The sequence below is a fragment of the Dromaius novaehollandiae genome, chromosome 24 (genome assembly GCF_036370855.1).
Source record: "Dromaius novaehollandiae isolate bDroNov1 chromosome 24, bDroNov1.hap1, whole genome shotgun sequence".
Classification (NCBI taxonomy): Eukaryota; Metazoa; Chordata; class Aves; order Casuariiformes; family Dromaiidae; genus Dromaius; species Dromaius novaehollandiae.
This window is the reverse complement of record NC_088121.1, coordinates 8,151,541-8,222,357: the sequence shown is the minus strand read 5'-3', so window position 1 is coordinate 8,222,357 and position 70,817 is coordinate 8,151,541. Positions and strand designations below refer to the sequence as shown.

Below are 70,817 nucleotides of genomic sequence, written 5' to 3'. Positions count from 1 at the left end.
CCTTTCAGTGAACCTGAAGAGAGACACCGCACTGGTGGCATGGAGCTAGGTGACCTTTCAGGTGTTGTGGCATTTTCTTTGCTGCCACTGAGGCAAGTGGGAAATGAAGAAGCCCAGTGTCTACTGGAAGATGCCCAGTGTGTCTCTTACCTGGTCATTAAGCTGCACAAATAATCACAGACCAGAAGTAGAAAACTGCTCTGGTTCCAGTTCAAATCCCAGGGTCAGACCAGTTGGGAAAAACATGTGCTGCTGCTACAACAAAATAGGGCTTAATTCAGCTTTGCCAAGATTTAGCACATGCTCACTGAGCAGATGATGGAAAGTCATTTTTCTGTCATGTATCTTTCCTGATTTTCTCCTAACCTGCAAATCAGTCAGCTGTCAACTGCAGAGAGGATTTAATTCCTGATATAATCAAGTTCTGCACTTGGTGAGCCACAAATCCAGTGCATTCTTGTAACTCAGTAAAAGCCAAAGGAGCTGTGGCATTTTAAAAAGTCCTGGCCCAAAGTTTGTAGTGAATTCCAGGGTAGTGGAATTAAAAGTCAAAAGAACTCCTTTCAGTGTTTCCACATTCAAACATTGAAGAAATTTTGATAATGCTGAAAAAAATAAGCTAAAAATACTTTGGACCAAGCCTGGAACAGGTCAGAGAAGCTGAAGTCTTATGGGGAGAGGGGTAAAGAACAGACAACTGTGTACAGGGGCTGTTTCATACCTTTGAAGGCAAGGGAATACAGTCATGTGGGAATAAGGACAGGAATTTCCCAAGCACCTACTGTGCTATTCCCTTCCAAAATGTGCTTGGGGATGGTCATGGTTTTGTTGTTCATCAAGACATTTTTACCAAAATGCATCAATCCACAGTTGGTGCTGGGGTAGGAGTTACATTACCCAGATTCAGTGGCCTGTGACTCACAGTTTGGCCTGCAGTCTGCTATGAACTGGTCCCTGTGGCACATTTGCCATGTGTATAAGTATATGTGTTCATCGTGGTTGTTTCCATCTTGCCATTGAATCTTGCTTTTTGCTCGCTGTTCACCAGACTCGACACTTCCTGGGCCAGGTTTGTCTCAAGTTGTTTGAACTTTTCTTCTCCATGGCACAGGTCTGCCCAGGAGGCTGCGATCTACCAGCCTGCTGTGGAAAGGCAACACGCAAGATGCCCTAGCTCTCCTGAAAGATGATGTATTGGTTGCTGACCCAGGAACCAGGTTAGATGTATTAATTTGTGGGCTTTTGGTCTGGGATCATTTTCTTCTCCCTGGACATGAGCCACACTTGGAGTCTCCATGGCCAATGGTCATTCCTAAGGGGAGCTTCAGCTCATCTGTCTACATATTCTCCGGTCTTAGGTTGGGAACAGTGGCCTTTGGGGGTGCCACATTTTTTCGACTGAGCACAGAGCCCGAATGAGGAGCCTAGATGAGGCAAATTAAATTGCTATAGTTAAGTTCAATAAACTTTAAATGTTAAAGATGCAGATTTTTAAAAATGTCCAGGTGGATTAACCGAACTGATTTAAACTGTCATATATTTCACCAAGAATTTTCCAATGTCTGTAGGCATTTCCACATCTCTAAATTATCAATAAGTTATATTAATATTTATTCCAATTTATGTACCCTGTTAAAAACCTGAGTAGCAATCAAACACTGAAAAATATGAACAAGATCCAGTGGATAGAAGCTGAAGGACAGGGTTCAGACCAAGTGGGAAAAACTTCCAACTTATGCGAAGTTTTGGGTGAATATAATTAAATTCTGAACAAATTTGCCTCAGGCTGTTGAGAATTTGCCATGAATTGAAGTCAATAAGGTTAGAAAGCTCCTTCTGAAAAGAAATTAATGGCTTGATTATGGAAACATTCTATAAATTTCTCTCCAATATCATGTAGAAGGTTGGAATAGATGCTCCTTATAAGATTTAACAGGACTTTGATACCAGACAGAAGCACTGTCTACCTGAGTATTTACATCATGTTCATCAGTAAGATGCATGAAGACATCCACTCACAGTTTTTGAACCCCTTATAACTCGAGGTGTTGATTAGCTCTGAGGTGAGAGTGTTAGCTCTGCCTCCCTGCTCCTGGATGCACTTTACATGCCAGCAGCTCATTCTTCCTAAAGGAAATTTCCATTCATTGCTATGGAAATTTTAAAATATTTTTCTTGGAATGTTGAATTTCAGCCTCATTTCAAATAATAATTTTTAGATCCAATATGTATTCATTCCTGGGGTAAAAAAATATATATTCAGCATGCTTTTATTCAGCCAGATGGGTTGGAAACAGTTGAGCTAGTACCAAATTTATGATCTAAATAGTTGGTGCCTTCACACAAGTCAAAAGATGAAACAAGATTGAAAACATGAATTTTGAAAATATCTTTGAAAAGAAAATGTGCCCATTCTCATCTTTATGTCATTAAACCTCAGTCAAGTGTAGAGATTTAAAGCACTTTACGGATATTAAAGATTCAAGCACTTTGGTGTCTTTAGCAACTTAACATTGCTGGATGCTGCCTTGCAGGCTTTTAAGTGCTTTTTAAGTGCTTTTACCATCTTACGGTAGCTTAGGTGCTTAAGAGTTTGTACCATGTTAAATCTCCAAAGAGGCTTACCTGGGATTTTGAGACCTTTAAGGTAAGCATCTGTACCTCTCAACTCTGCTCTTGAAAAGAATGAACACACTCTTTGTTGAACAATTATAAGCAATAAGTAGGGATATGCAAATAAATAGGTTTTGCCTTTTTTTTTTTTTTTTTTTTTTTTTTTTTTGAGTTTTATTATCTCTGGTCCTCTTTCTATAAGTAGAGGTTAAATAGCTCTGCCAATATTCCCATAAGAAATTTTTCATTCTTTCTCAATTTAACAACAAATCAGGGTAACAACACTGTGACTTTTTCTCCACCTCTCCTTCATTCCTTCTTTCTATTTAGCATGTGATCTGATAAATGACAATCTTTCCCCAGAGGAGAGAGACCTAGCCATTGTTTTCACATAGTTGTACCCGCACCACATAAGGCTGATGCAGATATATTCCTCTTTCAGGTGCCATTACAGCAATTTAGCCTTCTCACTAATGGCGCACGTGCTGGCCGACCATGCGGCGGAGGGGCAATACCAGCGCTGGATCTCGGAGAACATCCTGGACCGCTTGGGCATGGAGGACACCGGCTTTGACATCACACCTCCGATTCGCTCACAGATGGCCGTGGGCTTCTATGGCAGCCAGCAGCCAGCCCCTCTCTACGACCTCGGCTGGTACAGGCCTTCTGGCCAGATGTACTCCACAGCTGCCGACCTTGCCAAGCTGGCAATGGTCTTTTTAGGCACCTATCACCGTCGTCTCCTAGAGCCTGACACTGTGAAGACGATGCTGACCCCTCTGTTTAAGTGCTCCACTGAATATTTTGCTAACAAGACCGGCACACCCTGGGAGATTAACGAGCAACTGGGCTACGATGTCATTAGGAAGGATGGAGACCTCGATGGTTATTCAGCTACTTTCTCCCTTATCCCCAAACTCCGTCTGAGCTTCATTGTGCTGATGGCAGGGCCTCGGCCTCAAGGGAGAGACATGGTGACTCAGACGTATGAGTATCTCATTCCTGCCATGGAGACGGCGTTCAGGGAGGCAGAGAAAAGCTTGACTCCTCCTCCAAGCTCAGTCCCTTATGTTGGCTACTACACCTATTCCAACCTGACTTTCTATGAGATCAAAGTTGGACCTGGTGGGGTACTGGTCATGCAGCAGTTTGGGCCTCATGTTGAAGAGCTGATCCCTGAAAAGTACCGGACAATCAAGCTCCACCACTTGGAAGATCGAGTCTTCCAGGTTGTTTTCGACAAGGAGTTCCCTTGTGTTCTGCACCTGGGCTCTGCCTCTATCTCACTGGAGACTCAAGATGGGCAGCTTTTTAATTTTTATCCATTCGATCGCAAGGGCTTGTCTCCTGGTTTTGATGCACCAGGGCTGAACACATACAATGTGGTGCGCGTGCTTCGTAAACCTGTATTCTATAGCTAACTGTCCCCTCTCCTTTTCTAACCATTTCTGGGAGGTGGCTCCAAATCTGTGTCTTCCCAGACTCTCCTGTCTGTGTGGTTCTATCGATGCCACTAAAAAGGGAAAGATGCCATCCAGTGACTCTTTCCTCCAACAAATACATCGTGTTTCACTTCCAAAAAGGCTGCAATGGCTTGCCTTCTCTGGCACTGCATGGCAGGCTGGCTAACAAACGGTAATGCTTGCAGAAACAAGTGGGAATATGCTGGAGGTAACGCCATTCGGATGCCACAAAAAATCCCAGCACTTAAGTCTTCACACACTGATACTGTCTGTTTGATGACAATTGTGGTGATTGGCTGGCATCATCAAAAGGCTGAGAATTTCCTATGTCTCAGAAAACATATCATCTTCAGCCCAAGGGTTCTTCCATGGCTCTTCAGGGGCCTAGCTGCCATGAACAAGATTTCTTACTGGATTTGCCAAAAGCATTGTGTGCTAGAAAATGGCACCAGCCCAATACCAGGCCTAATTTGTGATACCTAGGAAGTGAGAGGTCCGTTTTTTTTCCTGGGTCATGACTGTGAGAGGTGCAGACAGCAATGTAGTTTTATCTTGGCTCCATGAATTTCTGCAGAAGTTGTGGTCACGTAAAGGAATTTATAGCACTTAAGCACAGATGATGAAGTCTACTACAGTGAGCAGGACCACATAAATATGTACTGGTATATTCCAGCTGGATCAGGTTTGCGACTATCTCAGTGCATAGGTAGATATGTGTCTGTGTGCGTGTGTGTGTGTGTGTGTGTGTGTGTGTGTGTGTGTGTGTGTGTGTGTATGGCATCGGAGGGCAGGAATCTGTACGTATGTTTTGGGTATGGTGTCTGTATGGATACCTACCTGTTCTATTTATGCATGTTCTGTGAAGTGTGTACTTTGACTGCGTATCGTGACTCAGGTACAGATCACTATGCAGACAGCGGAGGTGAAGCTGTTTATTTGGGAGAAATAGGTAAGTAAACCTCTAGAAGAAGGATGAGGTAGGATGCCAACTGAAAGTGCATTAGCCTGGGGAATGCTACATTTAGGCTAGGTGTAGCTGAAAGCATTCTGCAAAGCCACAGGTGCATTTTCTTCTCCTTTCACTGCCCACTCAATGTGAAGGTAGGCAGGGCAGATGACATGTCCAACATCATATAACTGTGATGGGAACAGAGCCAGGCACAATGACTGCAAGACAGGGAAAGTAGCACCAGTCTTGGCTCCTTCAATACCCTTTCATGTTTAGGACAGTATTGTGATTGCAGTCTTAACTGGAGCCTGAAATAAAAGCAAGCAGAGGGATTACCTTCATATAAAAAGCTTATCTACAGAGCATGGGTACAGCTGCATGGCATGAGAATCCTGGAGGTAGTGCAGAGGGTGGGCATACTAGCACAACCTTCTTTCATCAAAGGCTTTTTGAAGTGCATATTCTCCAATATTGTCACTGGTATGAGGCCGGATCCTCTTGTAGTTTGACCTCCTGCTGCTGCTTGTTCACCAAGGGTCTTGCAAGTCGACATGTCTCAGAGGATGAGGAAATAAATCTCCCTGTCTCCCTTCTCTTTTGCTCTCTCTGTCTGTTTCTATTCTGTTTGCAGGTCCTCCAACTTTACCACCGAGTAGGGTGACCATCAGTGAAGGCCTAGAAATCTGAGATTCACAAACTCTATTCCCTGCTTTTGTTCAGACTATTTCAATTCCCTGTTAAACACATGAAATAGTGTAAGCCTTGCCTTACAGGCAGTCATGGTTGCTGCTGTATCGGTTTCCTCCGGTCTTTGTAGGGAAACACATTCACATTTCACACCTTGTACATGTTCAGCATCACTCTTGGCCTATTCTTCTTGCCTTTAAACAAAAGAAAAGATTGTTTATCCATCAGCTACCCTGTATAAAGTTTAAATGTCTTCTTAATATCTGAATTAAAATTAGGCTCTACACCCACAGGTCGCTGGTCAGGAGGAAACTTTGGGGTGGACAGCTATGGAGATATGAAGGTGTTTTACTTTTCCATCAGTAATGTAGACTCCCAAAAGTCTTTCATTTGCTAGTGAGTCACCCTCAAACCCAGGCACTGACACTCGTGTTAGCAAGTCTTCATAAACTTCCCATTTTGGTACAGAATGTAAGTTTTCATTCTAAGTAATTTTTAAAGCTTGTTTTTTATTTGTTTCTTTGTTTCTGGAGAAGACATATCCAAACATTATTTCAGCTTTGTCAGAGACTGACTCCACCAACAGCTACAGCAAGGACATGAAATCTACCCAACCGCTCGCTTTTCAGAAAAGTGTGAATTTTAAAGGGTGACTAGATGTGTCTGCAGCAGGCTTCTAAAACTGTATATTTAAAAATGTTTTTATAAGTACACATCAGGGAATCAAGTCAGCAAACAGAACATACTTCATAAGCATTTGCAATCTCAAAGCAAGACAAGAACCAAACTTATGAACTGTGTCAGGAGACCAGATTCTGCTCTCAGGAGCATTAGTGAAACCACACAATACTATAACGGTGCGTAAGGGACCGTTAAGGACGTGCCAGCTGTTAATGTCTCAAACATTGTCACAAGGCGAATTTTTGCAAACCAGTTCTGCACGGCAGCAGCGAACCACAAAGGAAGCATGGAAAAAACCATGGCATGGGGCCGCCCACCCCTGGGAGAAGCTTCTGGAAGCTTCTGGGCAGCACAGGTGAGGTGTGCTGGAAGGTGCCCAGTCCCGCTTTCTGATTGGCCGTGACATCACAATGGTGGGGGCGGAGACACCAGAGACCTGGAGAAGCCCGTAGACCCTTTCTGGAAGGTTCCAGGAGGGTCTGGAGGGAGGAAGCACACTCCCGACGGCGGGGCAAGAGCCTATAAAAACCACAGACTCTGTGAAGCACGTGCACACCCACCACCGGAGGATTGTCACATCCATCATCATCATCGCGGGATCCAAGGTGGTAACTAGCTCCTTCTCTATCTTTTGCCCCTTTCTCTGTTTCTTCTTACAAACATTTCACTACAACCCACGCCGACCATTTACGCTTTCCAGGTTCAGGTTGCCTCCAAGTTAATGTTGTTTCCAAGTTCACGTTAATAAATAAAGCAGGTAGCTGGATCGTTTGGTGTCGTTTCACCTTAATTTAGCCCAAAGGAATCACGAAACCTGGATCTCTACGACCCTGGGTCATAACACAGTGTACCTGAAAACCATATTTAATCTATAAGTTCAAAGGCTCCGGGTCACTCAGAATGAGATTAATCTGACAAAAATACAAAAATCTACTATAAAAATCTACTCAGATGAGCTAGCCCCTTTGAAGTCCTTTCTACTCAGTGAGGTTTAATGAATCTAGTCAGCAGAGTCAATTCATCTCGCCTTAAAGCACATATTTAGAATAAATCAGACGAGTCATACTGTATGAATCCCCAGGCTCCAGCTGGTTGAGATGGACCCAGTCCTTGCTGTCAGAAGCAACTCTCCAGTTAGAAGAGAAACACTTTCATAATCAGCCTCCAAGGGAAGGGCAGGTCCTCAGCCTATTAAATCAGCCTTGCCCTGAAGACCTGAAGATCATTTATTAGCATGCACAAAGCAGAACGTGGTTATGTTCACTAAGGTACCATGTCGATATAACATCAGTCAAGACAACATCTTTTCCTTTAGAAGAACTCCACTGCCAGGAATACCTTTTCAAGCTTCATCCCACATTTTAGAAAACAGCAGCTTACTGGTTTATGCTTCATTTCATCATACTTCGTACTTCTCTTCAACCAGAGCCATGTGGCCCAATTGTTTGTTTGACGGCATCTTTGTGCTTTTTCTGTTTGGATGACAGGCATTTGGCTTGGTTTCCATATTGCAGGATATTGTAACTGAAAAGGATAACAAATTGACCACAAAAGACTGTCACCCTGCAGGGACCCACAAGACTGCAGGGGGAGGGGGGCGAGACAAAGGACATTCCCTGGAAAGAAAGAACAGATCTGTTCGTCATGTTTACCATCTGGTTTCAATACACAGAAAAAGAAGAAAAAGAAAAGTCTCAGGGTCTTCAGGTTAGAAGTAAAAAGGACAAATGAGTGGGGAGCCCAAGAAAGGCTCTGCTGCCTACCTCCAACGGCAGTCTCCCATTCGTCTGCACAGTTTGAATGCGGTAGTACAGAAAAGCTAATCTCTGGTGTGCTGAGTGCATCCTGCAAACAGTTGCCTGGATTCGGGCTCAGTATGGTTTGTCCTGCTTTGGGTGTCCTTGGAGAACTGAGGGAAAGAGTTTCAGATTACTTCAATCTACAGTCAGAGCTGTCGGTCATGAGACCCACAGTCAAATTTTCAAGGTAATATGAACACGGCATTTCTGTATTATTTTTTGACAAAGTTTTCAGGCTATAACTGACACCTATTTGCATGGAAACTACATGCCCAAGTACTAAATACTTTACAGCAAGTAGGATTCCCAGATAAATTTCACCCACAAGTGATCCACAGAGGCTTCAGCACAATGCTTGTAGCATATTATTCTGTCTTCCCTGGAGAAGGTAGGTAGACAAAATAAATATGTTGGAGGGATGTGATGGGGATGGCACAGATCAGAGACACTGTTCAGAGTACGTTGTTGAGCCAGGTGGCATGGACACTGGTTGTAACGTGCTTGGTCTTTAGTGAATGCAGCACAGCTATGTATCACTCCATGCTGAGAGCTGTCACTTCCAACACTAAAGCATGGCAAACCATCTCAGAAAGGAAGGTCCTTAAGTAACAACCCCCTTCTCCAAATGCAAGCAGATAGTTCTGCCACACTTCATCCATCCCCAAGGATATCCCAGAATTAAGACTAGAAGGTCTGAGATGGCCAAAGTGAAAAGGCAGAGGTTGGTGGGGGTCCTCATCTTCTCAAATGGCCTGGTAACGACTGTGCAGGCAAGAGGATCTCCAGACATCCCAGTGATGGATATGACCAGGTATATCAAGGAGACAGGAAGGAAGAATGAAGATCTTTTTAGTCCCAGCATCTAGAGAAGAATATCCCGAATCACACAGTGTTTGCTGCTATGGTTCACACTCCCAGATATCTTGAGTTAGCTGTGGTTACATGGTGCTGGGTGAAGATCTGGACATGTTAGATGCAGATGCTCTGCCATGCTGGGATCCGTAGCTAAAGGCAACTGAAAACAATTATTTTCAGTTTTAACAGAATTCAGATTGAATATTTTTAAATTAAGACACCTAAGAACCTACCCAGACATCCTACTTATTGGATTTTCAACATAGGCAGTTTTCTTGCTCTCCTTCATTGTTCCCAAAGTTATACGCAAAATAGGGAGCTGAATTAAGGAGAACCGTGGGAAACAAGTCCAAACCATCTCTTAAAGAACTGATCATCATCTCTGAGGAATGAATCTGATGATTCCATTATGAGTATTGCAACCAGATGTGAATGAATAGAGGGAATACTGCTTTTGTTCTCTACTGAAAACAGTCAAAGCTGTATACTTGGCTGTAAAGGTCCTTAAACTGCCAACAATCAAAGCAGTAATTCCTAGGCCTCCACTAGCCACTCCCTGGACTTGAGTGTTGACAAGGTCTGAGATGCTGTGAAGTGTTCCTGCCAATGCATTGTGCAAAATCTACAAGCTAATCCCCATGAATGCAGTTTGGGGGAAGAAACCAGACAAAATTTAGTTCAAGTTTTTATCCAGTGGCCACCTAAAGTGTCCTAGCTGGGCATAAAAGGCCTTCTCATCTTTCCAGGTATTTGTCAGCTCATTTCCCCTAACTTTCCCTCAGTTCTCTCACTCCTGTTCAGTCTCAGTGTTGGTGCTTTAGCTCCTCTCCACAACCTCCCTCTCTGCCTGCAGGGATGGTCTTTCTCCCATTCTTTTTCACTGCTATGTTTCATTAATGCCCAGCACTCATTTCTCTTCTGTCTTCTGATGATTCCAGTACTCAGAGTAGTCACCCTTCATTCCTCTCTTCTCATAACGTAAAGACGTATCCCTCAAGCTCAAATTATGCACGTACCCTACCAGAAAGCCCTTTTATCTCAACTTGATGCACTCTGGCATACCCAGTCAATCCCCTTTTGGATAACAAACAGACTTAATTTTAATAGTAGGGCTAGAATTGTCACACAGACAGTGCTGGCTTCGCCTGGATGAAACATGGTAAACTACAGTGTGTAACATCACCCACTTTGAAAAATAATAGAAAAAAATAATTGAAAGAAAGGGGTCTCATGCCCAAATCTACACAATTTCATCTCAGAACAGAAAAAAAATCTGCCTCCTAACTGGATGGAAGGATTCAAGGCCCTTTGGCAGAAATATAAACAGGAATTGCTAGAATGCACCAGCAGTTCATGTATTTGATGCAGTCACCAGCCAACAATGAAATGGTTTGAGGCCACGTATGTTCAACCCGTCCAATAAAGAATCTAATTGTCTGCCATGGCCATTTGGACAACTCACTTACCAGTGCCTGCAAGCACTGCCTGCAAGCTCCTGTTTTCTCATCCCACTGGAAACCCATTACAGACCCAAAGCTATCTATCCTACTTCTTCGGTGTGTTTGGCCACTGAGAGCTCTGGCCGCTCATACCAAGCAAAAAAAAGATCTATAAGAGAGAGACTTACATGTCAGGACAGTCCTGCTGCCTGTTGCCCCTGATAAATCTCTTGTTGCCTGAAAGGAAAATAAATGGAGCTTTTGAGTCCAGATTGACTGATGTCCTGCAGCCTCTCACAGAGATATCACACATCCTCCCCTTCGCTTTAATTCTCAGCTTGACAGCCCTTCTTTGAGTGCTCTCTCTCTCCCAATTTCTGCCTTTCTCCCTCCTTCTCAAGCTGTCCTCTTTGTCTAAGGCTCTGCAGTGCCCAGTGCCGCAACAGGCAAGCAGGAGGGAAACAGGGAGGGGAATGCCTTCATCCTAACCTACTTGCAGTCCAGTGATAATAGCTCTCTGGCAGATGCTGTGCCTCCCCTGGTAGCCATTCCTCTTTCAGAACCCAATTATCAGATTCAGGGTTTGATGCCAACTCTTCTTCGAAGCTGCTCTTTCTGCTTTCACTTAGCTCATAATTTATTCCTCTAAAGAGTGATATTTCTGCTAGGGATGGGCAAGCACATTTTGCATAATTTTGGTTCCACCTGAGCATTGTGGATTACAATGCCTGATGCAATAGACTTCTGCTAACAAGAGTCTGTGGAAAAATATGGGAAAAGAGAAGTCAGCAGGAGCATGATATGAGCGCAAAAGGGAGCCAAATGTAAAAGGAATCTGGAATGCTGCCTGGGATAAAAATGTCCAGTTACAATTTCCAATCACATTTAGCTAATTATTGAAAATACTAATGAAAATGTAACAAAGGCATTTGTTTAACTAGAAAATCTGAAAGATAGGAGTAATGTGCTACCCAACAGGCAATTGCACACCAGAAGCGCATTGTGCTCTGCTTTCACCCAAACTGTGGGCTAAATGATCTCTTGCTGGCAATGCTAGGCCAATTCGAGAATGAAAAACGGGTTATCTCTCACAACTTGCATGCATAGCCCCTAAGCTGCCCTACCTCCTCCTGTAATAGCTAGTAAACTCTGTCATAATATCTAATGCAGATTCTCTTAGGCCAACAGGTCTTACTGCAATTGTATCAGCTTCAGTCTCATCATCCTTGTGAAAAAAAAGTCAAGTTTTCCCTTGAAAGCTAGCAAACAGTGCAGAACCAGTTCAAGGCAGCAGTAAGTGCAAAATTCAGCTTTCCAGAAGCAACATTCTTATTTCTAGGATGTGAGGTGTCAGTAAAAGCTTAGAGGCTTAGAGGATTGGATGATGCAGAGGTCTTTCAGCTAGGGGAGTGGTCTGGGAGGGTTTCATTGGGTTCTTGGAGTCATCTTGTTGTCTGTCCTTCCCTGAGACTGTATCCTTCTTATCCAGACCTTTATTAATTAATTGGCATTAATTGATAGGTGGGCTGTTTCGAGAGAGTGTGCCACAGCACCCTTTCACCATGCACATAAAGGTTTCCTTTCTCATGAAGGCAAGACTTGGATCTGAGCCAGTATTCATCCCAATCTTGCCCCCCTAGGGCTTAGAGAAGGGGAGTTCAAGGTAATATCCTGTTTTTCTGAAACCCTTGCTCCTGTGATGAAGAATGAAGTCCTTGCAAGGAAGATGGTGGAGGGATGTCCCAGGAGTTACCCTCCACATTGGAAGTTTTGGTGGTGCTGGCAGCAAACAGGAGTATATCTGTGATGTGAATACAAGGCTGAGCAGAGCATGAACATGCTCACAAAGTGCATGTGACACCAATAGACCAGGAAGAGGGTGAATCTGAAAGAACACCTGTGGTGAAGATTCACAGGTTTCTGGAATAGCTACGGCACCACAACGTGCACCTGCTGATGTGCAGTTGGGATTTAATCTGTCGCTCCGATAGCCTGGAACGTGAGCAGTATGGAAGCAAGCCAGTCCACACTACGTGTCCTGGAAACGACCCAGTGCTCCCTGATGCAGAAAACAAATGCTCAAGATAGTCATGGGCACAATAACCAATTCCCATGCACAAGGGCAAGATGCATCAGACAACTGCTTTTATGTAACAAGAGTCACTACGTGCTGACTAGTTGCTTTTACACTACAAAGCATCTGCCGAGGATGCCCCCTGGAACCATACTCAGAACAGTCAAAGCAATGTTTAAGATGAACTCACTTTTTTCATATAATTAAAAATGTATCATTGAGTTTTCCGCCAATGTAAGAGCACCAGAGGATGAAAGGGAGTGGAAAGAAGCAGCATGGATAGGTACTTGTGCAGGAAGCTAAAAAAAGACAGGGGGAAAGTGATAAAGTGTGAAAGCACACTTTAGAGGAGCAGAGTCTGAAACTTCAGTGCTGAGCTCACAGGGGCACCTGTGAGGATAGCAAAGAACCTGAAGGTCCTCGAAGGAAGGTTCTGGTGTGTGTAAAGTGCTCATGACCATGATAGTTCTCTTTTCTGACAGTGCTAATGCTCTGCTGAGGCTGGCTTTTGTTACAAAATTTTAATTAAAAAAAGTCATTAGATTTGGGGAAAGCCTGCAGGGAATACTCTTTTGATGCTGTTGCTCATGCCAGTCTCTCGTTGCATCCAGAAACCTCTTGGTGACCTCTGGAAGGCAACAGAGATACTCTAAGTGCATCACCAGCACCACCATAGAACATAGACTGTCAGCGGAAGATCTTCACTCAGTCCCTCAGACTCTGTTCTCTCAGAAATGAGCTGAAGGATAGTGTCTTTTCTGTCCTGCTCACATTTCCATCCTGTTCTCAGAAATTGTTCCAGACCGTAGCTCCTATATAGGATGTTTTTTTTTCAAGAGGGAGGCAGTACAAATTCCTGGCCTGCTGAGGTTACATAGCTGCTTGTCAGAAAGACTCCTCTGCCCAGCTTTTCAAAAGATAAAACGTTGCTTTTGTGATACACCAGTTATAAAGACTGTAGGAGGTGAAGTTGTGTCAGTCCCAGCCAGGAATGGCAGGGTGATCTTGTAGCAAGCATGTAGGGCTGAGGTATGAGGAGGATTTGCACGTACTTTGGAGACCTGGTTTTCTGCCATCCACAGCTCAGAGACTTTGGCAGCAGCATCTCCCCAACAAATTCCTTCCTATTTCAGGTACTGTGAGAAAGGCCTCTTAACTTCATAATACTCCAGTTCAGCCTCATCTAATTACCTTCTAATCTTTGCATATTATCATTGAAGTGTTATAGCCCAGTGGCCCAGGGCCTGGGCCATTAACTGCTTTCTTGGAATTGAAAAAAAACAGCAGGAGAATTGCTAAAACTGAGAGATGAGTTTTCATGAGAAGCAAATGTGAGGTACAAGTAGGTAAGGACTGTGGTCCTCTGCTCAGCTCTGTCAGTAATCTGTTCTTTGGCTTTGGAGAACTTATTCACACTACATAATCATTCATCTCTGCAGAAAGGTGGGATATGGAGTAAATCTGATCAACACTACTCATCTCACACCAATATGAACAGTTACTGGCTGATATACACTGCATTTTGGTAACACTCAAGACATGATCTCACAAACCTTCCTGGAAGTAGAAGAAACACTGCTTGTGCTGTTTCCCTTCTGCAGGTAAGGTTCAGCCTCTGTATTTAAAAAATTGCCAGTTGAGTAGTTGGAGGTCTTCCAGTTGTTCTTGGTTGAAGATATAGCTCCATATTTCTGCCAGTGCTGAAAGAGTTCTCAGTATGTTTATGACTTTACACTAGGGATCGAGGTCACCAGTGCAGGGTGGAACACAAAGCTGCAGCAGAAGGAAGGGCTTTCTCCTGACATTTCCAGGAAAAAGGTTTCTTCCCTAGTAGATAGTTTAATCCTTTGTCAGGTACCTCCCCTCCCCACCACATCCTTTTCTCTTCATAATTCATGTGATGTTGTGAAATGTCAATCAGGGCAATGACTGGAATGGAACTTCACTGGGCTCATGGTAGAAGAGTCATTTTTATGAGTTGAGTTTTATATCAAAGAAGTTAACAGTAAATGGTTTCTTTTGATCGGATGTGATACAATTCTGGTAGCTCTTGACTGATTTTTTTTCTATTATGCATTGTGGATATAGCATAAATTTTGACATTTCTGGCAAGAACAGATATTTCTCTCAATTTCTTCATTAAAAAATGAGCAGGCAAAATATACGACTCATGAATAATACAAGACATTTATTACCGTTCCCTATACTGCAATACTGACAAAGAAATTTCTCCAGTACAGATTTCTGGCAATGTGGCTGTGCAGTCATGATATATACAATACTGTTGTGGGTTAATCACCCCCATTTTAGGACATCTTGTTTTTGAGACTGCCTCCCCCATGGTATGAGATACATCTTCATCAATCAGTTACCTTTCAGACAGTGTTTTTTGGTTACAATTTTGACTTGTAGTTTCCTGAGGATTTATACCTCAGCTTAAGCACCTAGGAAGGTATTCACAAGCCATTTTGTTTGACTGGGTTTTTTTTCCTGGCAAACCTTAGCAATCTCACTTTTTCCATCGGCTCTATCAGTATCACGCAGCCGAACTATGTAACTCAACGAAATGGCATTGAATCTTCATGGGGTAGAAGTGGCTTTGTAGCAGGTGCAGATATTCCTCAGAGAGATGATTCCAAACACCATTTAGAAAGCAAAGACTCTATTGATGTTTTATAGCAAGCATAAACCTGGGCAGCTAGAGGCTGGCAAAGGCGATCATTTCCGCAAAATATCTCCTCTGCCCACCCAGGCAGCTAGCTGTCCATAGCCTTCCCCTATCAGGCTGGAGGTCCTGTGGGAGAGAAGTGAGGAAGAAGAAAAGAGAGGAAGAGCAATGTGGGCTCCCCATGGAGCTCCAAACTGGTTACAGAGTCCAGCTGTATAGCGAGGAGCACTTTGCTTGTACGTCTGGCATGGCTCAGTTTTCCTGTTTTGCGTGTACAAAGAAAACCTTGAAAGGTTTTACAGTATTTTCTTTCATATTTATTTATTACAATAGAAGTTCACATTCCATCTGTGCTGAATTTTTACTGACTAATATTAGAAAAGCGGAAGTACTGAGGCAATGAAGCCAGGCCTACTAAAGTGGGAAGAGATTTCAATCAGATTGCTTAAAGACAGAGGTTTTTTTTTAGGCTGTATTTTGCAAATGCTTATTTTATTTGAATGACTGAGGAGTATTTTCTAATGAATCAATGGACCTTCTTTTTTATTTGGAAGCTGAGAACAATCCCAATTTCTTCTTCTTATACAGTGAGATAATCTACTAAATATAATTCTAAAAAGTATTTTGTGTGAGGATGCAAATGTGAATGAAAAATTCTGTAAATTCATGTAAATAGATGTAAATATATGCCATTGAGGATACAGGAATTGCCCATAAACTTTTTTTATGAATATGATATGAGCATCTGTTTGCTGTTACTATCTCACTCACTAAAGAGATAATACAGCAATGTGTTAAGGCTGGAATTCCCAGAATTTTCCACTTGGGATTTCACTACTGGTCCCATGATCACAACTGCAGAGATGCTTGCAAACTCACTGAGGGAACTACTGCTTAGACTGCAGGTAGCAAAGAAAAATAGCATCTGGCAATGGCCTGACAGAACAAAACATCCGATCTGAGGGCCACCCCCTGCCCCGTGCTGAGGGCCACCAGGGGAGGTGCATGACTTACTCAGCTGCAGCAGGTCCCCGAGGAGCAGTCTGGAGGCCCCAACGAACAGTGCTTGCAAGTCCCACTGGCACAGAGGTTGCAGCACCAGATGTCTCCAGGCCTAATCCCTCCTGTCTTTACACACAAATTGGCAAGGAAGGGGAACATTGTTCTGCTTATGGCACACCGCACTGTGCATGCATCAGGACGGTATCCCCCAGCCTGTGCAGGATATGTGGAAAGCACTGCTTCAGGGGTTTAAGAGCTTGTCACCCCAACAGGAAAGGGAAAATTCACTGAGAGAAAGAAGCACTTCTTTTTTAAAAGAGGTTAGAGCATTTGAGTTGACATTTAGCCTCATTGCTTTGCCCCAGGAAAATATTCCTCATGGAGAGAGGAAGAAATCCCTGCATGAACCACATATTCAGAGGTCCCCCAGCCAGCAGCACTTCATTTCCGTCAAGGAGACTATGTAGGACTGTGAAACATGCTCGGAGGGAAAGGTAATTCTAGGAATGCTTTCCAGAAATGTGAGTCTGCTTCAAAGAAACTCACAGCTCCATGAGCTCCAGCCATAAATCTCAAGGTCAGGGGAGGGGGAAAAAGATGTATAACATACACTATTAACTAGTGATCTGGCTAGAGGCCATGAAGAGCTGCTCTTCTGAAAGGGAGCAAAGGTGCCTGTCTCAAGGGATCAGTGAAGAAGTGTTGGTGTCAGACACAAGGAGCTTGGGGATTTGAAATTCCCTTTTCCCAGGCAAGTAGAGTAGACGGTAAAACTGAACCCAACCAAGTAGCCTTGAAAGACTGTGCATGGTGATTTATTTTGTGAGGAAAGACTGGAAGGGGTTCCTGTCAACCTAGGGAGGTATATGTGGCCTCCTGTGGTTTAGGAAAGATGTGTGAGTTAGCTTCCTTGCATACCAGGGGGCAGAACACACACATGGGCATGTAGAGCACATACATCCTTTCCCTTGACTAATGTAACTTGTTTTTGTAATAGTACCCTACATTATTTTAATGTTTTACCCACTAGTTTTTCAACATAACATGTCTCATTTTCTCCTGCTTGAAAAATGGAGATAATGATGTTTCTTTTCCTTCTGGGCCACAGGTTTGTGAGGCTCATTCACTGATGTTTTGAGGTCACTTGGCAGAGCAGATTTGGAGGTGACAGAGACACTGATATAGCTGATACATTCTTCAGTGTGTGCAATGACACCCCCCCCCCCCCCCCGCCATGTCCAAACTCTGCTCTGATGCCTCTGAGGAGATGAGATTCCCAAAGGTCTACCCACTGCTTAGCTCATGACTCCTCGTAGCTAATCAAGACAAAGCCAGGTTTATTTTAACAAAAGGAAGCAGATTCCTGATCCCCCAAACACAGCCCTAGCAAGGAGGAAAGGGAAGGGTTAGGTGGGCACCTTGGGTCATCCTGCAGTGTAGATATTCATCTCTGTTTTGGCACTGCTTTACCTCAGCCATCAGCCCAACAAGGTGGAATATGACTGCATAGCCAAGTGGATAGAAATGCAGCAGAGAGAGAAGTAGCAGCCTGGGAGCACATTTTCTGGATTATCTTTCTGACAGAAGGTCTTTAAATTCCACCCAAGTGGCATATGCTTGGGACAGGCACTTGATGCATGAACATATGGACAGCATTGTCATGTAGACTTCACCACTCTGTCCTGAAGAAAAGAGAATGCAAAGAGTTTATCTTAAAAGCGTCATCTCCACAGCTGGTCCTTGGCTAATTCCCACACATGTCATTCACATTACTTGAAGCTATGTCCATTTTTCTTTCCACAGGAGGTAGCAATGCCAGAGAGTGCCTGGATAAGAAATGAGAAGCCCATGTGCAACCAGCTGTAGGAACAAAGAGCCACTTTCTTTTCATCAAGGATCTTGGTTGCAACAGCAAAAGTCTTGGCAGGGAGATTCCCATTTCATCTTTTTTTTTCCACCCCCCAGATCTAAGTATCATTTCCTCAGTATTCTGGAAAGCGTAATTTTTTTTTCCACCCCCCAGATCTAAGTATCATTTCCTCAGTATTCTGGAAAGCGTAATTTTTTTTAGGAAAAGATACCAGAGAAGCCTGTTGGTTGCCTTCACCCTCCCATGTAAAGAATCATTCTATACCACCACTTTCCTTTTCCCCTGTGGCACATCACAGTAAATAGTCCAAACACCTACATGATACCAGTCCCCCGCACTCCTACTCGCCTCAAAGCTGGAATTAACACTTTTCCTGCATAGTGTGAGCTCCAGTGCTCTGGGAAGATGTGCCTTGTGTAACCCCAACAGAATAAATCAGTCTTCCAGCACAACCTCCGTAAAACAACAGCTTTAGAGAACCTGAACTATTGTGACTCCCAACTCCACCCTTTGGGCAAAACCAGAAAATAAGGAGTGCTTGCTGTTCCATGTTAGAGTATCTCACAGACTGGAGCTATGCAGAGCATTATGTACAGTGGAAACGAATTTCAATGCACAAGATTAGGACTTGTGAGAGGGGAGGAGAATGGTATTACGACTTTTTGGGGATTATATTTGCAGCAGACCAGTCATGAGCCCAGATTTTTCTGGGAATCACTGCAGAGGCAGCAGCTTCCAAGCAGGGTGCCAGGAGGTGATGCAAATCAGTGTGCAGAGAGCTGGATTTGGAACAGTGTCCCTGGTAATCCCTGCAGCACTGCAGGTCTGGGATTGTGCACGGACATTTTGAATCCCAGTGAAAGCAGCAGACTTGCAAGCGCTTTGCTGTGCAGGGTGGCATGTACTAAAGAAGGCTCCATGGGGCATAGCGAAGATGACAGAGATGGAAATCAAAAAAACCTGCTGCTGTCACTACAGGTGCGTGGGAAATATTTTCTGCTACTGTCTTATCATTACATTTCTGTGAGGACTGCTAGAAGTGGTCCCCAGGGGACAAGATCCTTTTCTCTGCTTTGGATGAGGCTCTGAAGATTTACTCCAATTCTTGCTAGTAGATCACCACCGGTGTTGCCGGCAGAGGTTGCCCTATGCTGCTGGGGAGACCTGGCCTTGCTTACATATGTGCCCTCATTAGGTGTCCACTGGACTGGAGCCCAGCTACCCCTCCTCCCGGCCTGGGCCGGCTCATTCAGCTCCCACTGCACCGTCCTCCTTCCTCTCTCTGCCTGGCGGGGGCAGAGCCTTATGTTACGCTTTTTTTTAATTTTTTTTTTAAGTAATTTCGTGCCTGACATCCAGTTTGTAATCCACAATAATCCCCAGATTTTTGCAAAACTGCTCCATGGCCAGTTGTTCCCATGTGGTTACGTGTAGTAAGTATTCCTGCTGAAGTGACATGGCATGTACTTGCCTGTGTTTGACAATATTCATTAAAAAAAATGGACTGCATCTCCGGTCTTTGAGCAAAAAATACTCTAAGGAGTAAGTGTCTCCTTGTACAACTTATCCTTCACAGTTTGGTTTCATTGCAAATTTAGTAAGCAAAATCTGTTCAATACAAGGTGTTAAATGGAAATATTGAGTAGTGTTGTCCCACACAGTCTCCTGCAGAATCCCATTTGATGCAACACTCCAGTTTGACAGTGAACCATTCATAACCCTTCTCTGAGTGTGTCTTTCTCCAACCAGTCTTACAAGGATGTTGTAATTATGCCATGATGAGATAATTGTCTCAAAACAAGCACAATAAACCCAAATTATTCAGTTAAGGTTACACTTGAAAGACATTCAAATATATATAAGTGGGAAGTACATAGTCTAAACATCCAGATAAGGCTTTTTCAGAGCTGAATTATTTTCTTAGTCACAAAATATTGCAGAACATGTGGGTTTCTTTTTAAAGATAGCATGAGTTGGCAGCAGAGGCACAAAATATGTCTCATCACTGTTGGCAAGATTTAGGCAATTTGAAGTGCTTTAACATCTTTTCTTCCCTAAGTAGAGGTGGATTATTTTGATGTGTATTTTTCGCTTGGAATTTCTTGAATTTATCACACATGCAACAACAACATCCCTGTGGTGATTTTTAACCCTCCCCAATCAATGTGTTTTTTCAGCCTGAACTCTGTTTTAATATAGGTCTAGTGCAGTCCTTTCTTGGGAATATCTGTCTATACCCAGGATATCACCTGGCAAGCATTGCAGTCTGCTAAACAAATAAAATGACCTCCAGCAAGAATGCCTAAGAGGGGAGTAAGAGCCCACTTATTCTTCACTAACTTCCCAGTAAGCAGATTTTAAGTATTTAAGAGCCCTCATTCAGAAGGGTTCAATCCCTGCAAGGAGCACTGTGGAAGCAGGTGCTGAAAGAATGTCTTCTGCAGTCCATGATGACTGCCCTTCCTTTCCCAGCTCCAGCTCCAGCTCCAGCTCCAGCTCGTATCATCCCTCTTCACAAAAAAAATGTGCACTCCCCCCTCACCCCCACGCTTCTATTTTGTAGCTGGTTTAATAGCCTTGCAGTTTAAACAATGCCACCACAGAGATTTAAATTATAATGCTCTCATCTAGAACAATTTTCTGCAAGCCTCACCACAGGTCTAAGAAAAGGCTCCCTGGGATGTGCTTCCTAATTTCCCCTTGATTTTCCCTCTTAACTGAAAGAAAAAGAAGGAAAACAGTTACATATCTAATATTTCTTGGCTGCTTTCTTTTTTTTTTTTTTTTTTTTTTACATTAGGTCTTCTTCCTTCAGGAGGTCATCTCGGGTCTGTTGGGAAAATATAACATCAGCTCTCATCCTGTCTGGTACATCTTCTCCCTGGATAGAAGCACAGATGAAATTTTGGTTTACAAGGTTAGTAGAAAAAAAAAAGGAATTTGTTGATCTAGAGCAGGTGGGATTCAACATAGGTAATAGGTTTGGCAGATTCCACTCTGTGCAACCGTTCCAAGAAGCCCTATAATCAGTTATGGTCAGCAGTGAGCATTGACTAGCTATTTTACAGTAAGACTCCATTAAAAGTAAGACAATCAGTAATGTTCATCACCTAGCTATAAAAAAAAAAACAAAAAAAACCCACTCCTTTTTTTTTTTAGTGAGGATGCCATCTGTGCAAAAACAGGAAGAGGCAGACAGTGCTGTTTGTTCTTCTGCATCTTTCCCTTGCAGACTTGCTGTTCCCATCATGTGAAGAGATCTGCAGATGTTCACACACGAGGCTGAGGTATGAAATGTCAGGGCTTGTGTTGTAGAAGACAATGAGTCTGTTGAATCTGAAACCCCATTTACAAGTTCCATTGTAAAAGTGTGAGGAGTAAGAGAATAATGCTGGTAGGACTCACCCTGAACTTAGCCCACTGCCTGCCACCAAGGGCAGAAGCCAAACGTCTGCTCTGTGCCACATGATCAGATTTTCATTATTCTTGCTGACACAAGCCCCAAAAGCTGGATCTCGTGACCCCAAAAGGGGGACCTCATCTTGCAGCACTTGGCTGTGGCAAGACCTGGCTGGAGGCTCCCAGCAGAAAGTTTATGTCTGTGCTGCCTGATGTTGGGGCCTGGCTGTAAGCAAGCTGGGGAGAGACGAGCTGTGTCAGATTTGGCAGCTTTGCACCAGGGAGTCCGTATACTGCAAATTTGAGTTTGAAATGTGACTTCACATAGTTTTGGAGGCAAGGACCTTTAGTGATAAAGCATGAGTAATGATGAAAAAGATGAAGGGAACCATTTGCTAGATCAGAGGGAGACTTGATCACCATTTGAGTTTGGTGGATCATTATTTCCTTGTTTTTGTGGGACATGCTTTTAAATGTTTTCTTCAAGCCAGCTTCCTTGATGAGAAATGACTATTAACTGCAAAACAGTTTCTGTTCATTTATTTTACTTCCAAGAGGTGATAGGATGCTCTAAGCACAGATCTACTGAAAAGCAAAAGCATAATCCCTTCGAGGGGAAAAAAGGCTTTGTTTGCATTTTGCAAGGTTTTAAAGTGAACTAATAAACATACAGTAGAGTAAAAATAATCCGTTTTCCAGAGACAGAGCAACAACAAGACTGACTGTTTTTCAAATCATTTACTTTTAAATGTTCCCACTGAAAATAAAAATAGATACATTTTTCCCTTTAAGAAGTCATTGTAGGAAGTTACACAAGAAGTGGAATTAATAGAAGAGAAGCACATCTACATTATATTCTGCTCAGGTCATCTCATGAAGTGAGAGCTGTTGCCTTCTTGTTTATGAAGGTCTGCTAAGGTCCAAGCACCTTGACAGAGAGGTACATGGGCTACAAAAGAAGTAGCCGATCATCTCCTACACTCAGTGACACCTTCCTTTGCCCAATTCAGTTTGACACAGCTGCCGTCTGTGCTAAACACATTAGCCCTTTTCCACAGCTTCACATCTTGGACGAGCCATGGGAAAAATATGCCAGAAGGGTCATGTTTACTTGTCACTTGACTACCCGTGAACCCCAAGCAAAGAAAGCCTGGAGCAACGAGTGCAAAACCAGAGAAGGGAAGATCATTGAGTTGTATCATTCTCCTCATTGCTTTTTACTGGTGAGCTGAGATGATTTTCACTCATCATTTTCAGTGGCCACACTCACACCTGCATTACATGGAGGACTAGGTCCTCATTTTGAAGTATAGCATCCTGGACGGCATAAGAGTTTTTATGTTTCACACCAAGGTCTGCTTGAGGGTCTATCCACAATCCACTGTCTATATGTGTATCTTACAAAAAGAACAGGATAGCAATCTTGCGAGGCAACCCTTTCACCCTGTGGCGATCTTTTTTTTAGCTGAGAGGTGTCTAGATGAATAACTAAAACCATTCAGTGGAATATGCCATTTTTCTTGAAGGTGCGTTCATATTTTGGAGTCCAAAAGTGCTGAGCCAAATCAAGTGTGAAATTTCTGAAAGTAACTTTCACGGTGCTGGTGACAGTCTGGCAACTGCATATTGTTCCCAGGCTTTTGATGATTTAAAGAGCTTCTATCCACAATGGGGCCACCACAGCTAAACCAGTGTGCATGCTAACACATACACACAAAGGAAACAATTTTCATTCTATGGATTTTTCAGAGTAACTCATTTCAAGTGACCTAGGACAAAGATCTTTGGGAATATTTTGGATGCATTAATCATTCCTTTAAAAACTAGTGACATTATAATTAGGAATTCTGTATCATGGCTAAATTAGTGCACTTCTAATACATGAGCGTCTTTTACAAATGCAGTTTCCTGTATTACTATGATCCCTGAACTGGTGAAAGGCAGGTTGCATCCAAGATCCCTGCTGTGGGGAGAAGGCCATTAACCTCATTTCCAGCAGAGACCAATTTCTGCGCTGCCAGAAGAGAGAGGGAAGGCAAATGCCATTCTAGGCTGCTAATTGTTTAGTATTGTTCAACCTTTTTTCTGACCTTTGTGCTACATATTCCCTTCTTACAACATCATGATCGTAGTTCTGACACTTCCAGGTGTTAACATGCAAACTCCTATCTTCTCACAAAGGGAGACCTCTCTTCTGCTCCAGCCTGAATTACCTGGAGTCTCAGCACATCCTGTCATGCATCCCCAGTTGCCCACAGCTTTGACTTTTTACTCCAGGGAGCTCCCAAAGAAGATGGGAAGGCAATTTTAAGCTAAAACATGGCAAAAATTTGAAGTTTGAAGTCTTAGGCAATAGCCGAAGTGGGCAAGGACAGAAGATGTTTTCTCATTAGGCTCACAGGGAGTTTTGTTTGCTGCATGCACTGCTGGTGAGAACAGATCCCATCGTGGAGCAGATCCAGTGAGCAAAGCTCCCCTAACGACCCTGAGGAGGGGGTGCAGCGGGAGCAATGTGGCTAGGCTGCATGGAGAGCTGCTCGCACAGCTCGGATGGTGCCTTCTGCCCACAGGATCCAGGCCAGAGATCCCTGCTGGTCCTGGGGATCATTCAAATATTAAACATAAATAAAAAACTTTATCTTTCTGTTGTCCTTTTCCCCTCATTCAAGAAATGCTCTTCATCGAGCCCTTTGGTTTATCACTTCTCAGTAGGGAGGCTGACCTAGATGAACAGCAGTTTGCTTCAAATTTCCTTAAACTTAAGGGCCTTCTTAGCGAGGGTCAATACAGCATTTCTCAGCAGTCCCCAGATTTTCAACTTGGTACTTATTGGTGCCAATCAGGTTCTAAGAGAAGATTTTGCAACCAAAAGCCACATTCAGTTGCACCTGAATCATGCAAATTGCAGACTGCAAATACCAAAAATCTTTTTTTTAGTCTTTTTTTTTTCCATCTTTCAGTTTTGTGTGTTAGGTTGGTATGCAGGAGGGTTTGTGAAGGCAACTTAATGAGTTACTCACCATCAGTAGCAAGTAATGGTGAATTCCTAAATGGTTCAAGAAATTCCTGAGCAAAGCTAATGTGTAACAACAAAAATCCTTCACTACAGTATTTCAGGGTCATAGACAGATTAATGTCCTCTCTAAGCATTAATTCAGCTTTCACAGTAATCTTGGTAACAGTTAAATAGTTCAGTTTCTTGATCCAGTAAGTGAGATTTTTTTCACGCATGCTCTTTGTTTGCCATAGTGTTATACTTATCTATGAAAAACGAGATAGAAGGTCTTTGTTAAAATTAAAGGGCAGCTCTTTATATGCCTTAGAGGAAAAGAAGATTTTCATATCATTCAGTATGCACCTTTTGCCTGTCATGTTCTGGAAAAGTCTTGAATTAATCAAATTTAGATTACAAACTAAGGCATGCATCAGTAAATGCAAAGACCTCACATGCAGACAAAAACAAAACAGAAATAGCACTTTTTAGAAAAGAAAAATGCAGCATGACTGAGTAGTCTAGTTAAACTTTAACTCTTCTGTACACAGATGCCACAGAATAACTACTCTTATGACTGCAAATTTTGCCATTTCAGATAAAATATTTGTTTAAACATACCACAAGTTGATTTTATTCCTCCTCCATCATGACTTTATTAGAGGACAGAGTTAAGGTGGTTGTTGCCTTATGAACTTTATATTTTTCTAAAGTATATTCTTAATATAGAATTTTCTTATTTTTATTGGATTTTCAAGTGTGTGTATGTATATGCATGGGTTTGTTGCATAGCAATTTGAAGATACATAATAATCTTAATTTACTCCTGAAGCTTTAACTTTCAAAAGCAGGTTCATAGCTAAGAGCAGAATACAGTGAAATCATTCTGAATCACAGTCATTGCTCTCCTAGACAAAAAAATGTCAAACAGTAGATCTAGGGTATCCTACAACAAGGCTTTTGCTCTCCTGCCTATTAAAGATGTTCAGTTTCCTATAAAGTAGCTCAATATTCATGGAGCTAAAGAGAGACTCTTCAGCCTAGCACACCCACCCCAAGCAGGATCCAGACCCTCTATGCTGCCCATCCAAAAATTTGATTTATTGGCATTGCCACATGTGTTTCCTATTTCCCCATTTCCCCTTCCCCTTTATTTACCTGATGGACCAGGTGCATCTTACATGATGCACCATCTCTGTTGCTTGAGCTGAATGATAAGGCTGCTTCATACCTGCAAAATATCTTCAAGTCACACCACACTGAAGCCTTTTAGCAGGTGAGTCATGAATTAGAGCCACCCCAAGCCACCCTCAGCTGTTTCAGAGCACTTTGTGTCTGTACTGCTGCTTTGAGCCCTTTCTCCTACCACATGCAATCCTAAAGGAGCCTAGCTTGGCATGCAGTCAGATCAACAAGCTTTGTCTGACCTATGCAGCCCTGTAGCTCTCTGAGTCCTGGCTTCTGAGGCTGCTAGGCTGGTTTTATGCTGTCTCCCACCTACAGACTTGCAAAATGTGATTACTGCAACCTCATTTTGAGGAGTTCTGCCTTGCAATTTGAGGTTTTAAGCTAAAAAACAACACTGTCATTCCACTTCTGCTGACCCAAGATATTCCTGACATCTATCCCAGCCCTTTAGAATCTCCTTTGCTCTCAGCTGAAGCCTTATAACTGCCTTTTCACTTCCCTCCAGCCAGAGGGATGTATGACATGAAATCAAACCACAACACATCACTGTATGCATGGCATCAGTTTAGAGCTAGCATGAAGAGCCTGAGTTGTAAATCTGTAAGGGTGTAAACATTTGTATGGTGCCTCCTCAGATTTTTTTCCCCACTGCTTAAACATCACACAGTTGCCCTGCAAAGTGACAGCTTGCAACGACTGTTATTTGCCATCATTAGGACTCTTCTGCCATCTCCTGGGAGAAAGTTGGCAACACCGACAAGATGCATTTTTACAAAAGGATGCAGTAGTAAACCCAAAGCTGTTTCCCAAAGATGGGAATTTGGATGTTCATTTCTGCCCTACTTCTGTGCTCTATTAAAAAACAAAACAAACAGAAAACCAAGCAAAGTGCTTCTCAGACTTCATTCAAGGGGTTCTAAGACTTAAGTGACTTGATTTATTTGTACTTCTTGGGCTCACAAATAATTTTTTAAAATAATTATGCTATTAATGGTTAAACTATGATTATAGACAGACTCTTCAACTGAAAGTAATACTTATCTGTGCATGATGCTCAGTTCAAAAAAGGTATCAATTCAACAAGATGTTCGAGTAAGTAAATTATATTGAAGCTATTAAAAGTGGTGTAGTTTCCTCTTTTAATCCCAATTCTGTGGTGCCAGCATTCCCAGCAGCATACATAACAACTCCTAGGATCTTGTTAGGAAAATCACTGAATTACTAACAAACTGTTTTAATCAAACAGAGCACTATGCAAGGAGAGCCAGTGGAACTACTGATCTACAATGAAAATGCCACTGACTGACTACAGAAGGGAGAGCACGTGCATGAGACGGATCCTAATTCTGCATCTTTCCCTTCCATCTTGAAGAGGACTTCATTCTGTGAGTAACCAGGTTGGACTGGGACTGGGCTCAAACAGATGTTTTCATGATGATAAAAAAAAGCAAGAGCAAAAGGAAAAGTTTGATTTCTAGGATGTCTCAGCTCACCTGTCACAGGCAAACAAGTGCATTTTATTGCACTCTGATGCACCCAGAACTTCATGTGTTGAAGTTCAAGGGGAGCAACCTTCAGGTTTGCTGAATAGATGAAAACAGCACAGCAGTCCATTAAAAAGCTTTATTATCCTTTATTACTGCCACATGCACTAGCCGGGCCACCCACAAGCTAGGCATGAGCACCTAGTACAGATCACAGGCTGTAGCCAGCACCAGTCCACGGAGAGGTCAGAGAGATCCTGGCACTGAGGCAGGTGTGCAGTTTGGTGATCATGGCAGGGCAGTTCTTGCACCCTGAGGAGCAAACAGACTTCAGAATAGCTGTTTCTAGTACCGCCTGGGAACCAGCACCACCGCTGTGCATTCATCATCACCTCCACTTCCCTCGGTGAGATCCAGATGATTTGGGGGAAATACCGGTGAACATCTCACTGCTGTGTTCAGATTGTCTTGAGCTGCTCAAAGCTGTCAGTAGTCCAATACAGGGCAGATATATTTTTTAGAAGTGTTTATAAAGTGTGTATAAGAGTGAATGTGCATGGGAAACAGAAAGGCTGGTAGAAGGTGAGGTTTTTTTAAGCTGAAGAGCTATGATCAGAGATCTTCCAGTCTGTCTGTGAGTTTGGCGGTTAGAAAACCCATACCACCCAGTCCACAAACTCTAGACAGATGCATAAGCAAACAGAGGTGTAGCTATTGCTGAGATAGTAGGGGCACAGACAGAGGTGAAATGCTTGTTCCTATGCACAGGACATCACTGTTAATTTTTAACAGTTGTATATTGTATTTGTTTTATTTATATGATCAGTTGACATACTGTCCATCTGTACCTGTGTATCATTCTTCTGTTACTTTGATCCATGCGTAGCTTGCATCACGCAAGTATAAACATGCCTAGTCAGGAAGCAGCATTACACAGAAGCAGTTTTGGTGATGTACATGATTACCATGTTGAGTTAATTGATTTTACAAGCCCCCTAAATTTTGAACTTTCAAGCAGGGACTGGACAGTTTCATGGTTAGCATGGTTACTTGCAATCACTCCAGCTAATACTTATAGAGATATGAAACTCAACATTTAACCTCCTGCCCAGTAGACATGGGAAGGGACTATTAAAATACCTCTTCTCACCTTCTTCCCATTAAACTTTGCACAATCACACATCTCAAGTGTGGAAAGTTAGTTCATTGGCAATTCATCACAGGCAATAAAAGCTCCTCCTAGAAAGCCCAGAGCTGTTCTAAGCTTCAGGTCTTTTAGAGCCCAGGATGGGTGCAGCAGGGCTGCCAGGAGTGCTGATGTCTCCAAGATGCCATATCTAGGTGTCTTGGTCCAGCATTCATGATTGCACTGATCACTCCAGAAGGCTTGGGAAGGAATTCCTCCTTGCCAGTTTCTTAGGAACTGCTAGGGATTCTCTGTCTTCCCTGCAGCTTGAGACGTGGCTCAGTATCTGAGGTCACTTGGGAATTGTGCATACCTACCTGACTATGGCATACATACGTGATACTGAAATGCCAATGATTCTTCTTTTCTTCTCACAGTACATTTTGAAATACTTGGGCTTTTGTATGACAGTTCTTCAGTTTAGGTGTTGGTCAGTATTTTGTGCCCTGCAGTTTGTGGTGCTTCTGTCTACAGAGTTACCTCATTGCTGCCTGTAATGTCAGAGGATGGGACTTTCCTTTCAGTCTGATATTCCTCTTTTCCAAAGGCTGAGAGAGAGCCTTCACCAGATGTTGCATTGATCCAGCACTGACTTGCTTTCATTGGTAAAGGTGAACCCCTTACCTTTATCCTGGACAGTTCACATTTCCAAACAGTGAATTTTCCTCTGCCTTTCTCTTCAGCATTGGATAGATTGTTCCTAGCAGAGCCTATTTCTGAGAGCAGAGCCCACTGCTTTATGGTTTGAAAAACCAGGTAGAGCTGACCTCAGATCTCACTTTCCTTTCTCACTGCTGCATTCCAGTTGTTGCTTCTCACTCATTTTGTGAAATCTACCCAGCCCCTGCTCCTCATCCTTCTCCATCATTTTCAGTCCCGATTTTTAAAATTATTTATTTGTGCTGGGAAGCACAGGTGTTGGTGTAGTCTACTGTGCTAGGCCCCCCAACTGGAAGTCTCAGGATACATGAGCTCTTTGACAGAGTTGGGGGTCTGGAAGTGCCTGCACTAACTGTGGCTTTGCTCCTTGCTCGACATCAGAAAGCCTCTGTTCACAGCATACAGAAGCTCTGGTTCCTGGTCTCAGACCAGTTTCTTTGAAAGCCAAGAGCCTGGTATAAACATCCAGGGCCTAACACTTGTGGGCCAAGAACACCTTGGCTGCCCAGCTCTCAGGTGCTGTGATCCCTGGAGTAGCTGACTCCTTCCTTGGGGAACAGCCTGCTCTGAAAGATCAGGGCAGGTCACAAGCAGGCAGGATCATGGTAGCCAACTCAGAAGTGCGGACTCTGAAAGCCAGGAAATGGTAATTTCCTCCTTGAGCTTCCATTTCTTGCCCTCTTTCCACTGGGAAATGGGAGCCAAAACCACTTTGTATATTGCTGACCCAGCAAGACCCAGGAAAGTTACTCCATGTGCATTGGGTGGAAAAGAGTTGTGCCTCAGAGACCAGAGAAGGCCTAAAATGGGTTCAGTTTGCTGAACTGTTTCCACTTTCACCAATCAAACTTTTATTTCAAAATGATCTAAACAATTAAGTGAAACTCAGCACAGCTGTTCTCAGCCAGCATTGAGCTAGAAATTTGCTGCTGCTGCTGGTTAAGATTTGAAGAAGACATTTCGTGCTCCAAAGCATCTCTCTTTTTTTCCCAGTTATACCAGTTAGTCTAATAAGAGACATTACCTCACTCTGCAAATCTTGACTTGCTGGCATGTGACTAGACAGGGTGTAAAACTTCTCAGGGCAAATGATATTTTTCCAAACATCATTAATCATAAAGCATCTTTTATGTGATCTATTGCTAAGTATTGTCAAATGCCAGAGGCTTTCAGAACGGATTCTGGGCCCAGTGAGATGGTGGGGGAGGGAGCTGAACAGGCACTGGTAGGGTCAGGTGTGGGCAACCATTTATGCCTCAGTTGGATTGAAGAGAACCAGAAAATCTGGTCTAAGTAGGCAGAGAAAGGGAAATAATTTATCCAAAGCTCAAGGCAGTGTCTGTGGCTGAAGGGCATGCTTTGAACTAGGTCACAGCACCCCATTCTGGCACCTGTTAAAAACAGGCTAGAATAACATTTCAGAGCTTGTTTGTCATTCTTTTGTATTGTGCTGGAAAGGCCTTAGTCTAGACCCAGATAAGCAGATATTTTGGCTGTTTATTGAACAACAGGACATGATATTTCCAGCAAAGCCCTCAAGCTTTCAACAGCCTGCAGTTTAGGGAATTTTTTGAGCCAGATCTGATTTTTATGCTTAAAAGCTCCAGGAGGATTTTTTTCCATGGCTTTGCCTAGTAGCCTTTCAAACCCATCTAAATTTTCCTCACCACTCACTTTCAGAACCATCCCAATTTCCATCTTCTCCCCAGAGTCTGTGAAATTACAGCAAAAGTCAAACCTCTAATTTACACAGAGATTATGACATTCATTTTTTTCATACAAGGGATTATTTCCAATCTAATGAGGTATTATTTTCACCTTTGTGTGTATTTTTATAATTTTGCCTAATTACATAAAATTTTTACTTACATTTTTGTGTGTGTGTGAGGAAAGACTGTGTCCCAAACACTTGGCAATGCAACAGTATATGACAAAGTAGGTTACTATACCTATACTGCCACAACTGTGTGTGCTTTCTGGGTCTTAGTCTAACAGAACCAAGCATCAGGTTACATTTACACTTCATGAAAGCCTCTAGAAATCTTTCAATGTACAATTCAACAAAAATCCACAGAGATGCTTATTAGACTCACAAGCCTGCAAAAAAGATATTTAGTCAGAATATTAAAACTAGTTGCAAAGGGATGCATCACTATATTATGATCACTAAGGAAAAGCCTCCTCTTACAATGCAGTAGGAGAAAATACTAGAAATTTAAGATGTGGAATAGGTCAGAGCTCAGATTCAGCAATCCCAAGGCAGTGTTTAGGACCATGGAGATATAGTCAGTGAGCTCTTTGTAATAAGCAAGAAATAAGGAAAAGCAATAATGACCTTGGGCTAAAATTACATTTCACTTTTATTTAGCAAGATGTTACACTCTCATCCAATGAACATACCTGTGTGCATCACATGTGCTCCACATAAATGGCATCTTATGTATATCCTGTCAAAGTAGAGTGGCAGCTCACTGAAAATTAAGGATTACTTTGAGCCACTATGATAGGTTCATGTACAGAGAGTTCACATTTAGGCATATTCGACGCAACAGAGTTTATGACAAAGCATTTGTGAAGGTTTCTGAGGGTGAGAACAGATTTGGACTGGCCATGTGGAATGGGAATCCTTTCTCAAGTAGGGTCAAAAGAGGAGAATTGATCATATTCTACTGCACCCACCGCACTCCCGTCACTGTAAGGTGACACATCAGGGGCTTGGATATGATGATAAAGGGAACATAGTAGCCTTGGTGGATCTCAGCTCTAGCAACTCTACACTGCTTCACTGGCATATTCAGCACGGAGGTTGCAAGCCCAAAGATCTCAGCCAGCTCTTTTAGGACTTCTGGCTGAAAGTTAAGATAGCAAGGTGATTCTAGCTTGCTCAGCTTGCAAAGAAAATAGGTGAGTCCTGGCAAAGCTGGTACAGTCCATATGGACGCTGACATTATCCAAATGGCAGGGCAACTATAAGATGTCATTTGTTTGCAGGCAAAGACAGCCTGACACACTGTGAGTGTCCTGCAGATAAATTGCTACCCAGCTATTAGTCCCAAAGGGTTTTTTGACATCAGTACAGATTTCTTTCAAAACAAATGAGATAACGACAATGTGTTAAACAAATACCTGGTGGAGCTGTCCAATTTAATGCATTTTTCTTACACCTCCACATGCTCTCACAGGGTAAAACTCTGGTGGTGCTAAAACAACTTTATTGCACCAGATCATTCATCTTCCCCAGCACACACAATACAGATTGTACTGACACAGCCAGCTCTGGAACTGCAACAGACATACAATTTCCATACAATGCTTAGCCCTGACAAGGTACTGTAATGCTGTGGGCTAGCTTGTCCTACTGAAATCTTATCTAGATACAAAAATATGTTAAGAGAGTTTAGGGGTGCAAGCTGGTGAATGATGGTTATGCAAATGGACCTGAAAACCCAGCCTGAAGGAAAGGCGTGTTTCTTCTCACAATTAACATCTTCCTCTGCTTTGCTAAAGAATGTTAGTCACATTTAGGATTTAATTTATTTATGTTCTTCATAAGCAAAAATGCTTCAGACAGTACCCAAGAACTGGAGATTCCTTCTGTCTCTTCAGGGACAGCAGATATTTTGCTATCGATGCTTTCACATGTCAACTCTTTCACTCTGTTTTCTCTTTATTTGTCATCCTGGTGAATTTGAACTTGTTGTTATTATATTTTATGGCTTCTTTCTTAATCTAAGCTAAACATCAGTTTAGACTGAACAAGCTGGGAATATGCCACTCCCGTGGTTGCAGCTTACATGGTCTGTATCTATGCTGATCAACTCATAAGTGCTTCTGAGTTCTGATCTTGTACTCCCTTATCTGGTCCCAGATACCATGTGGAGTTGAGATGCAGAGAGTAGATTATCATCCCTTATGCTTTGCTTTCCTCAGGGAGGAAATCCAAATTCCTGAGCTGGGAAGGAATCTCGGTACAGCTGGCCTGGATCCTCATCTGGACAGGCAGGATCAGGGCCAAGGTGTGCTACCAAGCACATCCTCTCATTGTATGCTGATGATCTGCGGTGTGTTCCCATGTCTGCACCCAACCAGTCTGGATCAGATTCCTCATCCTGTGCTTCACTTTTCTCCTTGCATGGCTCATTCAGTTCATTTAAATATTGCTTTCCCAGCTGGGTTTCCTGAATGGTATTGGTCTTCTGTTCATGTAATTTAGAGGATGATTTTCCTGCTTTCTCCTCACCCTGTGGCAATTATTCTGAAGGGATGTCACCAGGACCAGGACCACATTCATGTCAGCTTAGTCATTCTGTTGGTTACAATTTCCTTGCTCAATGGTGATTTGCAGCACCACACCTAGAGTTACATGTGCTTTTACTACCAGGTCAGTCATAAGCACAATTGCAGGAAAATGAGTTTCTTGGCTGTCAATATTTTGGTAAGATGTCCAGTTTCACTTTGGGGAAGGATGGTCTCTTACTATGTGCTTTCAGCCGTGATAATTAGTGTGGTCACAACAGCAAATGATTGAAAAAACAGTTCTTCCTGAGAGGTTGGTCAGAGAAAGATAATTCTGGTAGTTGAACTTCGACAGTTGTCACATGTGGTAGTGAATCAGATCTTCTAAGGCTCTACTGCTGCAACATTCAATATATGGGGCTGTTTGTTTTTTGGGGTGGTCCTCCAGCCATCTGAAGCCAGGAGATATCAAATATGTATACAGCATGCTTAGATAAGATAAGATATGTATTTATTCCCATAACAGTTCTCAACATCACAAGCACAACCATCACAATTAGCATTAATCAACCTTTTGTTTACTGCTCACAGAGACCAAGTAGAAGGAAACGTATTCATCTCTGGATATTATTTTCTTTACTGCAATTCAGTTTTACAAGATGTAAGCAAAAGCTGCTGACTTCAGATCTTTAGCTTCCAGAAAACTGGAGAGTCTGAATTCAGGACTGAGGAGCGTGGCTGCAACCTTAATAGTAACTGGGATCCATTTTATTTAATTACTTGCATTACATTTCCATTTCCTACCTCTTTAGTGCCCACTGAAATGCCACAGACTCTAGGCAGGAATTAGGGTCACAGTATGAGTGTCATGGGACAATACGGGATCACAGGACCATAAGAAACACATCTCTAGGCTGTCGGAATGGTACTGAAATAAAAATCACATTAATTTAACTGTGTGTCCTGCAGAAATCAGACTCCTCAATTACGTAAGGAAAGCTCTAAGCTATTTTCAGGTGTTTTATTTTCTAGCCTTTCTTTTCCAGTTGTGAGAAAATAATTTCAAAGTACATTTTAAAAGATTTGTTTCTTAGAAGATGGTTCATCCTTGTCTCTCAGGGTTGTGATTTGTTCTCTGTATGATTTCATTTGGGCGAAAGTCTCATGTTCAAGGTCATGAGGTAGTGAGTTTTAGTTACCAGCTTAGTTCCTGGGCTTTTTTCTGCCTATATCAATTATGGAGCTAAAGCTTTTATTTTGCTTTCAGTATAACTATATTTATAACTCAGAGTATGTCCTCATTACTTCGTCTGAACAGGAATGACTGCATTTATGGCTAAAAGCTCCTGTCCTTGGACAGTGAACTCTGGAGGGCCAATCTGGTTTACGATCTGTTTTGCTGCTTCCCCAGCTTTCATTCTGTGTTATCAGTCCACATGCAATAACGAGGTTGATTGCAGTGGATGTCTCAACTGATAGAAATATGTTTATGTGAATACTGTGGAAACACGTCTGCACTTCATTGCCTGGCAGCCTCTCCACTGGTGGTGACGGTGCCCTGCCTCCCAGAAACACTAGCCCCTCGGAGGGCTCATCTTCCATGTGTTTTACCATTCCCTTTTTAACCTCATGTAAATGTTTTACATCTGCTATTTCATGTGACAAGGAGGTCCACAGCTTAACTACCGGCTGCAGGAAGAGTCGACTCCTTTTGTTTTTGTCCTGAACCTGCATCCTATTAGTTTAATGTGGTGCTCCCTATTCCTTGTGTTAGAAGTGACACTGAACAACTATATCCTATCTACCTTTCCCATACCACTCCATACCTTTCCTCCCTCATTCATATCCCCCTCAGTCGTATCTCTTCCAGGATGATGGGTCTTTTCTCTAATCATTTTGCAGAATCCCAGCACTGTTGGTGGGAAGGGACCTCTGGAGTCTCCAGCTCAAGCTCACACTGGGAGCAGGGCTATTGCAACACTAAATCAGGGCAGCCATGGCTTTGTCTAGGGCCCTCTTGGAAAATTTCAAAGTCCACCAATTCACAACTGCCCTGGTCATCTGTCCCAGAGCTGCACTGCCCTGCTGACATACTTTCGTTGTCATTTTTCTTTTAAATGTTATCAAGTGTGGCTGCTACCTAAGTCTTAACACTTACTCTGAAGCTTATCTTCTGTCTAGACCACAATGTCACCTGTTGCAACAGACTAATTCTGAAACCAAAGCTGGAAATATCTGCTTACTTCATCCATTTCTTCCTCAACAATCCCTGTATCAGCTGACAGGTCTGGTTTCTAGAGCACACAGAGTCTTCTCTCTAGTTCTCCAGCTCTGTTTTATCCCATTTACTAGACATAGTGCTTATTGCAATTGTCCACCTATCAGAAATTCTTTTATGAGGTAGTGGGGAAAGAGTTCTAAAAATTAGCTGAAGTCTGGAAAACTTACCTTATGTATCACACATTATATTATGCCATTTAGAGAGAAGTTTGTGTTTTCTCTTTGTGTTCCTTGGTTTCTTGTGTTCTTGGCTTTACATCAGTAGATGGATATGACCCAGCCCTAGGTGGCTGGAAGTCAGTTCTTCTCAGAGAAGCTAAGAGCCAAAGAACTGACCCCTCCCGAAAGATTTTGCATTAAGTCCTTTTGAATTCATGCTGAAGCAAGGAAACAACAGTGGAAAACGAACAAAAAAGTACCATGAGAACACAAAGCCTTCCTCCAGAGGGCATCCCCGTGGCATGCAAGACAGCAGGCACTTCTCCCTCCTGATGTCTCTACATGCCGGTTTGCCCTCAGACACCCACTTGCTGTGCCTGCCTCTGCAACAGATGGGAGCTCCCTGTGCCCATGCACCAAGCAGATTAAAAATCTCATGAATATGCTGTGCAAAACAGAGCCTGAGCTAACTCACTTTTCTAGGAGGCAGGATAGATTAGTTCGATCTGCTCTACTCATGGTTTCCAGCTGGCCTGGGCTGTGGCAGGGGGAGTCTGTGCCTGCTCAAAATGCCACACAAAAATGTGACCTCAGCCCCAGGGATTTGACTGGTATCAATGTTTTCATCTCCTGCTTTTGGGGGATCACATCTTTGCCTGTTTTCTGTTCCTCAGGCAGTATTTAAAATCTGTAACTGCCCACACAGCTCATGCTTATCTCCAAATACAGAGTCATATTCATGTCTGCTGCTCCTGAAGACGTAAAAGATGCTGGGAAGCAGTTCCCTGGGTCAGCAGTTCAGAGTAGAATAGCAATATAGAGGAGAGCAGCTAAGGAAAGGATAAAGGAAGGCAAGTGATGCTTGGGGATAACAGTCATCTTGTGCTCAGGAGCCTGAGGAGTACAGGTGAAATCCTTTTTACTCTAACCACCACCCGGCTGAATATTTCTTCCCTCTCTGATCACTTTTCTCTTTCTTATCCCATTATGTTTCTTTAACATTTTAAGGAATGAGATGGAGGGTCTCTTTGCCTACCTGCCAACAGAGCATCACAATATTGAAGTTCAACATGTGTTCCAACATTTTGAAGGGACTCAGGACCCAGGGGCAGGATGGCTGGTTTCTCACTGAATTGATTTGCTCTGTGGGAACGGAGACCTGGCAGAACATTTCTTTAATAGCCTTGAGACTACAGTCTCTGTTGTAACAGATGCTTCCTGCTGCGTGGGCTATCATACGAGTTGTGTCCTACAGAAAGCATATCCTGAGCCTGCCTCCTCTTCATCACAGAGTGGGGTAACAATATCTTTTGTAGTAATACTAATTAGAGACTCCCAAATTATACCATTGCACAGAGCTTGCTTAAGACAAAGATATGAGTGTATTGAACCAGATGCTCAGGGGCTGCTGTCTGTTGCAACTGCAGGAGTTCCACCCAAGCTGCTCAGCTGAATGTTTCTCTTGCGCTTTGATGGCCTCAGGGGCCTGTGCTGAGCTTCATGACACTTTAGATCTCTGCTAACAGTGTCCGGGTTACCTCGTTTAAAACCAGCTCCCCTCTGTCTGTCTGAGTTGCTTTCCCAGCAGTAGCTGTGACTGAGACTTGACTGGCACTCCCCAGTGCCACCAGACCTATTTCACTCACAGCATTCACAGTAGCACTGTTTAGTTTTGACAGAAGCACACTGAAGAGATCCTTGTCCAAGAGGAGAGTGCTGCTGGCCGGTCGTGGCCAGGAGCATAAATTGCTCAGTTCAATATTTGTACCTGGGAAGATTTGTTCATTTGGACCTTCAGTGAGGCTTATAGGATGAAAGACTACCTACTGAGTTTGCTTGCCGGCGATGCTTTATTATAAGCAGCATTTACTGTCTCAGAGACAACAGGTTTGCAGTTGTTAGGTCTCTGTGGCACGACAGGATTGTTTACTTTTTCTACACTGTCTGCTCTTGCAGAGACCTCTGGTCCTTGTGAAGGATTTGCTGAGGAATGAGAAAGGTAGAATAGCTGAACTGTAAGGTTTCTTGATACATGTCAGATCTGTCCTGGACCTGTTCTCTTTGTACTCAGATCTCCACAGATTTAGGCTCCATTTACACCTTCCCCTAGGTAAGGGATCATTTTGCTTCACTATTCTTTGGCTTCTGAAAAGAAAATAAGCTTGTATAAGAAATCCTTTCATTTCATAGTGGCAAAGGATACTGTTAGAGAGCACTTCCACCAACTGGACATGCACAAGTCTATGGGACAGGAAGGGAATCACCCAGAGGCACTGAGAGAGCTGGCTGAAGTCACTGCAAGACTGTTCTCTGTCATTGCTGGAAGGTCATGGTGACTGGGGAAGATTCCTTATGCCTGGAAAAAAGCAAACATCTCACCCACCTTCCAGAGAGGCAAGGAGGGGGGTCTGGGCCACTACAAGCCAGTCATCCTCATCTCAGTCCCTGGAAATGGAGCAAATCCTCCTGGAAGCTATTTCTAGACATATAAAGAGAAAAGGTGACTGGGAACAGGCAGCAGGGATTTATTAAGGGCAAATCGTGCCTGACTGATCTGATAGCATTCTATGATGAGATGACTGGCTGTGGACGTTGCATACCCTGACTTTAACAAGGCCTTTGATGCGGTCTCCCATGGTATCCTTATAGGTAGGCTGGCAAAATATGGACTGGATGGAAGGACTGTTCCATCAGACTCTAAAGGTGGTGAAAAGTGGTACAAAGACCAACTGACAGCCAGTCATTAGTGGTGTCCTTCAGGGGCTGATACTGGAACCAGTATTGTTAAATGTCTGTTATAATAATCTGGATCATGGGATACAGTGCTCTTGCAGCAATTTTGAAGGTCTTACCAAACTGGGGAGAGGGGAGTCATCAATATACGAGAGTTAAGAGCTACTGTTCAGACATCCCTCAACAGTCTGGAAAAATGGGCTGACAGGAAGCTCATGAAGTTCAGTAAAGGCAGATGCAAAGTCCTGCACCTGCTACAGAATAACCCCATGCAGCAGGACAGGCGGGGGGTGGTCTGACTTGGAAGCAGCTTTGTAGAAAAGGAGCTGGAGCTCCTGGCTGACAGCAAATTGAATAGGTGTGTTCAGTTTGTTGTCAGCCAGAACAACAAATCCTGGCTGACAGGATGCAGCAAAGGAGGGAAACTGCATCTGGGCTGTATTAGCAAGAATACAGCCAGCAGGGCAAGGAAAGGGATCCTCTTCCTCCATTTGGTACTTATGAGTCCACATCTGAATATGTCCAGTTTGGGGCTCCCCAGTGCAAGAAACATATTAACACATTGGAGCGAGTCCAGCTGAGGGCCACCAGGATGGTTGGGTGCTGGAACACAGTGGCTGAGGAGAGACTGAGGGACCTGGGTTTGTTCAGCCTGGAGAAGAAAGGACTCAGGCAAGATCTTATTGCTATCTACAACTGCCTAATGGGATGATACAGAAAAGACAGAGCCAGACTCTCCTCAAGGTGAACAGGATAGGTCAAGAGGCAACAGGTACAAGTTGGAAGAGAGAAATCCCAACTCAATTTAAAGATAAGGTTTTTTACCATGAGGATGGTCAAACACAGGAACAGGGACCCAGGGAGGTGGTAGGATTTCCACCCTTGGTGATATTCAAAACTCAGCTGGACAAAGCTCTGAGCAACCTGCTCTAACTGGGCATGCTTTGAGCAGGTGATTGGAGCAGAGACCTTTGGTGACCCTTTCCAGCCTATGCAATTTTATGATTCTGGGATTTTATACACCAATATCTGGGCTGATTTCAATTCAGAACAACAGTTATGATTAGCTTGCTTAGCTGTTATGGAAAAAACATTCTGCTTAAGCTTGCCAATGCAATCACTTTGCAGGTGGAGCACTGGCAAGTGCTGACAGACAGTGCTGTGCAGCCAGTGGCTAATGAGAGGAACAACCAGGAAATAAAGAAATAAAAAAGGAAAGCAACACTTTCACAGAGGCCTATGGGCATTTGTCATTTTGATAGTACTAGCAGAACCAGGTACACTTTAATTGAACTTGAAACATGTGATTTTAGGCTGAAATATGTATGAGAGAGGACAGTCAAATAAACAAGATAAAAATGGAACTCTGTTAGTGTACAATATTCAGCATGTTCAGAAAAAATCTCTTGGAAACATCTGTTAAATATAAAGATACCTGGTCTCAGGGGTTCATGTTAAAATAAACATCTGAGTTATTGAAGTAGAAAACAAGTTAAACCAACTTTTTGGCCTGTGATTAACAGCCTTCCTACTCTCTCCAACCCTCTCAAAGCTTTTTCCTGTCGTGTTTATTACATTACCAAGGCTCCCCTTGATTATAAGACCTGGCACAGTCTTCTCTTTGCTCACTTTGCAAAAGACAGGCCAAGCCATCCTCCTAGCAGTACACCTTTAACACACAGAAAAATGTAACAAGCAGCTTTTATTAGTATTTGCTTTCCAACCTCGAGGTCACGTCTGTCCTTTGATATGTCTCCAGTGGAGCAGGAATGTTCCCCTTTGTGCTCTCTGATAGGAAATAGCTGTTTTTAGTCTGCCTAACCTTCCCCAGGGAATTTAGAGCCGCGTTCTCACAGACGAGAGGGTAAGGTTGCCCTCGTACGGCTTACATGAGAAATACAGGCCAAAAAAGGAAAATTCAAGCTTCAACTTGGCGAAGCGGGGCTATTGCTGTCCTTCTTAGAGCAATTGATTCTTTCTTCATCTCCTCAGCTCTTTCTAAAGCATGCAAACAAAACAGTTGCTTCTAAAGCATCAGCACAATCTTTAGCCCTGCAAATACACCTGCCTAAAGCACCTTTAACTTGCAGCATGCTTTACCTTCGGTGAAATTCGTGGGTTGTTTTTCTGAGCCTTCAGATCTTCCAGTTGCTCGCATTCACAGCAGGCAGACAACCAAGCCTGATGTGCTCATGGTGGGACACCAGCGGGACATGAGGCAGCAAGGTCACAGTGTTGTGAAATAACCACAGCCTGCAGAGCGCATGGAGTACAGTCATTTAGCCCAGGCGAGAGAACCACACTTCAGAGAAGATGTGGTCTCCATTTCCATGGTGAACAGAACAGGAAATAGTGTTTAGGATTAGATTTTAAACTGTAGCAAAGGAATGGATCAATGGGAAAAGCTTTTTAATTGCACATATAGCAAAGATTCGGAAAAGAAATTCTGGGAAAGTTATGGACTCTCCTTCCTTGGAGGTCTTTAAGAATAAGTTACACATGTATGTGTCAGTATGGACTCAGAAGGAATTGCTTTTGCTTTGGAAGAAAAATGAAACTGCACATTTCTAAAGGTGATCTCCAGAGCCAGAGCAGCAGATCTGTGTGTCTGGTTATCCAGTTCCACACGCCAGTATTTAACCTCACAGTTCAGACCCCTTCCTCATGCTTCCCTTTGCCTCTGGCCTTTCTGGCACACAGCCCCAGGACTTTCTCATTCTCTGGGCTCATATATAGTACTCAGCTGGCTGGAGGATTGTTGGCCTTTTTCTGATCAGCCACCTCTGACTCGTGGGGTCCTGCAGAGACACTGAAGTGGTGTAATCCCGGCAGGAGAAAGTCTCCTTCGAAACTTTTACTCAAAGAGGCCCCACTGTGTGGGGTGGTCTTCACAGGCTGCTGACAGCTGTGGATACCCACAGGGCACCTCTCCTGTTTGCTGGAGGTGTCATCTGGTACGCTCAGGCCATGATGCTGGCACATGTTTGAAAGATGATACCAGAGTGATGCATGGATCTAATCAGGAGATTTATTAGGCAATAAATGTCCATATCCCTGGTAGCCAGAGTGTTACTAGAATGGATTGGGGGCGAGGGGTTTGGTTTTGTTTTCTTGGGGCTTTTTGTTTTTTAAGGGAAGATGAAAGCCTGGTAGGAGAAGCAGCAAATGGTTTGAAAGTCCCAAAACACTTGGATACCGCCTGACTGGATGCAACAGCCTTTGCCCATGTCCTGCCATAAAGCCTCACAGTAGATGAGAGCTTTTCGCTCTGCATCCATAATTGGCCATTTGCCAGTTTTGACCTTTGAGTTATCAGCCAATGTCAAGAAAAAGGAACCGCAATTATCCCCTATCTTACACCAAGCAAACACTATCCCTGCCATAAATTCTTTGAGGCAGGGCATTTACCTCCTGGATTTTACTTAATCCCAGGCATGCTGATGCTTAGTAAACAAACATTGTCATTACTATGTTCAAGCCTTAATTTGACCAATCTCTTTTTAAACCCTGTCTTGTGATCTCTGACAACCTGTACTCACAAGTAACACATGCCATGTTCATCCTGGGATATACTCTGGTCTCTAACAGACTTAGCTGCTCTTTTGGTGTCTGCCCCCAGCTTCAGCACCAAGGGTCTTTTCTAGTGCTGTCTCTGCTAGGGAGTCACCAAATGCAGCAGCCCGATGGAGGTGAGCCTTCTGCAGCTCCATGTCCCCAGCTCCAATCAGTAGCAAGGCTGAGCATGTATTCCCAGTAGGCACGTACACACACACACACACACGCACACACAAAACTGGCTGTCACACCACTTGACCCACTCACTGGGTAGTCTGGCCTGGTATTTGCTTGTGATCACCCACCAACACACATACCCTCACTCGCTCCAGTTGCAGGCACTACAGACCCCTGTGTCCCTATGATTGTGGGTGCACTCCAGGTGCTAGTACTTCAACCTCCACACAACATGCATACAGAATAAAAAGTCCCTCACCTAGGAAAACTGCTAAAAATAGAGTTTTATGAGAAGACAGGACACAGACAGACACAGGATCTGCCTCTGGAGCAAGCTGTGTACTTGCATTCCTCAGCTGCAAACAGCAAAGTGCTTTTGGCTCTGCCAGGTCTGTATGCATAAGTTCTTTGGTGTAACAGGCAAATTTGCTCCCACTTTCTTATGAAGAAGTCATTAGCTCACTTTTTGACCAAGCTGCCAGTCATGGAGGGGATGACATACAATGAAGTGTCTTCTGTTGGAGCCACAGTGTGTTCATCCTATATCTTTATAAAACCAAACTTCTCACATCATTATGCCCAACTTCCATTTTCACTGTATTTGGTGCAAGATGCTATGACACAGTGAAAATGTGTAAAAACAGATAAATGCACACCTTGCTGCAGGACTTGAGCTGGACTGCCAGTCATTTCATCTAGACTGTGGCCTGGAGGTACATTCCCTCTCTTCCAAATAAGCAGTTTTGGAGAATGAAGTCAGACCAAGATCAGATCACATACACAGCTTTTGAAAAAAAACAGGAATGCAGCCTGGAGGGTGTGGCAGACACTGAGGGTTTCAGCAAAATATTATCTGAAAGCCAAGGTCATAATTATAAACTTCTAAGGAAAGAGTCACAGTCTCTTCTCACTCAGCTGTTGCCGTTAGAAACACAAACTAACAGACAAGTCCCATAAAGCATAAAACTGAAAGATGAGTCCTTCGTTAGGGAAGGCACCATCTAAATTGTTTATTGATCAGAAACAGCTACATCATGACTGAATGATAGAAGAAGACATGGGCTGAGGATGTCAGGCCCCATGCAGGGCTGGAAGGCTGAATTAAAATTAGGGGAAATGAGTATGCAGCTACCTCAGGTAACAGTGAAAACCTCAGCCAAGTTACTCTGCAGGAGAGAGTCACTTACAGGGCAGGTTCAGATTTCTATGCCACATCTCATAAAAGCACAGTATCCAAGGATATAAGTAGTGAAAACCAGTCACTGAGCAAGGCCAGGATGTGAAGAGTCAGAAGGGGGGGACACGGGAAACAAGCAGAGCTAGTGGCCTCCATACTGTCTTTTTATAATGGACATGAGTATGCTTTCTGTTCAAGTGTCTGCTATAGCTCCCTCCTGTGGGTCTCCCCTCCTAGAAGTAGTCACCTCCAGCCCTTTTTGATGGCTCCTGCACATTTGACTAGACAACTGGCAGCACATGTATGTGTTGTACACATCACATATGTCAGTGGCCTAGGTCCTGGCTGCTCCCTCTCGGAATAAATGAGCAGCTCAAAAGAGCTATCTTTACTCACTGGGGGCCTTGTCTCCCCTACCAAACTTCTTGTTTGCACAAACCAGTGGTGAGCTGATCCCTCAAGAGCTTTATATCTCAGTCAATTTTTTCTGGAATTATGCAGAGGATCCCAAGGTAACAAGGGGCCAGCAGGTGGACAAATGGACAGAGAGAGACAGCATGCATATATAAGCCTTGTTTCTTTAGGAAACTACAAAGCTCCATTGAGTCTCTTCCCCTGATATTCAGTCTCTTTTTCTTCAGCACTGAATATTTTACTTACCCTGCAGGTGTTTGCTTGAATATTTCAGTTTGTTAGAAAAGACAGTCTTGCAGTTAAGGATGTGAATTAATACTTGGTATCTGGGTCCAGCTCCTAGCTCTGAACCGTAAAGCAAAGTGTCTGTGCAGAAATGACACCCTGAAAGCCCTCGAAAGATAAGACTGTGCAGACATAATGCCTTACAGAGGATTTGCAGCAAAGATATCATGCCACACTTCACACCTAAATATGAGTCAGTAGTTGTATGAGCCCTGGAGAAACCTGGGGTGCTATGGGCACCTGAACAGCATTTCCACTTTTCCTCTCACCCAAGGATTGCCAAAGGACTATCACTATTGTGAATATTTGAGTTGCTATGCAAAGTTGTCTATCTAAAAGGCAGTGCTGGATGTGGTAACTACTGGGGTTGTGTTGCATGAGCAGGACAAATTACAGAGCAGCTCCATACACTGTTATCCTAACGAAGAAGTGTTGCACCAGGGAATGGACAGAAGAGGTTCTCTAGCCTTGCTGCAGAGTGAATCCCTGGGAGAGACTTGGGATGACTTGGAGAACACAAATCTAGACAGTGTCAACATCCATTTCAGAGTCCCTTCTTTCTCCCCTCTTCCACCTTTTTTATGTGGGGAGAAATGCAGGTTTTATAATGAAGTTAGTCTGTGGGCAGGAGCAGGGAACATGCAGAGGATGCTGATTCGTGTGTGTTCTGTTAGCACTCTGGGGCATGAAGAAGTCAAGATGTATAGGTGAACCTGGAGAGAGCTGCATCACCTAGGAGAGGAGCTGGGCATCTACCGCTAGCTATCTAGGAAATCAGCTGCCTGGACTACAGTAGCTGAATCACAATTAAATGCCGGTAGCTATTTTGAAGGACACTTCAAACTGAGCTTTGGATACTATTTAAAGCAGATGAATGCCAAACGCCATCAGGACTCTCTGTATCCCCTCAACCACTGGAATGAGGAAGCAGAAAAAATTCTGATCTAATCAAATAATAGGTAGTAATGATTGGACAACAAAAATAAATAAATAAAAAGATTGAAAGTGTCTCCAAATTCCTGGAACCCCAAGAAAAGCCCCAGAAAAGATCTTAGGCTGTTTCTCTCTAGATACTACTCTTTTGTCCTCAGAATCCAAGGTGCCCATGCAAAACATTTAATGTAAATATTCCTTTTTTGTGTCATTGGTTTTATAAGCTTTTTATTGCTTATAAACCAAACCACGTCATCACTAGTATTTTCATTGACCTTTGTCTTAGTTAAAATATTACTCAAAGGACAGTCACACCTTTGTGTGTTCAATGTTTGCTGAGCACTCATTCTGGGGCCATTGATTGGTATGACTGGCAGAAGTGAGAGCACTGCCCGGGAACAAGGCAGGCTGATACCATCAGAATTGTCTGTCATTGCTTTGCATTTTGCCCAAATTTGGCACTTTACTTTGAAATTCTTTTTCCTTGGCAAAAGTTTCTTTTTGAAGTTTTAGCAAAAACTGTTCTTATGTTTCCAGGGAGGAGACATGCCAAACATTTGCCCCTATTAAACAAAAAGACCTAAGAAATGGTCTTTAGCCTTCCAATTTTTGAGCATTTAGAAGGAAGGGAATTCTTTTGTCAGGAATATAACTTTTTCTACTTGCCCCAAAATATGCTTGTACTTGACCAAAATAAAATCTTTGGGGGAAAAAAAAGTTCACAGACTTTCTAGAATATGGGTGAACACATACAAACACAGAAAAGATAATAGCCAGACAGGTGGGAAGATGGAGATGGGAAAAGAAGCAGATAATAAAAAAGAGTTTGGAGAGAAGGTATACAGGAGTGAGACTGGAGGCTAATGTGAGTGGGAGTGGGGAAACAAATGATGAGATCAGAATGTGAATGGGTTCTAAAGCTGGATGGATGAGACGACTGGTAGTCAGAACCAGGGGAAGCTGACTGGCCTGCAATTCCCTGGGTCCTCCTCCTTGCCCTTTTTGAAGACTGGAGTGACATGTGCTTTCTTCCAGGCCTCTTGCACCTCTCCTGATCACAATGACCTTTCAAAGATGATTGGAGTGGCCTTGCAGTGACATCAGCTAGCTCCCTCAGCACTCATGGGTGCATCCCATCAGGGCCTATGGACTTGTCTATGTCCAGTTTACTTACGTAATTGTTAGCCTGATCCTCCACCAACAAGGGAAAGTTCCTTTCTCCAGACTTTCTCCCTGGTCTCCAGGGCCTCAGATTCCTGAAGGGTGGTCTTACAAGTAAAGACTGAGGCAAAGAAGGCATTCAGTACCTCAGTCTTTTCCGTGTTCTTTGTCACAATGAGCAGGGTTAGAGAAATTTTGAGGCAAAGATTAGGTCAATTTTGGGGAGAGCATGCAGAGAAGTCTGTAATAGTCTCTGTAATAGTGATGAAAGGGTAAATCCTGGGATGGTAGAAAGTGTTGACTATATTGCAGAGTCACAGGCGGATATCATTGATCTACCTGTGGATCATCATCATAATTGAATTACTGAGTAATCAAATAGAGGCTGGAAATCAGAGACAGTATGTGTAAAGTGATGAACATAGGGAAGAGCAGCCATGACAGGGGTCTCTGAACTAACCAGTGCTTTAAGAAGAAGCTCTTGGAATTACATAGTTCTTTGAATGTGACATCTCAGTGCTTGACAGCTGAAAAGAAAGGTCTAGTGTTAGGAGCTTTTATTGAAGAAAGAGAGGACACAACAGAAAACATCTCTGACCCACTGAGTAAATTCAGGGAACACAGAACTTTGCTTTGCATCTCAACAAAGACGGAGCAAGCACAAACAATTACTCATGCAAGGGCAATGACCCTGAGCAAAGCTTGGCAAGATTTTACACTTCTGTAGCTTGACCACTGCTCCCAGCCATTCCCTGGAGCCACTAGACACAGCCGTCTGCGGCAGTAGAAGCAACTCTGCAAGACTGTGGTCAAAGGTAACCGAGGCATTTGGCACCTGGAACAAGTGCATCTATTCTGAAGTTCTCCATGTTTCTATTAACACAATAGGGAATGGAATTTTCCTCCTGAAGCATTTTAGTTTGATGATAAAAGCTGAAAGAAGATTTTTTTAACTAAGCAGAGAATCTAGAATAATGCTCAAAATACCATAACAGGTGTTGTGAACCTTGTCATTATTGCTAAGGTGCAAGACTGAGAGTTTTAAGGCAAAGACAGATCCTTCCCACAGATCATAGAGGAAGAGAGTGAAGATTTGGACACAAGAATTCACAGATTCAAAAGCCTAAGATACCACCTTGACTATTTAGTCTGAATTTGTATTTAACTATGTGCTAAACAAAGATATGTATGTGTTAAGGAAAGCTATGTAAGTGCTTAAGGAAGTATGTGCTTAAGGAAGATAATTCTGGCAATACTCTAAGCCACAGAAACTCATCCTCTCTTGCAAACTGCCCCAATATTTAATTACCTACCCTAAAAAGAAATTGCATCTCAAAGTTTGAATTTATCTGACTAGGATTTTGTTGTGCCCTTGACATCAAATCCTCCTTTTTATCAGTTATCTTTTCCTCTGTGCAAATATCTGTCTGTGTAATGAAGTCATCTCTTAATCTTCTTTTTGACAAAGTAGGTTATACTTATTAAACACTGACTGTGGCTCATTTCCCATATCCAGGATCATTCTAGCAGGAGCAGTTTTGGGAAGAACTGCAACCTGTGGCAGGCAATGGTGCAATCTAGCAGAGCTCCGTATAGCTGCTGAGAGGGTTTCCTTGCTGCTGCTGCCCCATCCCTCTGTATAACCACTTGCTTCTGCCTCTGCTTAGTGCATGTGTAGCTGCTCAGAGAGCAGCCCTGGGGAACTGAATTCGTAGAAAATAGCCCTTTTTTGTCAGTGGGTCAGCTTCCCAGTGGATGCAGTCCCCTACAGAGCTCCATAGATGGGGCTGGAGGAAGGACTTTGTAACAAATTTCAAAATCCAGTGCAACTTGAGATGTATGGATGGATAAGCTTTCTTTCTATACTTGATGTACTTATGCTCTTCCCATGCTGAATGAGACAGCTACATGAAAGGGCAACCTTGTGGCCACATTTCTTTCCTGCACGATGCAGGTTCCAGAGTACTCTTTAAGACCTTGAAAAATGACCTGGATGACGGGCTTGAATGCACGCTCCGCAGGCTAGGAGGAGTGACTGATACACCAGATGGTTTCGCTGCCATTCAGAGGGACCTTGACAGACTAGAGAAATGCGCAAAGAAGAAGCTCATGACATTCAACAGAAGGAAGTGCAAAGTCCTGCACCTAAGGGTGAATAACCTCCTGCACCAGTACAGGCTGGGGCTGACCTGCTGGAAAGCAGCTCTGCAGAGGAGGACCGGGGGGTCCTAGTGGACACCAAGTTGGACATGATTGTCCAATTTGTGTCCTCATTGCAAAGGTGGCCAATGGGTAACATTAGGGAAGAGTATTGCCAGCAGATTGAGGGAGGTGACAGTGGCAGTCCTGGGCAACGTGCTCTAGGCAACCCTGCCTGAGCAGAGGGGGTCCCTTCTAACCCCAGCGGTTCTGTGGTTTGGTGATACAGTTCTAAGGCCCACTAGCTCTGGGATGTTCTCACCTGCCTAGTGTTACAGAACGAGGAAGGAGAGTCTGAGCTGTCTTGGTAGGCAGAGCAGAAGACTTCAGACTCCAGGAGAAGCAGAGCACCTGCCACCACGATCAGTTTAACACTTTAAAATCTTTATCCCATATTCTTTGTTTGGGACATGGCCCTACATCTCTTACTTATTTCTGACACGCTGAATTGTGTCAAGCCCTTGTTGCTATAAATAGGAATAGGAGACTTTCAGGAACCAGCAAGAGGAGAGCAGAAAGCTTTTTTTTTCTTTTTTTTTCTTTTTTTCTTACTGTTGAGTCTGCATTGCTGCAATCCCATTTTAGCATAACCCTATAAATAAAACTGGGAGTGCATGTGTCCTCATGAACAAGGTGTTCAGATGTATTTATGTTGATTAATGTGGACACTGTTTTGTTATGCTTCCTGAAAAACATCCTTTAAATTGGAGCAAGTTCACTTTGATTAGACTTGTATATAAATCTGATGGGGATGACTGGGGAAATCCAGGGCTTGCTGATCTCCTAAAATTTCCAGAGTATCCACTGGAGATGTGCTGGGCTGACTGTTACTGCTGCTGATCTCTCTGTTACTAATGTCATGTGAGAATGCATATAAAAGTAAGATAATATGTGTAATGAGGAATAACGAGAAAGAATTTCTGTGAATAGCTAGAATGATTAAAATATGATTGCATCAATACTAATGTAATTAGTCTTCTGAAAGTGCAATCTGTGGAAGGCTAGGCATTTCGGCTGGTAAATATGTTTACCCTTGAAGTCTGCTTCTCTTTTTGAGGCACTCTTTGAACTTACTTTTCCGATTTAATGGTTATTGATTTGGTGACATGGGCAATAAAGTGTGATTAACATCTAAATTGTGGGCCCTTCTGATTCACTGGCTTCCCTCATAATATTGATTAAATCTCGCCAACTCTTCTCTGGAAGAACTCTTGGATGGGAAAACTTATTGGGCCTCGAAGAGTTTAGCACTGCAGCTAGGACCCCAGTGATCCGGTCTGGAGTGTGGCTAACACTGCAGGATAGACAGCATAAAGCAGCATGGAAATATCATATCGATTCTTTGGAGGATCTGTTCACAGCACTCCTACGTAACTTTTTGTCAGATGATGCCCTTTGCCTTCTTGTTACGTGATATACATACCTATTACCTGCAGCAGTGCAGAAATTTGATACAGATTTTACTAACTAGAGCTCTAGGCCAAGAGATGATTGGCTATAAAACCCAAAAGATGAGGAGTAAAGGATATTAGCCACAGGCCGACATCTATATTGTCATTAGTGGGTAATCATTAACAGAATATAGATGCACCATTGTCTCACCTGGAACAGCTTGGGGACGGCAGAGGTAGCTATGCTGGATTGCGATGCAGAGATGTATCTTGAGAATTTGCCTCCTAAGCTGTCCAGGGTGGTTAAATGGTCCTGTAAGGACCATGTTGGTCTCCAAGATTTGTCCAAAGCCCAGCTGTCACTGCACAAAAAGAGGAGTATGAGGATGGGAGCACATTCCTGTTGCTTTGGCAGGATACATGTGATGCTATGAAGAAATGTATGGGACAACTCCAAGCTGTAGCTATCAGACCCAGACTTTGAAATCCATCCTTAATCTCCTAATGTAACTTTTGCCCTTGAAGCAAATGCTTGTGTAACAGTTAATACATGATATGACAACCTTATTATACCTATGTAATAAAGGCATAATTACTTATTGTATTTCAAAATACTTCTTTTGAAACTGTTTTATCAGATTTCGAAAAAGGCTTTCCTTCATCTCTTGCACGTTCCCTTTATTGAGGAACCGCTACATATTTTTGTAACTTGAGCATTCCATTAAGGAAATTTTTGAAAAGTCACTGATTGAGCTGGAGAAAAGGAACTGAAGAAGGCCCCCGGTTCCCAGAGGGAAGGATATTTAAGTTGAGACAGTTTACATGTGTTTGGTTGCCTGTTTCTCAAGGTTAAGTACGATCAAAATCCTACAATCATTAACTTATGGCTGCATCCTTCCAAGCTCACATCTCTCTTTCTCCTAAGGGCTCAGAGAAGTTCATAAGGAACATGATGTAAAACTTATCAAGAGAAGCTCTTTTGCATGTGTTTCCACGCTGCCCAGGCCTGCAGCAATGGGCAATGTTGTATTCTACTCTTTTATTATTCCCTTGGATAAGTTATTGCAGATTTGTTGCCACGTGCAGTACATACTGTTCATGACACAAAATTCCTGTATCATGTGCTTGCATATAAAATAGAGCATCAAACAGAAGCATGGCTAGTCCAAAGTATTTTGCACACTGATTTATTGTTCTGCTCTCTTCTGAATTTACACAAGAAATAGTATTTTTATGGCTGCTTAATTGCTGCTTGCTCTTTATAGAAACTCTTTTAATATGTTTATCTAACAGTTACTTTGCAACTCTGCTTGTATCTTGCTGGAAATATGCTAACAATATAGAGAAAGGAAGCAAACTGGATACCAAACCGGTGGAGAGAAACTTTCAGCAATCATCCCCTCTCTTCACTCACTAATTGCAACCAACTAGAACACTCAACTTTAGCTATGTCCGCTTATTAATGTGGTATCAGCAAGTGTGAAAGTATGGCTCATTTCTACAGTTACCTACACGGGAAGAAATACTCCACACTTGACCTTTTGCAGTTCGGACCATCCTGAGAAGCAGACCACTGTCTGGTTTTATGCTGATCTTTGTCTCTTTTGAGAATGGACTTTGCTGACAGTAGCTTACATTTTCTTGTTGAAAATGCTGCCATTTAGCAATGAGCTTTTGCTCTGCAATGTCGCCTCTGGTTGCCTCTGCATCATTTGCATAGGGTCCCTGGCGATGTGGTGAGAGAGATGTGAGATGCTCAGGGTATGCTAAACGCTAAAGGGACATTCTGCTCTCCAGGCACGGAGAGGTATTTGAAAGGTCAAAAAGTGCCCCAGATGGATGTAGTAGTCCACATCTGCGAATGTACTATTCAGAAAGACATGTATAATTGGGTAATATTTGCAAATAATGCAATGACTAGGTTGTATATGATTATCTATCATATATAAGGCATATACTAGGCTGTATATTATCTCATATATATGCATATGTATAAAAGCTCATAGGTATATGGGCTCATAAAACTGTGGGTCGTGCTGAGAAATTTGAGAGAATGTAGCTGCTGAAAGGTTTACATTATCTGCTTCTCAAATGACATCTTTATAACACTGTTAGCATTTCGGTGTTATTTGGACTACGTATCATTGTAATCCAGTGAGTGTGCTGTAAGTAAAGGCTTTGTGCTGGATTTCTACAGGACCTTGTTGTCTAGCTCTTATCCTACATTTCCCTATTCTCTTTCTCTGCTTCTACTTGTTCTGGGCACTGAAGTAATTGGAAATGACATTTTTGTTGCCCATGCACCCGTTTCCACTGCTGGCCAATGGCTGTGAGGCAACTAAGGAGCAGCTCAGCTTGCACAGCGTGATAGTGTAGACATCATCTAATGGGAGCTGAATGAATGTGAAACTTGATCGTACAGAGGAGACGTCTCACACTAGTTAAACCTGACCCAGATGGAGATAATCACCACCTCAGCAAGAGACTCCTTTATGCACCCTGTGGTGGAAGGAGGTTGGTGCAGAGCTCCTCAGTCCTTCCGTTCCCCATGGGAAGAGTCGCCTGCTCCACCACCTTCCAGGCAGCTTTGGCTTAAGGCCTGCAGCTCTAGACAAAACACAGTCTCGTATGGCCCCTGTTACGGGCCTGGGCTCCGAGGCCCAGGGCTACAGTGGGGAGCTAGCGTTCCCCACCCTGTAGCGTCTCAGTTTGTTTCCATGACCAAGAACCTGTCTGAGCATTTACAAGTTAACAATCTCTATTAGAAAGCAAAAGTGATCGTTTCTCATGTCCTTCCCTCTCAAACTTACAGAATATGAAATCCCCAAAGATGACTTTGCTGTTCTTGTTTTTGTTGTTAAAGCTTATGGGGCCGTTTTTACATAGATGCCTTGAATGAACCCATTAAACTGCATCAGTCTAATGAACCCTCAAGGAACAGTGCAGTGAGACCTCTTATATGGCCTCTGCAACTTGCAGGGCTGATTCCACCATTCTGCTAGAGAAGGATCTTTTTTCTCCTCTATCTGTTTTTCCTTCCCTTTCCATCTGCATGGCACTTGGTGCCATAAAGTGCCTGATGGTACTTAGCAGGAATATTATATACAGTTGGAAATTGGTCTCTGCGCAGAAGACCTGCCACACTTGTGAAATCGAATTCAACTGTGTTTTAGCACAATTGTGGTGCTGATTTTGCTAACCCTCTGCTCAGAGGTACAGATCTGAATCCTCAGCTCTTACAAGGTCTGACTGTTTCCTAACTGAGCCCAGTGAAGGTCATTTGCCTGAATCCACTTGCAGCTTGAGGTATTGAGCCTTACAGTCATTCAAAGACACGCTGCTATCTGCCTTTCTTCTGCACCACAGACAGTGTGGAGTGCCTGCCATAGACACATAAGCATACATGTATGCAGGGCAAAGACAAATGGCTTACAGAAGATGATCTGCATGAAATTCCTCTTCCTGCATCAGTGGCTCACCATTTCCAGCAATATTTCCCAGACTTATTTGGACTGCGATCCCCTTCAGTATCAAACCTGGTTCCATAATCCCAGCCCTGAATGACTACTTGAAATAATGCAAAGACAGTAAGTATTTATAATACCACAGGATTATAATAGCAAAGGATACAGTCAACTCATCTCAGCTTCTGAAGCCCAGTTGGAGGAGTATTAACTGGAGACAGGAATACTCACCACAACTTCTCTCAGATGAATGAAAGACATTATCTGAAAGGAAAAGTATTGTGTGTCCTGACAGTGTATATCATTATTTTTATCTTCAGAAGAAGAAGCCTTATTTATTCTTCATTTTGAATAAACTCAGTCAATCAGAAATGATTATAATTTGCATCATAAATCAGTAACTTTTATTACATTGTAAATAGGAGGCAGGAAAGGAAAGAAATATGCAGTCAATAAATGATAGCAGGTGGCAGTCCTGGCTTCTCCTAAGAGCATGACCCATTTTAAAGCTCAGTTTATCTTGTCTCTTAGGAAAACAGTGGCTACTTATCAGAAAAAAGAAGATGTACTTACAGAAGTTTCTGACCAATTATAGCAGGCAGGGCCTGCCATGTGTGTCTTGTGGACTCTTCACACAACTGAAGTAAATAACAGAACAAAGAGCACAAACTACCTTCTGAGAAGGAAATGGTAGGAATGCACGTGACGCGGTGGACATCGCATACGTGGCAGCTGGCCAAAACAAATGAAGATTGCTGTGAACCTGGGTGAGCCATCTGAGAAATGTTAAATTGGTGACCAGCTCTAGCTGTCCGGCTTGCAACGTAGTGTTGTGTGCCCTTGACCATGAAGACGTTTCAGTAGTTTGAGGAGCAAAGGTCAATGGCTGACAGCAACTGCAGAGTTTTCTTGAGACCCTCACCTGGGTAAGTTAAGACTGTGTCTAAAGGATGGTGGTCTGTCCCTCTGCTTTGACCATGGGGTGTCACATTCACTAAGTGCTGCTACTAGGAAAAAAAAAAGGGAATCACTGTGAATTAGAATATTGTTTAATGTGACGACAAGTGGCTGCATGGGGCCTTTGGCTAGGAACTGAGCTGCTGAATTGGTTTTCCTGTGCCTGGCCTTTTTCATATACAAAACTCAGGGACACCTGAACTACTGCGGAGTATTAAGCGATGTGGGGTTTAATACCCATTTCTCCCCTGCACATGAGAGCGCTCTCAGTTGCTGGAATCTGTGAAAAAGTCAAAAGATTTTATAGACATTAATAGTGTCAGGATTCTGAGGGCACTAAATAGGCTGAAATGGCCCTGCTCAGCCTCATCTGTGGCCTCCACACACACCCACTGCCCATGGGCCCAGGAGTCCCATTTCAGCTCAGCCCTGGGCCCTCTGTCCCTGCCCAAGCTGTGCCATAAGAGTCTCATCTCCAGCACAGTCACAGCCATGCTCGTGCCCAGCCACAGATCCTGCTGATCTGGACTCCAACCCCTTGGACTGACATCCCAGCTTGACCTCGGACCTGTCCCATCCCTATGACAAATGTGGTTTAAGAGAGAGGGAAAAAAAGCCACTTCCTATACTCACAGAAACAACTCTGGGGTCAAAATAAGCCCAGACGGGGTTTTAAGACACGAAATCCAGTTTCCCAGAGCTGCCTATTTCAAGGTGCCTTAGTGTGGGACCACTCTCTGGCATTTGCTGTTGGATGCCTTTGGCATGGCAGCAGTCATCATACTGGATGTGGGTAAGCCCTTTCTGCCCCTGCCTAGCTTTTTTCTCATATGAATCAGGAATTTGCACACCTAGTCTGACTTTTGGGATTTCTTTTCTGGAGTTCAGCACCTCGCTCTGGGGATAAGTGCTTAGCTTTATAGCACTGACATTCCTCTGGAAACCTGGTGGCTGAGTTGAGGGCCCCATATGTGAAATGGAGAGAATAATTCAAGAGGTTAATGGTGAGAGGGAATAATTTACAGGCTATGAAGTAGTCTTATATTATTATGATCCATATAGGGACCACAGATGGAAAAGCAAATTGTTTTAACTTCAGGCCAACGTTAACAAGATAATATTTTCTCTAGTGAAGACCCAGACACGAAAGACCTTATACAGGAGAAGAAGGAGCAGGCAGAGTTTCACAGACATTTTCATTGCTAGCTTTTATTTCATGTACAGTAGCATATAAACATGGACAGGCTCTTCCTTCACATCCTTGCCACCAATAAATAAAAACGATAGATGATGTTTTCATTTCAGAGTGATGCCAACACGGCAGCATGGTCCTCCTTCCTCCTAAGCAGAACTTCCTGAACATGAATATCTATCAGTAGAAGTGAACTTCCCTATAACCACGTGGAAAGGGTTCCTAGCGCCTGTGTCCCTTTACATCTATCCAGTACATTGGCAACAAACTATGAGTACAAGTAACAGATTGAGAGATTTCTGGCTCTATGAAAGTGTTGCTAAACACTTGTAACTTGTCCCCAGTTTAAATGCTATAGCTGTATTGCAAACACATGCGTGCTGCATGCAGGCTTGCAGGTACAGTGACGCTTACTCACTATGCTTGGAAAGCGTAAGCTGGAAAAGACTATAACCCTACGCCGCTAGATGCACGTGTGCGGGGGAGACCCAATTACAGGCAGATGTAGATACTAGAAAGGCTACAGGAGACTGCTCCATTCCATCTTCCAACCCAGAAGAAAATCTGTGGAAACTGAAACACTGAGCCTAGGGTGTCTTCACTCCAGTCAAGTGTCCCACAGCTCATGTAGACAGAGTCACAGCGGGACAGCACTCAGCGCAAGCCCCTCCCTTGACCAGTCCCCAGCTTCTCGGATGACGTTTACAGGCTTGTTGCCAGAACTGCACTGCTGGCGGTACCCGATCTAGCTGTTTGAAGGTTACCTCTGGTATGTCTACATGAGCTAACAGTTCCCCTTTGACTGAAGTGGAGATGGAGCCTAAATATTGATTTGTGAGGATATGTGATGTTGCAAGACGAAAGCACAAGCTTCGTGGCTCAACGCATCTACTTTACGTTGTTTTGTCCTTCTTCAATAGCAGCCAGCACAGGCTGCATTGGCGCAGATTTCGCACAGATCAAGCTCTGTGATAGCCGTGTCTGTTAGGGATAAAAGAGAGCGTTTCAGTGAAATTGCAAGGGAATTTCTTGGAGAGCAGAGCCACACGCCAACTGATTTGGAGACCCCTTCCCAGTAGTGCTTTATGAGCTTTGATATTCATTTAAGTTCTCACTGGTGTAGGGAAAATCAGTTCTTGCAAAAATCTTGCTTAAGATTCAACCTAGATTCACTGAGAAAACAACGGGAACATGTAGAGGCAAGAGAACAGGACTTACAGCAATTACTTTTCTTTGCTACTATTTGAACATTTAAGGTTGAAAAGCATGATAAAAAATAGGGACGTGACAATGCAAACTACATACTCAGCCTCTCAAAAATCATGGGTGCATCTTTTCTTTCACACACAGGCTGGAACTCTTCAGGGAGATCTTTTTCTTCACATGGAGCCAAGATAACCTTCATGCGAGGGTTAACGTCTGCGTCCTTGTCCATGATCTCCTTTAGCTTCTTCACGGACTCAAGGGAGAATTTAAAGTCTCCATCCTATGTAGACAGAACCAGAAAAAAGGCACCGGGAAGTCAGTCCTTAGATAAATGCATTCCTTCCACCCGAAGTCTGCTGAACTGCGAGCTCTCCAAAGAACTGCACTATGGGGAAAAGAGGGTGTCGATGAGACAAGCTCCAGCGCTCACGGAGGGCACCTTTCAGAGCAGCAGTGAGACCCGGCTGGCTTGTCAGGGCTTTTGCTGTGCATCCCACTGAACTGAGGCAGAACTAGGGCATTTCGCCCCCCCGTAAGAAAGATGCATAAAACCCAGGCTAGAAAGGTACGGGACCGGAGTCCTCAGCCTAGAAAGGAGATGACCGGGCTGCGCATGGTGGAGATCTACAAAATCACAAGTTGAATGGAGGTGAATGAGAATTAATTTTGTTCACTCTTTCTTCCAACACACCAGTAGAGACCTTCACGTGTTAGTGTCACGTGGCAGGCTCAAAACAACATAAGGAGCTATTCCTTCACATACCGTGTTGTTAAGAGCTGGAATCCCTCACCCCAAGGTACCGTAGCAAGTTTCCGTGAGTTTAAAACATGTCCACACAACTAATGAAGACAAGTTGATTGAGAGCTACTAAATATGACACTTTGGATTCAAAGCTCCTGACAAAAGCTTCTGGAGGCTGGAGAGTATTCTGGGAAGTATTACTCCATGTTCTAGATTTTCAGATGCTGCATGTCTGTTTATGGTCATTCCCTTATGGTTTCAAGTGAATCACACTATTGGGGTCATAAACTTAAATTGCAGATGTTGCAATTGCTACACTAGGTGCATAGGATCTGTACACATCTGCACAAGAATCAGAGTTTGGTCTAAAACAGGAATAAACATTTTCCAATTGACTTTTAGCTTTTGTTTTACTTGGTTCAGTGACCAATAGAGTCAGCAGTATACTCAAATAACACCTACTCATTCAAAGAAATAAATTGAAGTGAGACTCCTTAGGGCATGAGACCACATATTGCCTGAAGACACTGCTTCATAGTCTCATCAGCCTGACACTGAATTGCATGAGAGTGTTATTCTTGGGTTATAGTATCCAAAAAAAAACAAACTGTGGGCATGCATTTACTTATCAAGAGTCAAACCCGCTTCTACTTCCAATCGGTTTATGATTTTTCTCAGATTAATTTATCAGTCACAGTGGCCTATGAAAAAGTAACCGTTCTTACAGAAATGCAATTCTAGATTCAGTTATTTGTCACAGACCATAAAAGCCTAAGACAGAGAACAAAGAAAGGAAGGATTTTCAAAGGTACAGCTCCACAGGAACCAGAAAGGGATGAAATGAGCTTTATTTCTTCATTCATCCCCAGGATTTCTCCTACCTAATATCACTGCCTAGCAAGAATAAGCCCTAAGACATGTGTACCTCCTGGTGACAAAAAAACCTGTCATCTGAAGTTAGAATGATGTTTTAAAGAGAGAAATCAGCCTGGGCAGCATATTCCCTCCAAGGTGAACGTGCATGTTGTGCTGCTGAACCACCAGATTTTATCACAGAAATAGTTCAAGCCAGAACAATCCCTCTCTGTAATTTCTGTCTATAGTCCACAATTAGCAAAGCATCTTCCGCAATTTCCATTGCATTCACTCAAGATTTGTGCCAGAAAGTGTCCAGATACTGATACTCAGTCTTTAAAAGCACATTGCAAAGTCAAATGAACTTCACGTGTGCCTTGCAGAGCATTGCGTTAAATGAAGAACTTCTGTGATATATGGCAGGACAGAGAAGGAAAGTCATGAGAAGAATTTCACAGAACAGGAGCGTAAGCCAATTTTCTGCACCGAGGAATTAGTTGGACTTTAGAGACCTCAAGTAATCGAAATGAAAGGATTGAAACACACATGCACAGTCCGTTGCACGTAAATGTAGGTCTTCTAAGAGGCAGAAAAAATCCAAATTTAGTGATTACTGAGACAAAGATTCAGACTACAAAGAGAAGGAGATAAAGCTTCAGAGCTGAACTTTCTACACCTTTGTCCCTCCTAGAAACAGCTATTCTCATTTAGGTATTTTTTACAGCTCTAAGGGGAAAATGGAGATTTTCTCATTTAATAGAAAACTATCTATTACCACCAGAGACTCTCAATGCTAATGAATGGTTTGAAGGAAAGGAGTAACTGAAACCTGCAGCCTCTGACACCCAAAGGAGAAAAAGAGGTTATTTCACAGCACAAAGCTGGTACCTTATCACTCCCTGGAAACCTCGTGTACATGCATGGAAAGAAATTAAGAAATATTAGCCACCTTGGTACTCCAAGGAAGTTATTTACATGGCAGTAAAACTAAGGTCTCCCAAATCATTTCTAGAGAGCGAGTGCAGACAGACCTAACACTGCCGTGTACAGGCTGGAGTGCTGAATGATCTATCCAACTGATTCCTCAGTGCATGTAACATCAGTCATGGGTGCTGTGTTTCTTGGAAAACTCGGTATTAGCTTTTTCCTCCTTCTCCTATATGGCTCATCTACCTATTAATATTCCTTTGGAACTACCTAATCACTCCTTTCCCTCTTTTATGTGTGGCATGTGCAGGCTCCAGTTTCGAGATGAACTTCCCACCTACAAGCAGGTGAGACAAGACAACGCTCTTTGGTCACCGCCTGTTTACACCCTCCTGCAAAGTTAGGGGCATCCCTGAGTAATGCAGCTTCATGACACATGGGGTTACCCACACAAGAAAGCTCCGGGAATTCAGTGCCTCGCTCGGGAGGGGATTTCAGAGTGATGGTGTGGCGGATGAAGTGACACCAAGCTGCAGCAGCCTGCTAGAAATACCTGACCCATTTTACGGAGAGAGAAACCGAAGCACAGGGAGAGGACGTCACATACCAAGCCAGAGCAAGGCCTCGTTCAGCTCTACCGGTTTAGTTCAAGATTCCCATTCCGGTCACATCTCCTTGGACAAGCTCAGGACTTTGCTGAACTTGTAAGACTAACAAAATAAAGAGCAGAAAACTCACCTGAACGTAGACTGCCTGGGAGCTGTGCACCAGTGAGAGGAGCACAAGGACTGTGAAAGAAAGCAAGCCCTTCATAGCAGCTGCAAAGTGGGGCCTCTCCAAATCTAAATATCTTTTCTTTTCTCCTGATTTGGTCTTAGCTGCCCTTTTTTTGTCTCTCGGACTCCTCCTCTCTCTTCCTCTGAGTGCTCAGCTCTTCTAGCAGTCAGAGCTCTGTCTTCTGGGTGCAAAGAGAAGCTTTATAAAGCCTTTACACCGCATTTGCTTGGTAATCCATTAATCTAAACTCTTTATTGACATACAATAACCCCTGAGTGGAGTACCAGTTATCTACACATTGGCAGAGGAGGCCAGTTACGCCCAGGCAGATCCTGGTGTTTATGAGTTTCTCCTACTTTGAGAAAGTGGCTGTGACACAGATAAGCAAAACATTACCTGTGATATTACAGAGAATTACAAAACATTACCATTGCTTGCGATAAACAGTAGAGGATGGGCTTAGCTCTAACACAAAGCCTGAGACTACCCAGGGAATGTCCTCTGGCTGCTGGCCACTTCCTGCAGAGCTGTGAGAAAGACATTTGGAAGGAGATAGCAAATATTTGACCACTTGCACTAACTGCTGGCCAGGCAGGTCCCTCTTCTGGGGACTCCAGATACCAAGGCGGTAGCAATGGGCCAGGTGCAGATGGACATAGCATGTGCCTGCACATGAGCAGATCTGCAGTGTCCTCTTGCTGCTGCTCTTTGCCAAACCTTATTTAAAAACCCCACATTAAAACATACAGAGATTGCCATTAAAAATAAAGGCTGCTAGGAATCAAATCTGCTTCTCTGTGACTTTCAGTCATATAATACTGGACAGTCAGAAAAGACCACTAACTTTGTCTCATGATATATTTTTTTTAATAGTTAAAACTTTCCTTTTTCCAACAGGAAAAAAGAAGGAAGCCAACTAACGTGCTTGAGATTGAATTATTAAGTATATCTTTCATTTCAATAACATTTTTTATTCTCTTTCCCTTTAGCTACAGGGGCTGATGGCATGCCACGGTGGAAAACCTCCGTGCTCTTCATCTAATTGCTCTTCTGGCAGGAGAGAGGTAGACCGTCTTGCCAAGGTAATCTTTTAAACTTCTTCAGAGAGAACGGTGGCTGGCCTACACCTTTGCTTTCCACTTTATCTAACAACAGTTATGTCACGTTCTGATACACTGGTTTGGGGCCATTAGATCACATTCCTCATTCCTCTCTTGCTTGGGTAACATGAAGATAATGCCTGTTAAGTCAATAAATCTTTGAGTGGCACTATTACACTTTGATGTTTAAATTCAGCCTGTCTACTTTTAAGTTTTGAAACCCCAAACTGCCAAGTACCAGGGAAAAAAGACTCCCTGCCAGATCAAGCATCTCCCCTGCTTGGTATCCCGTTCCTCACTGTTGTGAGTCTCTTGTGCTTCACCTGGAGTCTTAAGGTGTGTCGCCCTATAATAAAACTATACAGGCTTTCTGTAGACGTACACCTGAGATCTTTATCAAAGTCGTCAGCTGTTCCCAGTGGCCTGAGAAACTCCTGTGAGGTCAAGCTGCCCTTGCTGGCTCTGAGTGCAGGAGGCGAGTGTAACTCAGGGCCTCCTCCACCAGCAAACTCATTACAGAGGTGGGATTCGGTGGGACGGAGCCTCTTCCTGCCAGAGGTCTCAGGAAAGACGTCTGAAGATGAGACCTTTAAAGACACGAGACCTTTAACCTGAAATTCCTCTTCTTGTTCCATGTGTGGGTGAAGCTGAGAGCCTCCAGGTAGTCTCCCACCCAACAAGGCAGCCGAGGTGTCTCTGATGCGCAATGCGCCCTTTTCCCTGCAGAAAAGCCAAGATCCCCTCACTGGGAGACCACATTCCTGCTCGGACGGACATCACAGCGTCAGGCAAGCCAAGGCAGCCAGGACAGCACAGATTTATATACAGCTCCCTGGGAAACTTTCTGTGGGTGGATTGATTTGCCCTGACCCTGTAACTGCTCAGTGTGAGTCTTGACAGCACTACAGAACTGGAGACAGAGATTTAATGGCTACAATATTCCAGAAAGACACCTGGGGCAAACTTCATAAGCCACCCAAAAGTGTTTTCTAGCACTTTCCTTCTACCTCAGCTCAACTGATGCCCTCTTTGAAAGGGGGAAGAGAGCTCTGCAGCTTCAGAGCAGGCCAAGAAAAAGGCTGTGATAAGCAAAGGAGAGAAGCAAAAGGCACCCCAAAGCAAGGGTCCCTTCAGAGGAAATGTCTTGCTTACAGCTTCTGTGCGGTCCCCTCGGAGAGCTTCGAGGACACGGACCATGCTGCTCTGGAGGAGGCAGTACTGCCAAGTGTGAGAGACACCATAGCAGCTCTCAGAGCTCCTGCCTTAGGTATCAGCGCTTAAAACCACCAGTGAAGTCCCACCAGCAGTCAATAGGCACATCGCTGTGTGAGTTCCCCCCACACCATGGGGCTGGACACATTTTGTTCCCCTTCTCCTCCTCTTTCCCCAGTAACATCTTCAGTAATGACCTGGATGGTGGGCTTGAAGGCACCCTTAGCAAGTTTTCAGATGACACAAAACTGGGAGCAGTTGCTGATACGCCGGAGGGCTGTGCTGCCATTCAGAGGGACATTGTCCCGCTGGAGAAACGGGCAGAGAGGAACCTCATGATGTGCAATAAGGGGAAGTGCAGAGTCCTGCGCCTGGGGAGGAGTAACCCATGCTCCAGGACGGGCCAGGGCTGCCCTGCTGGAAAGCAGCTCTGCAGAGAAGGACCGGGGGGTCCTGGTGGACAAACCGGACAAGAGCCACGAATGTGCCCTCGTGGTGAAGACCAACAGTACGCTGGGCTGCACGAGGAAGAGCACTGCCAGCAGAAGAGGAGGCTCAGGAGGACCTTATCAATATGTAGAAATATCTGCTGGGAGGGTGCAAAGAGGACGGGGCCAGCCTCTTCTCAGAGAACCGAAACACAGAAAATTCCACCTCACAGGCACAGGCACCTCCTGGAATGACTTCTTCTAGGTTGTGCCTTTGAATTAACACATACGCACAAGTGCACATGGACACACACACGTGCACATACGCACGAGTGCACACACACATGCACGCACGCATACATACATGCACACTCAGATGCACACATGCACACACGTGGAAACACATGCACACAGGTACACATGCACACGCACATACATGCACACGCGTGCATGTACATATGCACACACGCGTGCACGCACACACACGTGTGCACCCCCCCAAAAAAAACCCCGAAGCCCCCCTGTGCACACGGCTGCTGAGGCCCAGCTCTGCCGATGGTGCAGGACTGTGGGGGCTGTTGGGGGGCCCCAGCAGCAGGGAAGCGTTTCCCCTCCCCGGGGCAGGGGGCGCCGGGCGCCCTCCCCCCGCCGCCGCGGGCCGCGGTGACGGGCTCCCGGCGCAGGTGCGAGCAGCCGCGGCAATCGGGGGGGGCGCCGGAGCCGGCAGCTCGGCGAGCAGCGGCAGGAGGCCGGGAAAACGCGAAAAAGGAAGGAAAATAACCGAAAAAAAAGCGGGTGAGTGGCAGCTCGGCTCGGCGCAGCGCGGGGGGGTGCGGGGGGGGCCGTGTCCCGCCGGCGGCGTGTCCGCGGGGGCGGCCGGCGCGGGACGTGCCCCCGGGGCCGGGGCCGGGGCGGCCGGGCTCCGCGGGCTCGCACGGCCCCGTGCAAGGCTCTACGGGCTCATGTGGCCCCGTGCGAGGTTGTACAGGCTTCTGCCAGGCTCTATGGACTCATACAGCCCCGTGCAAGGCTGCATGGGCTTGTGTCAGGCTTTACAAGCTCCTATGTCCCTGTGCAGGGCTGTACAGCCCTGTGCTGGGCTCCACAGGCCCGTATGGCCCCTTGCCAGGCTGTACGGGCTCGTGCCAGGCTCTGTGGGCTTGTACAGCCTCGTGCAAGGCTGTACGGCCCCGTGCAACGCTGTACGGGCTTGTACAGCCCCATGCAAGGCTGTGCGGGCTCGTACAGCCCCATGCAAGGCTATACGGCCCCGTGCAAGGCTGTACGGCCCCGTGCAACGCTGTACGGGCTTGTACAGCCCCATGCAAGGCTGTGCGGGCTCGTACAGCCCCGTGCAAGGCTATACGGCCCCGTGCAAGGCTGTACGGCCCCGTGCCAGGCTGTATGGGCTCGTACGGCCCCGTGCGAGGCTGTATGGGCTCGTACAGCACAGTGCAAGGCACTACGGGCCTGTGCCAGGCTCTACAGGCTCATACGGCCCCGTGCCAGGCTGCACAGCCCCGTGTTGGACTCTGTGGGCTCGTATGCCCCTGAGCAGCCCCCCCCCCAGGCCCGGGGTGCCCCCGCCCTTGGTGCCCAGCGCTCAGCTGCTTCCCAGGCAGGGGCTTCCCAGGCTTTGGCCCCGCCGGGGCGAGGAAGCAGCTCGGCGGGTGGAAGGTGTCCAGGTCCCCATCCCCGTCCCCTTCCCCTTCCTTCGCGGCCCCCCCGGCCCCCAGCAGCAGGGAAGCGTTTCCCCTCCCCGGGGCAGGGGGCGCCGGGCGCCCTCCCCCCGCCGCCGCGGGCCGCGGTGACGGGCTCCCGGCGCAGGTGCGAGCAGCCGCGGCAATCGGGGCGGGCGCCGGAGCCGGCAGCTCAGCGAGCAGCGGCAGGAGGCCGGGAAAACGCGAAAAAGGAAGGAAAACAACCGAAAAAAAAAGCGGGTGAGTGGCGGCTCGGCTGGCTGCGGCCGGGGAGCTTTCGGTGCGCCCGCGTTGCGCGTCTGGGGGTGCCCGGACCCCCCTGGGTGCCTTTTGGGGTGCCATCAGCCCCTCGGGGGCCTTTGGGTGCTGCGCTGTGCCCTTGGGGCACGTTTTGGTGCTGCTCGGGGCTCTGGCTGTGGTTTTGGGGCCTCCCGGACCCCCTTTCCGTGCTGTTCGGTCCCTGCGGGGTGGGTGGGCATGCCTCAGGGTGCCCTGGCGCCTCGGGGTGCCTTTGGGGATGGCAGAGACCCCCAAGTGTGTGTCCTGGGGCAGCCGGACCCCTGCTGTGTGTGTTTTTGGGGTGGGGGTGCCTTTGGGGGCCCCCCAGCCCTCTGGGGTGCCTGTTGGTGCCCCCAGATCTCTTGCTCTGCATGTGGGTGCTACCCAGAGCTCTGGCTGTGGCTTTTGGGGCTCCCCAGCCCCGTTTCAGGTGTTTTGAGGTCCATCCCAGATGGGTGGCTGTGACTTTTGGGGTGCTTTTTTGAGTGCCTCACAGTGACTTTCGGGGTGCCCTCAGCCCTTGGGGGTGGCTGTGGGTGCTGCCCTGAGCTCTGGCTGTGGCTTTTGGGGCTCCACGGCCCCGTTTCGGGTGCTTTGAGGTCCATCCCAGGCGGGTGGCTGTGACTTTTGGGGTGCTTTTTTGAGTGCCCGCGTTGTGCTTCTGGGGGTGCCCTGGACCCCTTTGATCACCTTTGGGTGCAGGCTTGGCCCCTTGGTGCGTGTGTCCGGGCGCCCCAGCCCCTCCGGGTGCCTTTTGGGGTGCCGTCAGCCCCTCGGGGGCCTTTGGGTGCTGCGCTGTGCCCTTGGGGCGTGTTTTGGTGCTGCTCGGGGCTCTGGCTGTGGTTTGGGGGCCCCCGGAGCCCCTTTCCGTGCTGTCCGGTCCCTGCGGGGTGGACGGTCGTGCCTTGGTCACCTTGGCGTGGGTTTGGGGCTGCCTGCACGCCTTTCGGGTGCCTTTTGGCTTGCCCATGACCCCTGGGCATGGGTCTGGGTGCTGCCCGGGCCCTTGTTGCCCCCCTGGGGTGCCCTGGAGCCCTTGCTGTGTCTTTTGGTGCTGCCCAGGGCTTTTGCTGTGCCTTCTGGTGCTTCGCTGGCCTCCAGGGTGCCTGTCGGGGTGCCCGGGACTCACTGGTGTGGTTTTTTTTGGTGCCCCCAGGTCTCTTGCTCTGCGTTTGGGTGCTCCCCGGACCTCTGGCTGTGGCTTTGGGGCTCCCTGGACCCATTTCACGTGGTTTCAGGTCCATCCCAGGCCTCCTGGGTGCCGTTTGGGGTGCCCCGGTGCCCTCGGTGTGCTTCTCGGTGCGCCCCGGTCGCCTCGGTGTGGCTTTGGGGGAGCCCCACACCCCTGTGCTGTGCTTTCGGGTCCCTGCCAGGCGGGTGGTGGTGCCTTTGGGGGCACCGCAGTCCCCTGGTTGTGCTTTTGGGCTTATGCTGGTTGCCCCCGCGTGCATTTTGGGATGTTTCTCGTGCTTGGGGTGCGTCTTGGGGGGCCCCAGGCCAGTCGGCATGCCTGGGGCTGTGCCCCGGACCTTCGGGGTGCCTGGTCCCCTGGGGTGCGTTTTGGGATACCCTACATCCCGCTCGTGGGCCTCTTGGGGCGCTGGGAGCTCCTCACGGTGCCTTTCGGGGTGCCCTCGGCCCTTCAGGGTGGCTGTGGGTGCTGCCCTGAGCTCTGGCTGTGGCTTTTGGGGCTCCGCGGCCCCATTTCGGGTGCTTTGAGGTCCATCCCAGGCGGGTGGCTGTGACTTTTGGGGTGCTTTTTTGAGTGCCCGCGTTGTGCTTCTGGGGTGCCCTGGACCCCTTTGGTCACCTTTGGGTGCAGGCTTGGCCCCTCGGTGTGTGTGTCCGGGCGCCCCAGCCCCTCCGGGTGCCTTTTGGGGTGCCATCAGCCCCTCGGGGGCCTTTGGGTGTTGCGCTGTGCCCTTGGGCGTGTTTTGGTGCTGCTCGGGGCTCTGGCTGTGGTTTGGGGGCTCCCGGAGCCCCTTTCCGTGCTGTCCAGTCCCTGCGGGGTGGACGGTCGTGCCTTGGTCACCTTGGCGTGGGTTTGGGGCTGCCTGCACGCCTTTCAGGTGCCTTTTGGCTTGCCCATGACCCCTGGGCATGGGTCTGGGTGCTGCCCGGGCCCTTGTTGCCCCCCTGGGGTGCCCTGGAGCCTTTGCTGTGTCTTTTGGTGCTGCCCAGGGCTTTTGCTGTGCCTTCTGGTGCTTCGCTGGCCTCCGGGGTGCCCGTCAGTGTGCCCGGGACCCATTGGTGCTGTTTTGGGGGCCACCCTGACCCCTTGCTGGGCCCTTGGGTGCTCCCTGGGCACCGTTGGGTGCCTCTTGGAGCACCAACCCCCCCTTTGGTGCTGCTCGGGGTGCCTGGTCCCCCCAGAGTGCGTTTTGGGGCCCCCCAGACCCCTGCGGGTGACTTTTGGTGCCCGCTGGGGCACTTGGGGTGCTGCTGGGGTGGCCCAGAGCGTTTGGGTACTTCTGGGGGTGGCTCTGGTGCCCACGTGGTGCCTTTGGTGGTACCCCAGCCCCTGGGGGTGCCTTTTGGGGTGCTGCAGACCCCTGGGGTGCCTTTTGGTGCCCCCAGGTCTCTTGCTCTGCATTTGGGTGCTCCCCGGACCTCTGGCTGTGGCTTTTGGGGCTCCCTGGACCCATTTCCCGTGGTTTTAGGTCCATCCTGGGACTCCTGGGTGCTGTTTGGGGTGCCCCAGTGCCCCCAGTGTGCTTTTCGGTGTGTCCTGGTCACCTCGGTGTGCGTTAGGGGCTGCCTGCGCCCCTTTTGGGTGCCTCTTGGGTGGCCTGTGACCCTTGGGCATGGGTCTGGGTGCTCCCCGGGCCCCTTGGTGCAACTTTGGGGTGTCTGCACCCCTTGGCGTGTGTTTTGGGGCCCCCCATGACCATTTGCTCTGCTTTTCAGGTCACTCCAGAGCCCCGGCTGTGGCTTTCGGTGCCCCCCAGGTCACTTTGCTCTGCCTTTTGGTGCCCCCCGAGCTCCAGACGTGACTTCCGAGGCGCCGCGGACCCATTTCACGTGCTCCCAGGTACGTCCTCAGCCCGTCGGTGTGTGTTTTGGGGTCCCCGACGTGCTGTTGGGGTACCTCGGCCGCCGCGGTGTGCCCGTCAGTGCTCCCCAGAGCACCTTGGTGCCTCCCAGCCCCTCCACGCGCCTTTGGGTGCCCCGCAGACCCGCTGGGGTGCTCGTCGGGGCGCCCCGTCTCCCCCGAGTGACCGCGACCCTTTGGTGTCCCCTCGGGGTGCCTTCTGGGCCACCCCGGAGCACTTGGCATGCGTTCCGGGGTGCTCTGGCCCCTCGGTGGCCTCTCCGGGGAGCCTCGCTCTGCCCGTCGGAGCCCTGTGGCATCGGTTTGCCTCCAGAAGCAGCTTCCATGTCCCTGCTGCCTGCCGGGACGTCCCGGAGCCCTCGGTGCTGCTTTGGGATCCCCAGAGCCCTCCGCGTGCCTTTCAGCGTGCCCCGAGCCCTGGGGGGTTGGTCATCTTTTCTTCCTTTTCTCTTTCCTTTTCTCTTTCCTTTTCTCTTTCCTTTTCTCTTTCCTTTTCTCTTTCCTTTTCTCTTTCCTTTTCTCTTTCCTTTTCTCTTTCCTTTTCTCTTTCCTTTTCTCTTTCCTTTTCTCTTTCCTTTTCTCTTTCCTTTTCTCTTTCCTTTTCTCTTTCCTTTTCTCTTTCCTTTTCTCTTTCCTTTTCTCTTTCCTTTTCTCTTTCCTTTTCTCTTTCCTTTTCTCTTTCCTTTTCTCTTTCCTTTTCTCTTTCCTTTTCTCTTTCCTTTTCTCTTTCCTTTTCTCTTTCCTTTTCTCTTTCCTTTTCTCTTTCCTTTTCTCTTTCCTTTTCTCTTTCCTTTTCTCTTTCCTTTTCTCTTTCCTTTTCTCTTTCCTTTTCTCTTTCCTTTTCTCTTTCCTTTTCTCTTTCCTTTTCTCTTTCCTTTTCTCTTTCCTTTTCTCTTTCCTTTTCTCTTTCCTTTTCTCTTTCCTTTTCTCTTTCCTTTTCTCTTTCCTTTTCTCTTTCCTTTTCTCTTTCCTTTTCTCTTTCCTTTTCTCTTTCCTTTTCTCTTTCCTTTTCTCTTTCCTTTTCTCTTTCCTTTTCTCTTTCCTTTTCTCTTTCCTTTTCTCTTTCCTTTTCTCTTTCCTTTTCTCTTTCCTTTTCTCTTTCCTTTTCTCTTTCCTTTTCTCTTTCCTTTTCTCTTTCCTTTTCTCTTTCCTTTTCTCTTTCCTTTTCTCTTTCCTTTTCTCTTTCCTTTTCTCTTTCCTTTTCTCTTTCCTTTTCTCTTTCCTTTTCTCTTTCCTTTTCTCTTTCCTTTTCTCTTTCCTTTTCTCTTTCCTTTTCTCTTTCCTTTTCTCTTTCCTTTTCTCTTTCCTTTTCTCTTTCCTTTTCTCTTTCCTTTTCTCTTTCCTTTTCTCTTTCCTTTTCTCTTTCCTTTTCTCTTTCCTTTTCTCTTTCCTTTTCTCTTTCCTTTTCTCTTTCCTTTTCTCTTTCCTTTTCTCTTTCCTTTTCTCTTTCCTTTTCTCTTTCCTTTTCTCTTTCCTTTTCTCTTTCCTTTTCTCTTTCCTTTTCTCTTTCCTTTTCTCTTTCCTTTTCTCTTTCCTTTTCTCTTTCCTTTTCTCTTTCCTTTTCTCTTTCCTTTTCTCTTTCCTTTTCTCTTTCCTTTTCTCTTTCCTTTTCTCTTTCCTTTTCTCTTTCCTTTTCTCTTTCCTTTTCTCTTTCCTTCCTCCTTTTTTCCGTTCTTCCCCTGTTCTTCCCTTCTCCTCCTGTCTTTTCTTTCTCCTTTCTCCTTTTTCTCCTTTCTCCTTTCTGTCTCCTTTCTCCTTTCTGTCTCCTTTCTCCTTTCTGTCTCCTTTCTCCTTTCTGTCTCCTTTCTCCTTTCTGTCTCCTTTCTCCTTTCTGTCTCCTTTCTCCTTTCTGTCTCCTTTCTCCTTTCTGTCTCCTTTCTCCTTTCTGTCTCCTTTCTCCTTTCTGTCTCCTTTCTCCTTTCTGTCTCCTTTCTCCTTTCTGTCTCCTTTCTCCTTTCTGTCTCCTTTCTCCTTTCTGTCTCCTTTCTCCTTTCTGTCTCCTTTCTCCTTTCTGTCTCCTTTCTCCTTTCTGTCTCCTTTCTCCTTTCTGTCTCCTTTCTCCTTTCTGTCTCCTTTCTCCTTTCTGTCTCCTTTCTCCTTTCTGTCTCCTTTCTCCTTTCTGTCTCCTTTCTCCTTTCTGTCTCCTTTCTCCTTTCTGTCTCCTTTCTCCTTTCTGTCTCCTTTCTCCTTTCTGTCTCCTTTCTCCTTTCTGTCTCCTTTCTCCTTTCTGTCTCCTTTCTCCTTTCTGTCTCCTTTCTCCTTTCTGTCTCCTTTCTCCTTTCTGTCTCCTTTCTCCTTTCTGTCTCCTTTCTCCTTTCTGTCTCCTTTCTCCTTTCTGTCTCCTTTCTCCTTTCTGTCTCCTTTCTCCTTTCTGTCTCCTTTCTCCTTTCTGTCTCCTTTCTCCTTTCTGTCTCCTTTCTCCTTTCTGTCTCCTTTCTCCTTTCTGTCTCCTTTCTCCTTTCTGTCTCCTTTCTCCTTTCTGTCTCCTTTCTCCTTTCTGTCTCCTTTCTCCTTTCTGTCTCCTTTCTCCTTTCTGTCTCCTTTCTCCTTTCTGTCTCCTTTCTCCTTTCTGTCTCCTTTCTCCTTTCTGTCTCCTTTCTCCTTTCTGTCTCCTTTCTCCTTTCTGTCTCCTTTCTCCTTTCTGTCTCCTTTCTCCTTTCTGTCTCCTTTCTCCTTTCTGTCTCCTTTCTCCTTTCTGTCTCCTTTCTCCTTTCTGTCTCCTTTCTCCTTTCTGTCTCCTTTCTCCTTTCTGTCTCCTTTCTCCTTTCTGTCTCCTTTCTCCTTTCTGTCTCCTTTCTCCTTTCTGTCTCCTTTCTCCTTTCTGTCTCCTTTCTCCTTTCTGTCTCCTTTCTCCTTTCTGTCTCCTTTCTCCTTTCTGTCTCCTTTCTCCTTTCTGTCTCCTTTCTCCTTTCTGTCTCCTTTCTCCTTTCTGTCTCCTTTCTCCTTTCTGTCTCCTTTCTCCTTTTGTCTCCTTTCTCTTTTCTGTCTCCTTTCTCTTTTTGTCTCCTTTCTCCTTTTGTCTCCTTTCTCCTTTCTGTCTCCTTTCTCTTTTTGTCTCCTTTCTCCTTTTTGTCTCCTTTCTCTTTTTGTCTCCTTTCTCTTTTTGTCTCCTTTCTCTTTTTGTCTCCTTTCTCTTTTTGTCTCCTTTCTCTTTTTGTCTCCTTTTTTCTATTTTCCTTTCTTTTTTTCTATTTTCCTTTCTTTTTTCTATTTTCCT

At 45.0% G+C, this 70,817-nt stretch overlaps 2 protein-coding genes and 2 long non-coding RNA genes across 5 annotated transcripts in view; 2 read left to right on the top strand and 2 right to left on the bottom strand.

The window, feature by feature from the left end:
- The window catches only part of LACTBL1 (lactamase beta like 1), an 11,177-nt gene extending 5,559 nt beyond the window's left edge, over positions 1-5,618 (top strand). The window contains exons 5-6 of the mRNA XM_026109038.2: positions 1,112-1,217; positions 3,056-5,618. Coding sequence (XP_025964823.2) covers positions 1,112-1,217; positions 3,056-4,034 — 1,085 coding nt within the window. The 3' untranslated portion in view covers positions 4,035-5,618. The remainder of the gene's footprint in view (positions 1-1,111; positions 1,218-3,055) is intronic.
- A 26,303-nt stretch (positions 5,619-31,921) lies between these two features.
- LOC112988467 (uncharacterized) lies at positions 31,922-53,834 on the bottom strand. Its single transcript, XR_003260542.2, has 4 exons — positions 53,747-53,834; positions 53,405-53,437; positions 49,921-50,071; positions 31,922-33,697 (listed from the first exon to the last, which is right to left on the bottom strand). It is a non-coding gene; the product is annotated as an uncharacterized LOC112988467 (long non-coding RNA).
- Positions 53,835-55,319: 1,485 nt separating this feature from the next.
- LOC112988473 (guanylin-like) lies at positions 55,320-60,013 on the bottom strand. Its single transcript, XM_026109026.2, has 3 exons — positions 59,791-60,013; positions 56,628-56,808; positions 55,320-56,303 (listed from the first exon to the last, which is right to left on the bottom strand). The coding sequence occupies exons 1-3, from the start codon at positions 59,863-59,865 to the stop codon at positions 56,236-56,238; spliced, it is 324 nt and encodes a 107-aa protein (XP_025964811.2). The 5' UTR covers positions 59,866-60,013; the 3' UTR covers positions 55,320-56,235.
- A 3,245-nt stretch (positions 60,014-63,258) lies between these two features.
- The window catches only part of LOC135323566 (uncharacterized), a 9,519-nt gene continuing 1,960 nt past the window's right edge, over positions 63,259-70,817 (top strand). Inside the window, exons 1-2 of one of the 2 annotated variants that reach the window (XR_010385033.1) lie at positions 63,259-63,364; positions 67,456-67,579. This is a non-coding gene — a long non-coding RNA (uncharacterized LOC135323566). Of the gene's footprint in view, positions 63,365-64,407; positions 64,510-67,455; positions 67,580-70,817 lie in introns of those variants that run through there. The other variant, XR_010385034.1, reaches the window with a different exon arrangement.

Coding starts and splice junctions, on each gene's coding strand:
- LOC112988473 (XM_026109026.2), bottom strand. CDS start 59,865: ATGAAGGGCTTGCTTTCTTTCACAGTCCTTGTGCTCCTCTCACTGGTG. Junction 56,809..59,790: donor CCCAGGCAGTCTACGTTCAG/GTGAGTTTTCTG, acceptor CTGTCTACATAG/GATGGAGACTTTAAATTCTC. Junction 56,304..56,627: donor CATGATTTTTGAGAGGCTGA/GTATGTAGTTTG, acceptor TATCCCTAACAG/ACACGGCTATCACAGAGCTT.